We start from the raw sequence: 68,380 nt of genomic DNA on the forward strand, positions 1-68,380 counted from the left end.
TTCTTCTCGCTTCCAAGACTCAAACTAATTCGGTTTCATTCCATTCACATGATTTGGAAAATCCGATTGCTCGTTTGTATGCGTGACCGACTGCCTCACGGGCTCCCTCTACTTATCGAGGACGGTAAGTCTGATTTGTGTTCGTCATAACCTAATTCCCATCTTCCGAGCGGGTCGAATCGAATGCATGGCGCACCAAAAACGTTTGTTGGGTCCGGTCGACAAGTGCGTCCTTGCCTGTGAACACAGTTTCCGTCGCCGTCCCACAGCGAATCCGGTGGAGACAGAGCGCGACAGACGCGAGAGGAAGGAGGGATTCCAGAGAAGTCGTAAAACCTTCCGATTCTCCGTAATAGCACCCAGCTTCGAAAACCGCTCTGAAAACAGCTGTCATTCAGCTAAACTAGCGAAAGAAGATCTCGATATTTATTCCCCGACCAGTCTTATTGATACTCCTCCTTTTCAGACGACAGAAATCTTCCCCTACCTTCGAGTACCCGCTTAGTCGCAATCATGCGGGATCCGAGGACGGAGCGCAACCTTCGAGCCCTACCGCAAATCCCGATTGGCTCGGGTGGCCCACGTTGAGTAAAGAAAATAAAAGATCACGCAGGGGAGAGAGAGATTCGGTGAAATTCGGTAAAGTTCGAGCTTTCCACCCCTGCTCGATGAGACCTTGGATTCCACACGCGTCCGCCGAGCTCCAAGATCCCATGCCAGGGCCCAAGCCTGATATTCGCGACCGACGCCCCATGACCGTTTCGAGACACCCGGGTTCAGTGATAACGAGAGTGACAGCTCGGGCTGCTCCCGACTCCATACAGCGATCGTTCCTCCTCGATTGAGCGAACGATCACCCGCTTTCGGTGTCTCTTCTTGGAGCGGAGTCTGTTACAGGTCGGTCACTCTGGACCCAAGCTACTTGTCGTTTTTGTTGAAAGACCGACACGACACCTGCGAGCCTGTGAGGAAATTCCAACCCGTGGGACATACGTTCCCTCGATTTGTTGAAGGTGGAAACTCATCTTTCAACGGCAACACCTTTCGAATAAAGATGCGAGTTTCGTCGTCCACGTCCTCGGGCTTTCCGTTCGAAGGACCTACGAGCGGTCGTGGCTTCCGTCATCAGACCGCAGCGCGACACTTGCTCTCGGCTCACTTCGAGTTTTCTCACCAGCGGCGCTTCAAGGACTGTTCCAAATTGACTGTTTATTGTTTCTCTTCTCCTTCGCTTGTGGAAGATCTGTTGATCTCGAGCTAACGGAGCCGCTCCGGGCCAAGACGACGGCAATGCAAATCGCGGCAGCGAGAAACCACCAACTCGTCAACCCGAATCCTACCAGACGCGATCCCCGCCGAAAAAACTAATTTTCTCAAAACAAACCGGAGCTCAAAGCTGTAGCCGCTGTGAGAAGCGGTGCCGTGAGATCTGTCCTTGGGATCCGTCGATCACCGGAGGGAAAGTTCGGAGGTGCCTCAGTCAGGTGGCGCAACTCTTTCTCTCAAGCTCGGCTCATTCTGAGAGGAAATCAAGGATCAAAATCATTTTCACTGCCGGTCGCGAGCCAGTCGTAGCAGCTGAGGCCGCCGACGTTCGGCCAAAAATAAGGAACAAATAGGCTCTGAGCGAAAACCGGTTATAATTCAACGACAGCGTTGTCGAGAAGGGCAACAACGGAGAATCGAATCGATAGCTCGATAGATAGACCGACGTCCGATAGAGCGTCCGGCCAGCCGGCCGGCCGACCGGTCGTGGAGCCAATTGACCGACATATAATGACTGTTATAATAATAATACAGACATAAATTTAGGACGCGACGATGCGGCACAGCGTCGGAGGCGCGTACCTTGTTCGCCGCTCTCGTCCGCCGTTGTTAACAGACGGTAGACGAAGTCGATAAAGGTTTATCTCGGCGCTCCATGGCGACGAGGAAGGAACAGAATAGACGCATAATTGATCGATTAATGGATAGATTCTGTCGCCGAGCTTCCGCCTTTCAGGCGAAGAGACTATGTTCGCATGAGAAGTTTTTCCGCTTGTGAGAGAATCCCGTGCCATACCTCCGTCCGATGAACGCTCGATAAACCCGACCGGCTCCGGACTGGGGGCGACGACGCCGACGACCGAACGGTGAAAAATTCACCGCGGTCTTAAGCTTGGCGAATTCCGGCGCTGGTGTCGAGTAGAGCTTGCGACGAATCGTTCCGCTGAAATTCCGGGATCCGATCCGAGGTCGCGACTCGTTCCGGTTTTCAACCCCGATCCGACATGGAACAGGACCTTCATCCTGTATCATTCAGAGAAGATCTCCCCTCGAGAATCGTTTGATCTCTTATTACAGATTTTATTCCTTCCCTTCCTCTCGTTCCTCCCTGCTGCCGAGTAATCGCAGCTTTCGGCTACACTTCTGGCAGTCGTGCAGAAGTGCAGCATTTTTGATAAATGGATTTGAAGACTCGATCCGAAGTGATCTATGGCCCGACCGTCGGCGTAGATAGATGATTTTTCCCGCTGGCCGAGAAATTTGAACTCTTGCCGGTGCTATCTTCTTATTCCGCAGCATAATTACGTATTATCTATCCATTGACGTCTCTTCATAGCCGAGCCATAACAACCGCCAGTATCGTACGACGTCTTCGACGACGATGATGGCGGCGGCGACTACCATTCGGGTTCATTATGGGGAGCAATCGACATCTGGCTGTCATTGGGGAGCTTGTTCCGAGTTCATTCTCTTCCGTGCTGCTCCTCGTACCGAGGGAGTGTCTTGGGACAATCCGACGGTCATTCATTCCCGAAATCTCTTCCGCCAAATGATTCCGCACGTTCGATTCGTCCGTGAGAATCGAAGTTTGGTTGATCCGAAAAATGGTGGTTGCTGAACGATCAGGAATAGGAACCGAGTCGATTGAGAGGAGTGTACAGAAACGCGCCGAAGATCGCATTTTTCCTTCGACGGGAGAACGGATGAAGCCTGAGAATTTCATGGATGGGGCTCTCCAGCTGTTATTGGAGGGAGAGAATCCTCCAGACACCGATTCGACCCAATGAAGCATCATCAACAGAATTCGCGTCCGGGACTTCCGGAAATCGGCTGGATTATCGGACTGGGACTCTGCGTTCCGAAAAAGCTAAATTGGAGCACTCACAATAGATGATTTGCTCCGCTGGCGCACGCTCTAATCCAAGCTTTGCATTCTTCGAATCCATGACTGTGTCTCATCACAAAGCCCCTGGAGCTGAGCCCGGGTCTGCGCTGCACGTTCACGGATCTTCGCGGAAAATTTCGCCGCCTCCATCCGAGTCGGAGGGTGTCTAGATTCGTCATGCGGATGAAAAGTATGGAATGTCTCGGCGTGCTTTCATTAGTAGCTGGACGTCGGAGACTGATCTGGGAGTCGCCCACGAGTCGGAGAGACTAGTCGATCCTCTTCTTTGTGTACTCATGTGCGAACAAACTTAACAAACCGACCACGATCATTAGCTGTTCGGGGAAAAAGATGAAGTTCTCGATAAGGAGGGTCGGCGAGCTCTTTTACTACCTAGGTACCTGTGTACTTTCAGGCTTACAGCTCGAAGCCATGTTCGATGCTCCGCATTCGTCCCCAATCTGCGCTATAGTTTGTTGCGAAGCTCACTTTAGACGCATCGAGCTGCTGTTTGTACAGATTCGGTCTTCTGCCGCAACATCATACGACGACTCCTTCAGAAACTCGTCGTTGCGATCAGATTCGAGCTCGGCATCTCGGATTTCTCTCGATTCTCATTCGAAAGTTTGAGGGATCAGTCGAATTCCTCCGATTCCACTGGATAACGCGCGCTGGGAGCGCGAATCTTCAGATCGTTCGAGTGCAATATTTTCTCTCTGGACCCGCGATTGAGTCCTCATTCAATTTTGCGAGTTCGACTGGGTTTGATCTTTTCAGTGCCATTCCGATCCGATCGCCCCTTCCGCAGTCTGACCCGGTGAATTCCTACGATTGTCGCTTGCAAGTTCATGCCTCCGCAGAGCAGACCTGTCTGGAGGTAGTGTGTGAAAATTTTCACAGGCAACCTGTCCGAGCGAATGGACAGGTTCAGACAGGGCCTCCAGAATGAACTTTGCTTTTGTCATACTCGAGTCAACTATCCAACTCGGCTAGGGCATGATCCAACCGAAAGTCGATGGAATGTCACCGCCTAGCTCAGAATCGCCGGAGGTCAGAGCCACATCGCAGCGGAAGAGACATAGTATGTGGATGAATGAAGAAGCTAGTCGAGAGCAAGCGAAAGAATGTCGGCGACAGGCACAGAGGAATTCCTCACTGGCCGAAGGGATATTGGAACGACACATCATGGGAGCGGGTGTTTTGATTCGGATCTCAAACAAACGGCCGATCTCAGAAACCTAGCATCATTGCTCTATGCACACATCGGTGAGAAGATTCCGACGCAGAAGAATGGCTCCTCGGACGGACGGCCGACCGGTCGATTGGTTGGTCTCTTGACGGTTCGCTCGTCCGTTGTGGAGATCGACGAAGCGCCTCTTCCGGGAATTGAGTCGCCGCTCCGTCAATGAACGAATCAAAACTTTTAGGGTGCTCTCTTAGACTCTACGGCGATTTCCATCTCTACGTCGACGATGATTGCAATCGGGAAGTTCCGCGGTGAGACGCTCTCCGAAGGGGACGGCTGCTGAACTCTGAAGACACGAATCTCGGACCGTCGGGCAGTAGTCTGGAGATGAGGGTATGTGGGGATAAGTTTCTCGAGATTCACCCAATTTCCGATAGGACCCTGGACCCGAAGAAGGAAGCCGATGGAGGATCAGAGCAGTCTGATGGCGAGGTTCCGGTGTACCACTGAAGTTTTTCCGCTCCGCCGGTAGCTAACGGCTTGCTCGGTTACGAGTAGATCAGTCACGAATCTGTTCGTGCTTCATTAAGATAAATGCCCCCTTACGTTCATTCATTTCGGGTCACGAGCTGGGTGGAGCTTTTTCTGTTCGAAGTGCTGCCCCAGCAACGACTACAGGTGCCCGAAGTCGGGCACTCTGCGCGGTCGAGTGGAAGCCCCAGCCTATTGGGCGCGATTCAAATCAGTGCGGAGCAAGGCGATCATATCGGGAAATTCCCATCAGGCTTCCGAAAGTTTTGTGAAGAGCGCGGAACGCCCGTCGAAAATCTTCATCCACCCCGAGCCTCTTCCGTTCCCGCATCAGAAGCATCCTTCTATGGAGCACTTGAAGGCCCCTCCAAGAACTTCGCCGAGATCAGGTGGGGTGGAACGGGAACTCATTCGCCGATCAATTTCGACGCGTGTTTCCGCTCATTCTCGAAGGTCGACGGAAATCGACAAAAGAGAAAAGTAACGAATTGGAGGAAAGGCTAGAACAGGGAAAGGAGAGGGCGCCTCACGAACAGATGAGCGAGCGGATGACGACCTGCGGGGGCAAATCTCGAATGAATCCATTCACAAAACGCGAAGTTCCTGTGAAAATCACTTCTTCACAGGAACTCCACGTATTCACTTTCGAAGACGAAACACCTGTTCGCTGTTCCGCAACTCAGGTTTGGGAAGCCCTTTCGAGTTTTTCACTCCGTTGCTCTGGCTGGTCTTCCCTTGTAGCGCATTTATACTCCGCGAAAGACTCAACGAAATAATAATATCGGGAGCCTTATATCGATCATGCACGATTGATATGATGATGATGAGTGAACTTTCGAGCTACTGGCTGATCCGGATGGTGCGAAAATATGTAGTGGGCCGATCCGAATATTCGGATAAGAAGGCATCGTCCAGGTCTCAAAAGTGGCGAAGACCAGAACTCTCTGCGCCGTAATCCGCGCGTTTCATGCACATGTCATCAGTGTATCGTTTATCGGATCGCCACTCAGTAGCGTGTTGGATCGCTCGTCAAACGTTTTCCACGCTAAAAACGTAGCCGAATACCGGAGGGGGAGAAGAGGGCCCGAAAAAAAGGTCCCGACTTGATTTACGGCTTGACATCTGTCTCGTGTTTTGATAAACGCAAACATTACACAGAGCAGAGAGAGACGCACGGTTTGCTGAAGACGACAGCGGGGACGAAGAGAGATTCTACGACAAGAAGTCCGGGGACACTATTAGCACCAACGCGAGTCGTATCTGTCGCCGCTTATCACCAATTCGGTCGTATGCTTTTTATGGCAACCAAGTTCTTGATGAAGACGGCCATAAATCCGTTCATTGGCTCGCTCAACTCGTCTCTTTCTCGCCAGCCACGTCCACTCGCTCATTTCACTCGATAGGCACCCACTACTGTCATATTAGCACCGTTTATATGGCGGTGCTGATAATCGCAAATGTTCACGGCTCTGAACGGTCATTAGAGGAATGCGTTCCAGGCGTTCGCGCGTACTTGGAGTTTGAACGGGGCTCGCATGCGGACTGCAACGCTTGACGATCATACGCACCATGGGTCACGATGTCCGACGACATTTTCCGCCGATGGTGTCTGATCGAGAGGCGGAGACCGATCCGAGAGCGTCGTTGCCATGATTCGTCTCCATTCTCCATAATTAAAATTATTGGCAATCAAGTGCAACCCCCGAGGAGCAGCGGGAACGAGTTCCCTGGGAAGCTCAACGAGACGTTTTTGACGAATCCACGGTCGCATATCCGAACGAAAATCGTGGAAACCGCAATCTTGGAGCTATGGCCAATGCCGAAAAGGTATATAATTCCAGAGTATATGTCCCTCTGTTCCAAAACTTCTTCGCGAGCTCCATTTTCTTTACCCAACGATCACTATGCGATCGTTCCGGCCTGCTCGGACACGGGGACACCGGTATGAATCCCGCCGGCCTGCTATGAGGGCTCCGGTATGAATCCTGAGGATCCGGATTCTGGTGCCGCATGGGAATGGATTAGAAGGTGTCCGCTATCAGGGAAAATCCATCGGAATGCAACATTTGAAGCGAGCTTTCTAAATCCGATTCGATCGGGCCATGGTAATTTTCCGGTGGTCTTCGCCCGGTTTCGGAAACTTCGCGAGCGTTCCGCGAAAACCATCGATCAACGTCGCCCTCGGGTGTTACTAATCGGAATAAACCTCACAATCATGAGCGGCGGCCGGGTAACTCACAGCTCCTCCTCGGCTTTCCCGATCCGCAGCGAACATCGCGCGCTCAAGTCGCGGTGAGCTCATAGTGACGCTGATGCCCCGAATCGCGTTCTGACGCCTGGTTGAGGTTTCTGAGGAATTCGAAAGGCGCCCACCCAATCGCCCACTTGATCGTCCAGTGGGCCACTAATCCTCAAACAAATGCCGGGCGCGTTAATCGCTCGCTGGCACTTCAAGAGCTTGTTTCTCGCTTCGGAGGTATCGGAGCGCGGCTTTCGTTGTTGTTATGGTTCTGAATCGGAGCGTGTTTAGTCTTGGAGATCAGAAATCAATTCCCCGAACTCGATAACGTGGAATCGCGAAAACGATCAGAATTCTTCTCAATGGATTTGGCGCACTCGTTCGTCGGTGATTCGAGCGCATTGTGTCGAGGTGACTCAAGGGCAAACGCTCGATACGAGAACAACGGCTCGTACAGACAACAGCGGACCGTCTCACAACTAACAAACTAAGCATGAAAGACCTGCCGAAAGCGATAGCCGTGACTGAGGTCCAGTCAGACGAGCAATCTCACGTCGGGTTCTCTGAAAACGAACACCGTTCGAACGAGAGAGAGCAAGCTCCATTTGACCGATACGTCTCTCCTCTATGGGATGCCGATGGGAACCACGTCGAGGGCTCGAACTGTTTCGGATTTTTCTGCGATTGCCCCTCGTTCGCGCTCATGTTGATGATCCGTCCACTGCTATGAGCAATAATTACTCTTCTCTGTTTTTCTCAATCTCTCTTTTGATCGAAACTTCTAGAAACCACCAGCTCTCGGAAAGGCGGGAAGGAGTGGAACTATCGATGACAAATTATAGGTGGCACCCAGAGGTTGTTTTCATCGGCAGCAACGACACATCGAGATATCAGACACCTGATACGCGATAACGACGGGGTAGCCGCCTTCGAAACCCGGATGGAATCACGAGCAGGTTTCTAGAGTGCCACGAAACATTGAGCGTTCTGAAATCCGTTTTTGTGTATTCATGGTGGAATGAACGTACAGTTTTCCCAAGATGAAAGCCCCAGCGACGCTCCCGACCGCGTCCGTCGCCGACGCACAGCTGAAGCCTCCTCGTGAACTGGAGGTTCCAAAACGAGTGCCTTGCATGCTTCGGATTCCATTTGATCAATGAATCAGTGAATTGACAGAACGCGGGTGGAACTTTCAAATTCGAAATTCCGTGGCAGATTTGGGTCCTCAGTTTACTCAACTGTTGAGCACGGGCCAATCAAGCTGAGAGCCCGTGATCAAACCAGGCATCGGGACAATTGAGCGAACTCGTTTGCTGCCCACCGCTAGCTCGTCGGCAACCGGGCAGAAAGCTGCGCAAACACGAGTCGAGTTTGGAGCCCAGAACGTCAACGGTGAACAATGAATCGATTCCAAACCTCCCACAAGCTCTGGCTGCCGGCTCGTTTTTCTCCTCTGGTTCGCTGCTCTTCTCGGTCAACACACCTGAAATCTCGCGCGATTTTTTTCACCTGTGCAGATCATTTTAAAGTCAGGTGGTAAAATTCCGAAATGTTTCTCTGCGGGTGTTTGTTCGCCTTCAACTGATCGATGGCTCGTCGTGCTTCAACAACAAGCGGGCGACAACGACTGCAGCAGCAGCAGCAGGCCACCGCCGGAACGCCGATCGCGAAAGGTGGAAAGCAAGACAAGTAGAGCGGGGAAGAGACTAACGAGGAATGATCATTCGTCGCCTTACGTCGCTACCACGAAAAAAACAAAGGCGCAGGGTTTGCTGCCCTCGAGGGGGAAGGGAGTGAACGGAAATGGAAAAACCGGAGCACCCGCATCGGAAGTTGAGTTGCTCGCGAAACACCTCCCGCCACCCATTGCGATCGAAGTGCCACCTCTATCGGAAGCAGAGAGTCTCAAATTTGGCCTCTCTTCCTCACGGACGTTTTCCATGAGCACGTTCATCGAACTCGCGATGATCATCGCTTATTTGGATTTAGCGGGGACGTGCGAGACACATTTTTATTTCCATTCCATTCCGATTCTGAGAGAGCGAGCAGATAAATCGCTTTGTCACGACCGGACAACGCCTCGCTTGGCGCGAATACAAAGATTTAATGTCGTACTTGTTCGAGATGTTGTCTGCAGGCCAAATCCTCGAAGCACGCCCAGCTTCTCGGGTTTGCTCCCCGAGAATGATAGCCCTGGAGGAGGGACGTCTCGACTCCAGACGTCTCGTGAGCTCCCCGAATGGCAAATTATATTTTCATCCATCCCGCGGTGCGAATCCTAGAATTCGTCGGTGAATCCGTCTACGACTTTGGTAAGGGCACGTATCGATGAGCTCCTCCCTTAGGCCTCGCTCTGGTCATCAAAAAGAAAATCCGCATTCCCGCCTCTCATGAAGGCTCCGAAACTCTAGCAGATCTCGATCGATTCGGACTCCAGGGGCTTTCCAGGGTCGGCGTCGGATAGCCTCCGTGGACTGACAGAAATCGAGCTGCGATGCATTAAGCTTCATCGCGAAGACCTCTGAAGCGACTATGACTCGAGATTTCCCCCTCCCTCATTTCGACTTGAATGGCGACAATCAGTCATCGGGAGCAGCCTGGAAAAATACCCATGATTCGGTATGTCATGCGTTCCGGACACAGGGTACCCGATCGAAAATCTAGACCGCAAGGAAAGGTTCCCCGATATAATCGACTGCGTGAAACTCCGGACGTGGAAAAGCCTCCTGCGATCTCTCGATCCTCTCGGTCCCTCCCTCCGAGGAAGCATCCATTGAGTTGCTATTGAATTCAAAGGAGAACGCGCCAGTATGGGCTCCGATGTCGAGACAAGAGGAGCTTCGAGTAAGACCCGACTCTGATTGAGAAGGACGAGAGGGCCGACAACAACTCACGTGGGAATGGAATTCCAGGCGGCCCGTATTGCCCCCCGAGAGTTGTAGAAATAAAAACTCAAATATTCGAGCCATTCAACGCAGAGTGAGCACCTGCCTACCTCATGCTCCTAAGGCGGCTAGGAATGCTCCACTGAGTGAGCCACTGAATGGAGCCTCGACAGGCACGAGGGGCGAAAATCCGAGGATCATTTGATTTGCGCTCCCCATCGAAGGCTCCAACTCTCACGGTTTCGGATCATCGGCTCCGCAGATTCCCCGCTTTCTAGACCAGACCGATTCTCCGGCACCGATTCCGTCAGCCCGGCTCAGACGGAGCCCTATACAAGAACCAGACTTGCGGTGTGAACGGTAATGTCGCGAATGGTTCTGCCTTGATTGTGCTCTGTCCCCATCTTTCCGTTCCGAGCAGTTTGTGTGTTAGTTTGCTGGTTTGCTTGACGGCTTCAACGCAACAACTGCGTGATAATGATCCTCGGCACCATCGGACTGTCAAAAATATGTGATTAACGAGCGATTTATTCAGATGAGGTCCAACACTCCCGACGCTTGCGATTACGCGTCCACACAAACTCCGCGGCTACACAAACATCGCTCGGAGCCAACAACCGGGAGCGTAACCTGTCCAGACGCTGACGGAATGTCGCAGCCCCGAATGTCGTCGTGTGCGAGATTCAACTTGACGAATGCGCTCTGAATCACTTCATTCGGAAACTCAGGAGTTGTGCTCCATGTTCTGATGAGCGAGCATCACCGTGGCATCCCGGCTCTGGTAGAGCTTCCAGAGCACCGAATCACCGGGGAATCGAGGCCTCTCCGCGTGATTTCTTCGGAATGTGGGAGATCGCGTTCGCCCAAAACTCGGAACCTCCAACGAGCCAGCGCTCTTCCACGGTTCCGGACCACGTGTGATCTCAATCTGATCCTCGAATACATTGGATCCCAAAAAAACTCAAGAATCGAAGCACGCGCTCGTATCGAGCTTCTCCTTTTGCTTCGATGAAACTTGAATCGCGCGGGCCCACTTCTCGGTTTGCTCGAGGGTCTGGGGAACAAGAGAGGCTTGCTGTATGGGCGGATTTTTTTAGTCAGGTGGGCAGGCGCACAGGCCCGTTTTAGAAGAGCGACCAACAAGAATGGAACATTAATCGAGGCCTGAACGGAGAAGAAACGGAACGACCAACGGTAGAGGAATTTACATAAAATTGTGATTAATAACTAGAAGAAACTTCGTAAACAACGAGCTTGCAGGAGTGGACGAGATAAAGCCTACCATCGTCGTCCCCACCACGACCATAAGCGCGGTGCACGTCGAGCGTTATACAAAGACGCAACACCTGTCGGAGCGGGCGAGCATCACCATATCGATGAACAATCCGCAAAGAGGAAGCGATACCTCAACTAAATATTCATTCATCGATTCCAGCTTGACATCCAGTTCGGAATATCGAAAATTGGGGTCTGGACGCTTCGACGAGGATACGAGAGACGGTACCGCGCCTGAGCCGGTGACTCCCGATATTGACCAATTATTATTATTCAAGAGCGGAAGTTCCCAAATAGGTGCGTGTGGATCGGGTGGATATTCTCGAAAGGAACGGCGGATATTGGTCGAAACCTCAACTCAATGGAGTGACCGTAAGAGAATTTCGATATAATGCGGTAGAATAAGTAAGTCATTGATCGATTGATGACTAGGGCAGTGCGTTTCATGCAATGCATATTTTCATGCATATATGCATATTCCGATGGTTCTGGCACTCATACGCATATTTCGATATTTTCAGCTCTTTCAGCATATTTGGCGCTTCTCGGTACCAATGTCAATTGATTTTTGAGTTTCGAGTTGGGAATACTCCCTATCGCGTTCCGAATTCCCAGCTCTCGTTGCCTTATCGGACTTATGCTCGGGTTTGCGACGAACTGCCGGTCGTCTCCATTACTGACATGAGCATGGCTCGTGGTACGGGTGGTTTGGGTGCTAAGGAGTCGACCATGGCCTGGATACTATACTTCGGTATTCCCCCGAGAAGAATGGGTCTTCCCCTCGGGAAACCTCGCAGGGAAGACCATCCTTGAAGTAGGCGATTGCAGAATTCGAACCCACGACCTCCTGCTCAAATAGTGTCATAGCGAGATGCCCGTCTAGCACTGAGACGTACCACGCGCGCTAGTCGCGCGACTATCCGTCAGTGAGATCCGTCTCAATTCCGAGACGTTCTCCCGGGTTTCCTGGAGAAGACCTGACCGATGCACCGGACATGACCGTAGAACACCTCATGGCGCTGTCTTACAGTCGAGCGGTTTTTCTCTACGCTCTGAGTGCTATCGAGGGTCAAGAGAGCTTCCTTCTGATTCGGAGACCTCAAGAATTACGCCATAGTAGCATGTACGCATGTACCTGATCAGAAGCAGGTCGTTTGACAGTAATGCACCAATCATCAACCTGCATATTTTCATGCATATCGATCCTCATTTTTCCTGCATACTGCATGCATATTCCTTATTTTTTTCGTGCATGAAACGCACTGCCCTATTGATGACTCATGTCGTCGGAAATCAGACCTGTCCTTGCTCTAAACCAGCGCTTCCCAATCTTTTTGGCTCCGCGGCTCCCTAGCGAACCCAGAATTCCCCCGCGGCTCCCAGGAAACCCAGTGCCCACGCGGCTCCCGCGGCTCCCAGGATACCCAGTGCCCACGCGGCTCCCGCGGCTCCTACCTACTCTCCCTTCTTTTTCCCCTAAAAGGACCATTCGCAGCTCAATTCCGGCAACCGTGGCAGATGGAGTCGATCCGTTTCGGAACCTTCCCTTGGAATTGACAAACCCTGACGGCCCGGACCTACACCGAAAATTCGTCCGCGGCTCCCCCAAAAAAGTCCCGCGGCTCCCCTAAAAGCCGCGGCTACCAGGTTCGGCGGCTCCCCCCAGCTCTCCCCGGCTCCCAGGTTGGGTACCGCTGCTCTAAACGGACCTGAGCACCCTGCGTGACATGAATATTCGAGAATGATAAGCATAACATTCTTGAGCACGCTTACCGTTGTGACTCTCAAGTCCAGCAGTGAGGGCGGAATTATGTTGTGTCGGCAACAGTGAGTTCGAGGAGTGCGATGGGAGCATGGTCGCATCACCTTCAGGGAGCCCTAGGGAAGCATCGATCTGAGACTCTCCCTTGACACGGATGGCTAAAATTGATTCTATCAAGAACATTCGAGGAATTTGGACCATGAATGAACCGAGTTCGTGCCGGCTGAGGCTGTGTTGCCGTACTGATCTGAGAGAGCTCTTCCGACCTGAGAATGATTGAGTCTTCGGTAGAGGGAAGCTCCGAAGTTCCAGGATGCCCAGCTCCGTCAGCCTCCGATCGCGAATCTCCTGGAGCCCTGGTGTTGCGCACTCCATTGACGGCCCGCCGTCGAAAGCGTTCAAGTTCTACCGACCCCACCAGCAAACTTCCGGGGCAATCATAAGAAAATTCGATATTCCTCTAGAACAAACCCGTCGCTCGGAGCCGAGTTTGATTCTGATCTTGCTTGGGAACAGTCAACGCGAGATTCGAGAAATGAAAGCAGTAAAACGTAATCGTCAGAGAGCGGCGCAGACAATCCGTTTATCTGAAACCGTTTTGCATACGGCGGTCGGGCAGTTCATCGTCTCATATTTTCATCATCTCTGACGAGCGAGCAGCGAGCGTTTTCAGGTTATCTCGTGCTAGCCCCAGTCAGTCAGCTTCAACTTCAGATTTCTTCTCCAGACGCTACGTCTTAGACGCAACAGCAGCTCATTACCGCCGTGAAGGATCGCTGCTCGTTCTTCCCGCTTCGTTTTTCGATAAAACACTGCCGCTCGACGAAAAGATGATAAGACGCTGTGTACAATGCTGGGCTGCCGCCATCAACATGCAACTAGCTCCACAATGGCATGCCGGGCTCCTAAATGTTTGTTTTCGAGAAATGGTAGCTATACAGAAATGATGATGAAGCCTCCTGTCCCCCTCGCTCGGTCTGTACGAGCGATTTCTTTCGCGAGAGCTTCGTCCGGAAGCACGAGCTCCCTTATCGGTACGGAGCAACTTGAGCAGCCCGGTGTGACACATCATTAGTGCCTTGCATCTAAATTCAGTTCCGTTTCAACGACAGGGCGATCAATGATTGCGATGCGCTGAATCAGTCCCTCGGGAGTTAATGGAATACTTAATGATGGCAACACCGATGTAGAACCGAATTGACAATGGAGAAGATAATAACTATCGTTCGAGAGATAATAATATTCTGTCTGGTTCAATCAGACACGTTCTAGACATTGTATCAATGTCCAGAGTTCAGGTCTGCGAATAGGAATCAGCTCAGGGCCCGGGGTCGAACCGTTCCACAATCAGAACACCGTTTGCAAACCCTGTTCATGTGCTGATTCGGCGTTTCACCCACGGGGCTAGCTGCATAAACGTTCCGGACTCGATGGACGGAGTCCAAGTCCCGGACGCGATCGACGAAGTCCTACCCTCGGATTCGATAGACGAAGCCCGAGTTTGTGACGAAGTCCTAGTCCTCGGACGTCACTATGACGGTCTCCCATGGAGCGGACGCGGCTCGGTGATTTCCCCGCCTTGCAGGAGCTCGATGACGTCCGCTAATTGAGGTCGATTTCAATGTGATCGACATCAATCATGCCGAGAATCTGACCGGATCAGAACGCGATGAGGAGACTTACAACCATTGAATCACTTCTGAAAGAAGCGGCCGTCCGAACGAGCGATGATCAGAACAGATTTATGACGAACCGTCTCAGTGTTACGTGTCGCACGTCACCCGTGCGGAGCGAATCCTCGACGACGCGTCGTCGCCGCAAAGCGTCATCCTCGGTGGATCTTGTTTGATCAAGATCCAACGGCAAACGGCACGAGATAGATTTGTGTGGCCGACTAATGTTCGTCGACACGCAAGACGCTCTGACCATTAGAAATGAGGCCGATTAAGTTCTCTGCCTCCCAAGTCGATAATCATATGTCCAATTGGCATTTATCATTTTAAACATAGCGGCATGATCGATCTATAATATTTATCCTCCCGCCCGCCTGCTCGCCCGTCCATCCATCTATCTATCTATCGTGGTCGTCGTTGCTACCCGAGGCTGGTAGCCGACTGAAGCTGCTGCTCACTCAAATCTTTCCCCACGTGGCTTTGACGCGACCTCCTCAGAGTCCGAAAAAAACTTCACCGTGGAGCATGAGTTCGGGATTTTCCGATTTCGACACCGAAAGCTGATGGACCCCATCGAGTGCGACATGGAACAAGGAACCTCGTTCGTTAATCGTTCCATCGAATCCCATTCCGCCCTCCTCTGATGTTCCGCTGTCGGGGAGAATCCCCTTCGCGCGAAGTCGCCATGTCTCAGTTTTTAGCCCTTGGCGACGTGCGAGTAACAGAGCGAAGCGTGAAGATGTTCGGTCTTCGTCTCTGATCACCGGAGAAGCAGTCTGAAATGTACGTGTGAGAATGAAATATTTTCTATCAAATACTTATTAGTCAAAACTCTCAAATGCTCTTCTCGCGGCAGCCGACGTCGTGCGCCGCCGTTCGGAGCCTACATTCACACACCCATGTTCTCGAGCGAGCCCGAAGAGAAAAGGAATTGACTTCAAAATAGGCGTTCTGTGCGAAAGCCGCGCCGTGGCTCCACGTATTCCCGTTCAGGATGCGCAACTGTCTGTGATACAATACATGATCGTTGGAGTACCTACATGCCCCGAGCTCTAGCACGGGGACGGTCACGGAATCGCGGGGATTGGAAAACCAAAATCCCTGATGGGTCGGGAATGAGATCCATGGAATGGGGACCTCTCCCGCTCGGGGGGATCTGGACGAGAAATGGGGGTAGTGGCGGAAGGATCGGGAAACGGTTCCCCGATGGGCGAAGAAAACATTCATCCACATGTCCCGCTCAGCCTCGGGGCGAAATATCATAATTCTGAGCTCGTGGTGATGTTAATCGATCGCAGTAACGACGAGTGGGGAGAAAGCTCTGGCATGATCGTCCCGTGGCCACAAGGATCCGGTGTTAGCTCCAATCGAGAACGCTGAATTCGCTGAAAGGAAAGCGCCACGCAGATTTGATGGTGAGCGAGCAGAACTCGAGGGCAGGCTTGACAACTGTTGGCACTGTGGGACACCAATTCGGAATTCGCATTCGACTGCTGGACACGGCCGCGAGAAGAAGAAGGAGCCGCGCTAAAAGGGGCGCTCCAGACTCAGTCAGTCAGTTACGATGATCACTGTACCGCGCGGATTCGATCAATTCACACGAGCGAGCCGAATCCTCGACCGAAAATTTTCACAAGGGCTCTGAGCGGATGGCGTTTTTTTCGTCAGCTCCAAATTGATCTCTGACCGCCCGCCAGCGAGCTAAACGTGGAGCCGTACTTTATGATTCCCTCGTTTTTTTCTTCTCTCCGGTGCGTTCGCTCGAAAATCAAGGATGACCCCACTTGTCTTCGAGCCATACCTCACCATCGGTTACGGATGCTTTTCGTTATTTAAGCGTTTTGTACGACGCATTGCGGTCCCATAACTCGAAGCCTTTACAACTCGGAGCGTCGCCGCCGCTCCGCTCACTCAGACGAATCCAAAGGACGTCGAGTCGTTGAGCTGCATCCGTCGCGCATAGTGTAATGCCCAGTGAACGGAGACTGGAGCGGCGGCTTGGTCATCGTCTTGGTCGACGATGTTATTGTACCCCAGGATTATCGTCTCAAACTGAGAGCCACTCCTCGTATCCGCCTTCTCGACTTGGCTTTAGCTTGGTGATCCCTTACGCAATAACTACATAATTGCTCGTCTCGTACGAATCTAGCTGCCACTGTGGTGACTGCTTGAGGAATTGCTCAGCTCTGTCATTACTAACAGTCAGTCGTTGATGATCGGCTATCCGTTAATCATATCATACAACAACCTCAGTCAGTGTTGCCTCGGGACGATAAGTTGCCCACAAATAGCGTCAGGGATTGTTCATTGAGCGCCAGCGTCGAGCGGCTTCGTCCACGGACCGATCTCGACCATTAGACCCCGATAGATTTCCCGAGCGTGGAGGCTGAGCGATTAGAGGAATCAAGAGAATGAGTTCGAGAGCTCTCGCACCGCCGAATCTTTCCTTTTCCTCACTCCCTCCCCCTCCTTCCATCGGGTGATTCACTGCCGCATCGGACGTATACGGATTACTCGAAAGCTCTGATGAATGCTCGCTCCCATGAGCCGAACAATGCGCCGCTTTCTGGAATCAGATGACTCGATCTCGCAGGAGGATCTCCGTCCCCGTTGTTTCATGATCTCGCGTCCATCGACTTGCGTGAGAAGTTTGGCGTTTGTTCCAAGAAGCCGCGAACATACCGAAAACATCCCTGTCTGCGTCCAGTGAATAACACGGGCTCGGCAGAGCTAACGACGTACAAGTTTTCCGAATTCTAGATCATCATTGAAATTAGCGCCGGACGACGCGACGATCACGGACGGTCTGGAAAAACGATCCGGTGGAGCGGTGGGTCGTATCGCGCCCACCCGAGTTCACTACACGAGCACTTGACGGCGAATTTATTAGATTGGCTGGTTTCATTCATCAGAAATGTTCGATCTCTGTCAGAGAGGAAGAAGCAGAAAAGCCGAAAAATTCACCCCTTCGGATATTCGTTATCGTATCCGCTCCGTGGACCGAAGACGGCCCTCCCGGAGCTCCGGACGTCCTTCGGTCGAAATAATCGAGGCTCCATTCCATCATCATGACATCCTGAATACGTTGTACGGGTGTCCGCCCGCGGGATAGCGCACTCCGGCACGGATTCACTCGTAAACGGTTCGAGTGAAGCATTCGAACTGTTTCAGATTTTCAGCGCACGGCTTAATGATCATGAAGACGACGAGGATGATAATGATTGGTAAGTTTCGCCAGGGACCGTGAGAGCCCGTTGGTTAATATTTCGTTCGGACAGTCTGTTAAGCGGGCGTTTGTGTCCGCCCTGATAAGTCCGTCGGTCGGTCGGTCTGTCCGTCGGTCGCCTGCTATCCAGGGGTCGGTTGCTCGGTTAAATCGCCGAATGGTAAATCCGGCAAATTCGGCAAATCGACAAGCTCTGTTTCGGCATAGACCACCACACCCTATCCTGCTTCTGGGGCACCGAGTCGAACATAACTCGCGACTCAACGGACTCGCCTCACTTTGGCTCAGCGCATCCCACCGGACCCCGTCAGCTGGGCAGGCAGGCCGGTCGGTCGGTCGGACGGCTATCGTCCATAGCGTCCAGGGTATACGGGTTGTTCAAAAAAGTGCCGCTTCTTGTTCGAATGCATTTCAATGACTTCGACTGTCGACGTACCGCCGAGCCGCCGTCTCCCGTTCCTCTTCTTCAGTCTATTCATGCCAAGTCGGCTACCCCTTGACATTCATTTGAGCATCGTCTGCCTGCGAGGGAAGCGTAAACTATGCACGGCAAAGTTCCCAATTCTCGTCGGACAAACGAAAAACTCCAGCAGCCAGGAGAGATTCGTCCCATGGAGGCTAGTACGAGGCGGAGTAAAAGGCTTCTGGAGTCGTCAGAAAATGGAATCGACTCCCCTCAGGTCGCTGGGAGACATGAGACGACCGCTCCGAGCTGTGGAAATTCTCCTGGGCTAGGACCTGGGGTCCAGTTCGTAATCCGAGGAAGTTTCGAAAGGGAACCACCCCCTGAGGAGCATCAGCACATTTCAGAGTCCAGAGGAACGTGGAGGGTATACGAGCGACGTATGTTTGCATCAATCAGAAAGTCAATCGTGACTTTCTGAGAGCTCTCATAATTGGCTGGAGCACCATTTTTCGGCGACGGACTCGAAGGTCATGACAGCGGTCTACCCGATGCACAAATCTCCGTGACACTTTTTAGAGAGGAGAATCTCCCAAAATACGAAACAGGTGCTCTAGTATTTCGATCGGACCCGACGTTTCCGTGCGGCATCTTGAATTAGCGCAGGCTTGAGACAACGTTTACGACTACTCAAATGCTTCTGTGAAGAATCCGCTCCCTCGTAGCTCAAGTTTTGATGAGCTCAGGCGATGAGCAGCAGCGGCAGCTACAATCAGGGAGGCCAAGCTGAGGCTCAGCTCGGGTTTTACAGTGGATCTTTAAAAGGCGAAAATTGAAACGTCGAGAAGATACAAGACCTATCGATATCGCTGAACGCCCTCAGGGCGGGTCAGGTTTTTCACGACGCTGCTCGGACTGCATATTCTAAACAGGATTGAACAGTCTAACATCTGAGGACTGCCTTCTCCCCTCTCATATTGACCCGGAGCTGGAATGTTGTCCCGCGGAGTAAACCGCCTCCGAACGAGAAGACCGTTGGTCGTGGAAAGGAGCAAGGAGAACACGCGTTCCCTCTTCCCAGCTCTGGTCTCTTCCGGGTTTCCCGGAACAACGAGGGTGGCTACGGACGAGGGGAATGAATCGGTGAGGAATTGACCCCTCTCGAATTTCCCGAGGCGTCCCTTTCGACGTTCGATGCCCCATTATCGACAGATGAGCGCTGTCGACTGTGCCTCGTGCCCGGCTCCCAAGTCCAAATTCACACATCCTGGAATTGCCAAATCTATCCCCGAAGCGGAATCTCCCCCAACGGAACCCATTGTTTATCGGATACGGCTTTTTGCAGATATCGGTCCGGATCGACCAATCATCAATTACCCTGCCCGGAGCGTGACCGAGGAGCGAAAAGAAGTATCTCGAGACCATGGTTCGTTTTATTACAGGAACTCGGGGTCGGCGCTATATCCCAGAATGCGCGACTTGTACTATCGCTTTCAGAATCATTTCCACTATCCCGCATCTTCGTTGGCAGTTGGCGAATATTCTTAATTTAAGATAGAACTTTCATCGCGCTCTGGAGCGGCTCATCAAGCGACGGCCTCGAGGAAGCAGTTCTGGAGGAATGGACTCGGCGTCCAGGACCCGGAATAGATTCGACATCGGCATCGACGGCGAATCAGGTCCGGGTGAAGGTTCGGCCACTGATCGTTTTCTTCTCCACGTTCTTTGTCTCAGGTCGAGCACGGTTGAGCACCTGAGTGAATTATCGATTGTGAATCCTGGTAGCACATCAGGAAAAGTCAATTTCTGGTTCGGGGATGCTTCAGAACTCTCATATTTCTCACCTTGAGCAGATCCGATGTCTTCGCTCTCATCCTCGAATGGATGTAGGCTTTCGAGCACTTGATGTGGTAGTGCAAGTAGTCTCTGGAAAGATGAGAGATACTCTCAATCATCAGATCCCTCTTCCCCAATCTCCCAGGCGCATGAGCAGGAACAAAGAATGCTAAAGCTCGAGAAGGGTCATACTCTGACGATAACCTCACCTGAACATGTGGATGAGATTGATTGTGTTATCCCGGGCTTGAGCTGAGGTGTGTCTCGGGAATAACACGAAGGTGATGTATCCTGATCAAGAGGAGAATAGGATTTAGGATCCCATACTTTGCCAATTGGATATTCCAGTGATGGACCGCTCAGGCAACGCAGCTCAATCTCAGCCGAGTTTTTGATGTTCGCCTCTATCGAAGGGCATTCCCCTGTTCCTAGAGATTTCTGTGTATGATGAGAGACTCCGAAAGGGAATCATCCCCGGAAATTATCCCCCGAGGAGCGACTCAGAGGAACCGGACCATTGAAAAAGTGATCAACCCACGAAATAGTTAACTGCATCGAGCTCAATCATCCATGTAGTCCTGACGATGTATTGGCTTACGGGGAAATGCTCCCGAGCCCGCGATTCCCCGGAGCTCTGAGCCTTGCGCATGTTAAAATCACACATCACGCCTATGTTACGGGAATCATTCGAGCGATTAGCTAATGTTTAATTAACTGAGAATCTACGAGACGATCATGTTACAGCTTGAACTGAGAGGGAGGACACAGCACACGTTGGTGCTTACCGCCGAAATGTGAGATATCTGCAATTATTCCCAAGACGTCAATTACTCCCGCAAGACATCAGCTGCCTCATTCGGCTCGAATAGACTCCGCTCAAATCTAAAAGAGCCGCGCAATCGCGCAAGGCTGAGCTTGCGAAGCCTGATATTCATTTTGAAATTTTCCATCGTGGTCTACCAAGGGGAGTCAGCTCTGACTATCGTCAGGTATTCGAATAAGACGGATATAACTCCCAAGACCTTTTTCGTCGAGATCCAATAGAGATTCAAAGCTCTTACCCCATAATCGACCTTGTTCCCCACGAAAAAGAAAATTAGTCGAGACACCCACCGATATTGTCTCCGGTCATCGCATCCGTGTTTTGGAGTTCCCGCGGAGGTTCTCTGTGACTAAATAAGACCTGCGGAGCCGTGTGAGAAGCCTTGCGGCCCTCCTTGAACTCTTGCATGAAGACCTGGAAATCACGCAATAATTTTGGACAGGACGATAGTCAACAAGCTACTTTCGGTCCAAACGATTGATTTTCCGGAAAGAATCCGGTGCCCTCACCTTGCCAATGACAACGTCGTCCTCATCTTTGAAAATTGTGGAAAAGATCACCGTAACGCGATCGTGACTCGCTTCGACGTACATTGTTTCGTCGTCCCTGAAAGAGCGCAGAATACCAATGTAGAGCTCATACTAGGACGCTTTCATGGAGATGCAGGCACCCCGATCCAAGGAAATCTCCGCTGTACCCGGGATCTGCGCTAGCTAGGATGCCATACATTCGGAATACAGATTCTCTCAGTTTCCCCCCAGGGCTGACCTGTAGTGAATCACTGCGCGTTTGAGATCTCCTCCTTCCGGGTTCTCAGCCAGTTTGGCTTGATGCTCGAAATATTTCTCGAATACGGACGCGAAGCAATTCCGCTTGAGCAGACCAGCCTGGAAGTTTCGAACAGAATTCAGAGACTATCGGAAACTTGAATCGCTCACGCACACAGAGACGTCCGCTATTCATTCGAGAACTTGAAGAATGGTTCTCTAGCAGCAACCCCCGTCACTCACTTTCTTGACGAGGGGCTCGAAATCCTCCGGAAGCGCATCCATGTCGAACAGGATGGACACATTGTACATCTCCTCGGGTGTGGCTTCAAGGAGTTCGCCTGGGAATGAATGCGCATTTTTTAAGATAAAAATCACTCGTATCTTGGACCTTGAGCTCTTAAGGGATCATTTGTGAATATCGTTTTGTATTCCCGGACCGAGACGCCTCCTCGAAAACTCACCATACTCTCGCTTCAAAAGCTCATCCGCGCCATGATCCTGCAGTTCTCTGGAAACGGAATTCAGCTTATCCATCAGAGCTTGACTCGACGGAGACTCCCCGAAGGGTTGACGCATTTCTCTGACGTAGCTCAATATTTGGAACGGGACGTAGTGTAGTGATAGAAGGGAATAATCGCAGTACCTGTAGAATTTGAGGGCTATAGACAATCTGATTTTGCTCTTGTCGCCCGCTGGATTGGAGAGATGGAAGAGAACACCGTCAAAGTCGGCCACGGTTGCATCCACATAGTCTGCCTGCGAAGTCAATTAACTCAGATGAAGTCTTGAGATTCCGAGGCTCGAGCAAAAGAGAAGGATCCAATAAGGCGAATGCGGAGAGTTCCGTGACATAGTAATCACCTTAGACCCGGCCTTGTGGTTGCTGAACTTCACTCTCAGTATGTCTTCGACGATTTTGTTGTTCGTTTCCAAGAGGATCATCTCGAGTCTAGGGTCTCGACAGCTTCCTGCGGAGAAAATGGCGAAAAACCTCAGAACCTGGTCTAGGAGATATCAAAGCTCCATGGACAACATTTGATTCCGGATTGAGCGAGCAGCCCATGATTTTGACATCATTGGTTGGCGTTCTTTTTTGAAGACTTTTTTCTTTTTGAAGACTCGCCTAAAATGATCAGGCCCTCTCTCGAGGTCCACGAGTGCTCCAGAGAGTCGCTTAATTTTGAGATCACGTACGAAGGGCGAGGAAAAGAAATCATCACGGCCGGAAGGGCACTCTTCTACCTAGAGAACTGATTCGATGATTCGAAGTCCTACATAAAAGCAGATTATCCACGCGGCGGGCCTTGGGAGCTCGAGAAGCGTGATTGATTTCGAAAACGCCTTCCGAACGGAGCTACTCAACGAGAATCGAGGAGCCGCTTGATTTTGACAGCTCTTCTCCTGTCGGCACAAGTCTCGACCCCGGTACTGGCTCGGGACACGAGTTCGAGAACTCACGCCGCTCTAGAATTCTTCCGCAGTCTCACCTAAGAAGCTCCACCAACTTATGCGATATGAACACCAGTGTTAATCAGTCGGAATAGAATGACTCTATATGGAAGTTTCGCTCCGTTAGTCACCACTACAGTGCCGCAGTAGCATGGATCGACGACGACTTCCACCACCCCTCTTCAATATACCTCGGAAAGCTGCCGATTCCGCCAGACGTGTCGGACAGTCGGACTGCTCCAACGAGAGGGGCGGTCTTATACGCGAATGGCGCTGATGAATAGCTCGGCGCGCTTTTCGAAACTCCAAGAATCAACGAAGTCCGGAAAGTCCAAGAGTAAGGAAGTATTCACAGAGCTCTCGCAAGCTTTGGATTTTTCTGCGTGCCTTGGCAAGATTCGCCGCCGCGAATCCTTAGATAGGGACTTAAAGATGTCTCGGAGTCCAAAAACCGCGTGGAGTCGCCGTTTCCCAATAGGGTTTCGTCAGCTCGTTCAGCGCGGGCTGGATATTCCGCGCTCTGTAAGCGTGTTGTTTCTCTTACTGGATATTTTCATGACTCATTTCATTGCTCATGATGGTACAATACTATTGTTCAGAAACGTATCTATAAGAAGTTCTGCTTTTATTGCTCCTTCGCCAGTAGGATTTCTCCGAACTCTACTTCTGCGCCCCCAGACTCCCACCATACGCTTATTTTCACCCGATCGAGTCCATCGTTCCTTTCATCGGGATCTCTGATGGTGTTCGCCGTTGACGTCACTTCCTTTTCCATCCATTTCTCGGGCTCGAACATTTTTCAATGTCACGCACGTCCCCTCTCGACCTTCCAGGACTCCGACAAAGTCCTGCCACAGACACAGAGAGACAGTTCGGAGGGTGTCTCCGACCAGAGTGACGTTCTGAGGTACACGGGCCCGTCGCGGCATCCGAACGAATGCGGTCTTCCACATCGGTAAAATGGCGAGATCGATCATCTCGGTGTTCTTTTTCCCAGCAGCTCAAGAATCGTGATCCGATCCGTCTTGAGAATCGGTATTTGTCTTCCATCTATCTCTTAGACATTTATAAGAGACATGATTAAGAGTCTCATTGAAGAGAATATCGATCCAGAAATCCTTCGATCCGAAGGATGCTTAATAAATTCGTCACCCATGATTACCATTGTTAACTGTATCCCGAATTCATTATTCGCCTTTCTGTATCTCGGGTTGACTGTCTTGACTTTGGATATGCTGATGCATTCCCCAAGCTCAATCTGATCAAAGAACTACACGGCGACAACGCCGGGTGCCGGATGCGATTCCGAGATTCCCCCCGACTCGTCGCTCAAAATGAAGGATCGCGACTCTCCTCTTGGTTGCTGAAATGTTCTCGTTTGGCCAACTATCCTGGCAGTATTGATCGAAATCAATGGGCGGAGGGATTTTTTGAATAGCTCGTTCCGGTTTTTTCTTCTTTCCAGAAGTGAAAGTCTACTTAGCTGCTGAATGACTGCTTCGTAGAGTCAAGCAGGCTGGTTCTTGGGACTCGCCACTGAGACCTATCAGAGAGTCAAATATCATATTGAGGGCTCTGGCTCTGCGCTGTGTGAGTAGCCTTCGGGAATCCTAGGGATTCGAAACCCGAGGACTCGATCCTCGTGTAGACCCTGTAGTCTGTGGATAGATCTCCGATGATTTTTGGGTTCCCTATCCGGAGGATCCTGAGCTTTGATTCTTGCGCGTGCTCTGAGCTCTGTGGATGAAGTCCCGATAGGTTTCGCTTTCCTCATCCCGAGGAATCACGGAGTTGATGCCCATGCGGGTTTCTGGCCTCTAGCTCTAAAAGCGCTGTGGATAGAACCGCGGACATATCCGAGCTCTTCATCCCGAAGGTCTTCGGAGATGATTCTCGCGGGGGCTCCGGGCTCTTCGGAACTCCGACAATAACATCGAGTTCTTTATCCTGAAGATTCTCGGAGCTTATTCCTAAAAGGACTTGGTGCTCTGCGGATAGAAGGCCCAGAAGTCTCAGCGTACCGAAAAAAGCGTTGAGCTGACTATCACAACCACTCATCAATGAGACGCCGCTCTGGGTTCGAGCATTCGGACCCGACCCGTCCGCCGGGATCGGCAGGTTCTTCCCCCCGACGCCGACGCCGGTTGGTTGACGGGCGACTGACGTTCGAGAGAGTGTCTGAGAGTCTCCATCAAGAACCATCGAGGCTGTGCCTAGGATTTCCTGATTCCTGAATTCCTGACGAAGACGCTCAACCGGTTGACGAGTTTTCCCTTCTTCCCATGATGTATCGAAATTCGAGCCGAGGTCTCCACAGTCTTGCTCACCGCTAGGGAGGAGCTTGACAGCAAGAGAACTGCCGGGTTGCAATTCCGTACGGTTCCCGCCCGGCTCCATGGCGAATAGTGTGAAAGCGACGATTCGATGCACAATCCGAAACACGCGCAAAGTAGACGTGTCGGTGTCGGAACCAGCAATTCGCTTACGACCGGCTGGAGAAATCTTGGACTGACGGCTTTTTAAATCACCCGAGAGTAAATCGACCCCGAATCGCTCCGCTGTCATTGGTAGGTCTCTGTCAGACTCATTCTCATTGACCGCACTTTGTGTTCCCATCGCTCTACACTCAACTTCTGTCCCCCGGAGATTCATTGACGGAATGATCGTCGAATTTGAGTCGTCGGATGACGTGTCTACCGTCCCTTACGTGTATACTAATTTGACGTTGTCCGTGGTGCGAGAAAAGTCAGGAACTCGAATACATCGAGTTATCGACCCCTAATAGTCGCTTTTCCCCAGTGAGGACTCGTCGAGGAATATTCGTGAAGGATGTCCAGCGATAAAGTAGATTCACTGGCTGGGAAGCTGGTGATAAAGGTTTGTTCTCTATTCGTGCCGAAAATCATATCTCAGATAAATTCGGGCAGCCGTCGCCAGAATCTCCCTCGGTCTCCACGAAGCCGTGTCGCGTCGTGGATTCCAGGGTTTTAGTCAAGCGAATCTCGTATCGTTCTCGTGTACCGTCGAAAATGCGCTGCGTGTCTCTGCGAATTCATCGGGAATGGCCAGCGACTCAGTATGAATCGTTCTCGCGTGTCCCTTCCTTTTCCAAAATCGCTCCCTCTACAGGATAGCATTCATGATACTTTCATAGTGGTCATTCTCGTGGCTTTGCGGTCGTGCGAGAGAGTCAGTCTGACGTCGTTGGCACATATGGCACTCTTGATTCGAGGGGAAACGCTCGGACTGTAGGAAGATTGAGCTCTCGACGCTCAAGAAGAGCACAGTCTTCTTTTATTCTCGGAGAAACTCGAATATATTTTCCAGGCTCAGCTAGGCCAAGACATCCGTCGAATCGCCATTCATAATGAAGATATCACTTTCGATGAGCTCATTCTTATGATGCAACGGGTGTTCCGGGGAAGTCTGTCAACGCAGGACCAAATAACGTGAGTATCGTCGACGCGGTCACTTTTTTCCGACCGAGGCTTTCTACGTCTCCTTGAGTAAGATTCCGACTCGCTCGAGAGTTTCTCGCCGGATGCTCCCTCATCTTTCGGAGATTTTCGGAATAGATTGCTCTCAAGGATGATGGGGAAGACTGTATCTACACAGTCTCTCGTCATCTTCTGCGCCGGGGATGAAATTTTTTTGTTTCGCAGACTCAAATACAAAGATGAGGACGGAGACTTGATCACGATAGTCGACAATTGCGATGTTGCTCAGGCGATCCTCTGCTCCCGAGTTTTGCGATTGAAAGTCATCGTGCAAGGTCATTTCACGCAAGGAGGAATTGATCCTCATGTCCGCGGGTATATTCGTCATTCGTACCGAAATACTCAGACTCGAGCCGAGGAGATCTGACGACTTGGATCATTCTAGGTGACGACAAGTCGAACTCGGTCAGCGACTTGCGAGCGGATCTCGTGCAAGTGCGCGAAAAGGTTGAACAATTGATCGAAAAAACTTTTCTCTTGACTCTGGAAGGCGGTTCCGGTGACGGACAGGCACCCAATCCCAAAAGTGAGCTCGAGACGAAGAGCAAAACGAGCATTGTAGCAGAAATCCGTAAATATGGATTTATCACCATAATCAATTTTTATTCTTCATATTGAAACGAATGTCTTCCGATTCAGTGAACGGTGACCACACCTCATCGTCGTCGTCGCCGGCCAATGACAGGGCCTCGAAGAACACGCAGTCGAAGCGAGAAACGATCCCGCCGTTCTCCCCATCGTCGATTCAATCAAGCGACAGCAGGCCCCCGTCTGTTCCGGCTCCAACTGCATTTGCACCCGTAAGTCAAACTTCGAAGGCATTCACGATGGACTGAGTGGAAAAAAAGTGAAATGCCCAGGTCTTCTCAAAATTCCGACTGAATCTTTGAGCAGTACAGACAAGAGCAGCAGCAACAGCCGGGACCTCAAGGACCTCCGTCACAGGGTCCACCTGAGGCTCGGCAAACCCCGCAGCCCCTTCAGCAGCCCCAAGCAAGACCACCTCCCCAAATGACCGCTCAGCCGACCCCGCAACAGGTGCCTCTGGGAAGTCAACAGGTCATGCAAGGTCCGCCTCTCCAAGGTCAGCCCCCGCATTCCATGGGTCTTCCCCAGGAGTCGAAGCCCATGCAACCGATTCAGCAGCAGATGCCTCAGCCGCAACAACAACTGCAGCAAACGCAGCTCCAATCCCAGCAGATGCCCCAGCCGCAACTACAGCAAACGCAGCTCCAATCCCAGCAGATGCCTCAGCAGCAAATCCCCCAGCAGATCCCGCCCCAGCAGGGCCAGCCTTCGACCCAGCAGCCTCCTCTCCATCAGCAAGGTCAACCTGGAGCACCTTTTAACCAAGGTACATCCCTCAGCTATTCTGAATGAGTTCCTGTCCGGGGATTCCGATAATATCCTCGTTCTTCGACAAGAAATTGCGCGATCACGGAACCTCCAAAGCATCACTCATTACGATTCCAGGGGTGGCTTCATTATTCACGCAGAATCAAGCCAACACGCGAATGGCTCAAGTTGCCCCTCAAAACTATCCTCTCACCCATGGAGTTCAAGCCAGCCAACCCCCTTTCGCCGGCTATAGTCCTTCGCCTTCGCCGCTAGGGCCGCAACAACAAGGCCAACCACAAGGATTGCCTCAAGGACCGCCGCAAGGACAGCCGCAAGGACAGCCGCAGGGACCGCCGCAAGGGCAGCCCCAGGAGCAGTCTCAAGGCCAGCAGCCTCTGAACAGGCCGGTCGCGAACTTGAGTCCCGCGCCGAGCCAACAAGCGGTGAGAATCCTCTTCGAGCGATGAGACGATCAAATAGTTATTGTTCTCGAGATGCTCGGTCACGCGAGACGTTTCTGTCAGACTTCTATCCTCTGTTTTTGGTCACCCTCACACCTCAGGTCAACCGGTTTCTCTGATTGCAGTGGCCACCTGGTCCCCCTCCCACATTTCCCGGGTCCATGTCTCCAGGAAGCGCGGGAAACCCGTACTCCCGGCTCCCTAACCAATATCGATACGCGAACCCGCCTTCCGGAAACACCTACTAGGATGTTTGCGACCCGGCAAATTCAAATCACAGAGGAGCCCACACTTGGCGAATGTCTGAAGTGATTTTGCGACAACGTTTGAATTTTTATTTGCTTCGAAATTATTCAGGTGACATCCGATAAGTTAGTTTGCACAGGCGGTCGGGGTCATTCCGAGTCTTCCATCTGGCTTTCCGGGAGGGCTCGCTTCGGCGATATCCGCATGCATTGGGTCTCACCAGACTTGAACAAGGTTCCTTCCAATGACATCAGCCCTAGGTTCCATTTTTCGTCGAAGGGGAAGGAGACGGCAACCTCGAACCATTTGAGCCCATTTAAAAAAAATAGTCAAGACACAAGCGGTGACCGTTGGGGCGTTTGCGATACAGATGGGCGGGTCTTCGAACGTATGCACGGCACAGCGGATCGGTGCCCTCGGGTGCTTTGATCGAGGATAGTCGTTTGAATGAATGGTTCTCCCATCGAGCTGATACATGACTCTCCCGGGGCGCTGAAAGGCTGGCAAAAAACAGCGGCCGTGTTCGGGGAGATAAGGAAAGAAATCAAACTATCCCTTGGAGATAATATCCGTCGAAAAATAAATGTTATACAGAAGAAATCGGAATGATCGAGTCTTGTCCGTCTCCTGATCACTTGACCTCTTAAGAATGGCATTTTCTCGACTCGACGAGAGAATCCCTGATCGCCTCCGCAATGCAGTCCGTGGGAGAGACGGGGACCCTTTTCTTCCAGCGCGAGCGATCCACTCATTCCTATCCCGGTTCGCATCCGGTTCGGAGCACACTAAAAGACGCAGTGGAGAGATGGAACAGGTGATGGGACTCCTCCTCGATCTAAGGATCACGCGAGGGCTTCAGGTAACATTGTTTTTATGTATGTACATCAATTTATACACATCGGTGCCGGTATCTGCTGCAATTCAGGGGACTCCCGGGCAATCGTTCGAGTTTCTCAGACGACGGACCACTTTCTCGATCCTCATTTTCTCGGAAGCCCGGCACCCCGGTATGTTTTAAGAACTGAGCGGTTCCGGACTCCCCGGAATATCGGGAGATGAGATTAAATTCGAAAATCCGAATAGCTCACAAAACGATCCACGAAGCGTTGATCGATATCTAATGAATGTAACGCAGATGAATACTTGGTGCAAATTTTGTACAAGGTGTTCTGTATCCTGTCTTGGAGGATGTTCGGTCCATGGCCCTGTGCAGCGAGCTCCAAGTTGAAAAGGATGTCCATGACTTGTCTAAAATGAACCTGAACTACCCCGTTCTTGTTCTCTCGGTACGCGTGGTAGACGAGAATTCCAATCGCGTCCAAGCACCACAAAACTTGCTCGAGTTCCTGAAAGACGGAATCCTCCGTGATCAATCGGTCGGACTCCTATCGACCCTGCAGATGATAGGATGAGGGAAGACGATACGATGAGGAGAAAATGCAGCATCCTTACGGGTATGTCGATGAGGGCGGGTTTCTTCCAGCTGAATTTAACGCTCCTCTTCGGCCGGTTTTTCTCTAAATACGCTGTCGCGTCCTTGAGGGTTTTGAGCGCTGGCTCGACCATCGTTCCCCAGTTGAGGATCCTGCCACCGATCGGACTGATCTCCCACACATATTCACGACTGGCCCTCCCTGAGGCAACGAAGAGACTGGCCTCCCAAAACGCGACTTTGTCTCGTTTCGCGAGTCCTATGCGGAATGGAAACTTCAGACCACCGAATCATGAGAGAGGAGCGCCTGGGACGAGTCGAGGGAATTTCTCATGGGCAGGACCTACCTTCACATATTTTCCTTCCATTGAGTCTCAATGGCGGCAATGTCATGAAGAGTCGAGTCGTTGCTAAGCAAGTATTGTAGAAAACGCTCATCATGATCGCCACGAGGGAAGTGTCGATCAAAAGGCCCGTGAATGAAGTGTTCTTCATCGATCTCGTCAGTGCCATCGCGGCCGCGGCGGATATAACTAGAAGGAATCCCAGAGCGTTGAAGCTCGTGGAGAACTTGGGAAAAATTTGCGACGATATGACGTGGGCGATGCGACGCCTTGTCGACACGCAAATCTGCGGCACCTGGAAAATTTCAAGATCTTCAATCCTTCTGAATCAGTATGATGAGCGTTGTCCACGTAGCGAGTAATCGGCGGAGTCTGCCGCGAGGGAAGAACACCCGGGTGCGGAAACGAACCAGCTTCAAAAATTAGGGAATTTCGTCCAGCGACACGTCTCTGCTGGGAACGACATATCGCATGAACAACAGTGAGCATCGCCCCTGCAGCATCGATGGGAGAATCCCTCGAAAGCGGATGAGAGACGTTTACTCCATTCTCGCTTCTGCCATGAGATTCTGGAGTGATGGAATGCCTACCTTCAGAGGAGCACGGCTCACCGAAACCAAGACGCGGAGACCGACCAAGGTTCCGAAGAGAACAGTCGTCACAACAGAGAACTTCCATTCTAGCGATGATGGGTTCAGGAGGGCCGACAGCGGAAGACACAGAGGGATGAGGAGAGGGTAGGTGAACATCAATTTGTCCCCCCTTAGGGACGAGTTTATGAATGCGCAGGTGGGCACTGAAATAGTCAAATTATCGTTCTCTACAATTATTAAGCAAGTTTCCCTCTGCAAGCTTGCCTCCCTGGCCTATTCGCCTATGGGAACCCGAAAAGTCTCAGCCTGGTGGATGATGACATAATTATTCATTGGATCCTGGAGACTATTGTTTTTGAGGTCCTCAGTCCTCCCATTTCCGCACGATCGGCGAGATTAGGGCCGCATATTATCGGCAAAGTCTGACCACGCGGGGGGAATACTTCAGTGGGGGAACGGACCCGTCCGAGGAAAACGAAAGGGTTCCAATACTGTATTCATGCCTGTCACACGTTTCCAAGAATTTCTGGACTCACCTGTGAACAAGCAGGCACAAAAGCTCAGAATCAAGCTCCATGTTCCTCCGACAACGTAGGCGTAGGGAAGGATGACAGGACTTGCTGTCAGGGCAGCGTAAAGTACAGTTTCACTCATCGTTGATTCGTTCGTTGAGTCACTGCGACGAAAACGAACTGCGGTACATACCGGCAAATCACGAATTTCGAGCGCGGTTCGCAGTCTTCATAGAAGCTTCCATCGATTGGTCAGCGAAGCTTCTACGCGAGTGGATGGGGCCGCGCAATTTTCTTTCTCCGCTCGGTGCCAGCCCTAGACTAGAGGACGAAGTCTGGAGTCACGAATCGCGAATCGTTACAGGGATTCTCGTCGTTTTCTGGATCACAGCAGTCTTTAAGCGGAGCACTGATCCCATTCCGGTACGTGTAGGGAATTCTCGGCTGACACGCATCGCAAGCCTGCCGGGGGAATCCTCTCGTTGAGCTCAACTCAACGAAGCCCCCGAGATCGTCCGAGCGGCGTGGATTTTTCTCATCAACCCTCTGTGATCGGGCTCCGCTCCCGTTCACGGGCCGCTCGCAATTTGCGTTAAGAGATCTATCGGAAGAGTATTTACACGCATGATGAATTCAGAGCTATCGAACGATTCCTCTACAAATGAACACATTGGGACATGAACATCAATATCGGAGTCGGAGAGGCGTGTGGATGGTAGGTAGAAGGAATATTCTTTCCCTTCCCCCCACCTTCTGAGAACCGAGTACCATCCGTCTCCATCCTTGGCGTAAGATACAAGTGCCTCCTCGATTCGAGAACCCCACTGAATGCACACTCGGCTCAGAACCTTCGCTGATTCATTCCACGCTTATCATCCAATGATGGTTTCGTGCACTTAGAGTATTCTTTGCTCGCGATGACGAAGGAAGGACTCGTGGCCGCCGACTCGTTCGTTCGGACATCGTTTTCGGGGCTTTTCAATAACGTTGTGATTAGGTAAATGACCTTAGAGTCGAGAGATCGATGTTCTCAACGAAAACCGATCAAAACCATCTGAGTCAAAAATTCGTGCTCACGGCTAGTGAAAAGCGAAAGTATCGAGAGAGCAACCCACTCCCAAGTGTGCCTTATATTCCTCCACCCCTGCCCGAAGACGCTAAGAAAATATTACTCGTCCTAGATCTCGATGAAACGCTTATCCACGGGACGTATTGCATGCCACCCAAGTACGACTTCCGATTCGAGCTGAAACTACCGCAGAGCAAACGAGTTATGAATGTTTACGTGCTCGTTCGACCGTATCTGCAAGACTTTCTCGAATTCGCGCACAAATGGTTCGAAGTTATGGCCTATACGGCTTCTCTACCTATCTACGCAGACAAAATCCTCGACGAGATCGATCCCAAACGCTACATAAAACACCGACTCTACAGACATCACTGCGGTTTCTTCAAAGAGTATTACATCAAAGACCTGGAATTCCTCGGGAGACCGTTAAGTAGGATTCTCCTTGTCGACAATCATCCCGCGAGCTATATGGTGCAGCGAGACAACGGAATTCCCATCTACTCGTATTTGGGACAGCCGAGAGATGCGGGCCTCAAGAGTTTGGTGTCGTTCCTAGACGACGTCCGCGACGATGTCACTCCGATACCCAAAACCAGACAGTACGGCATAATTTGGAGACAGAAACTACAGACCTTTCTGGAGAACTTACGCGAAAGTGAGGAAAGTGTTAGCTAGGGTCACTGAGGACTCGAACCAATGTATTGCATGGAAATAAATCCTAGGGACTTGTTAGGGGGATATTCTGCTTAATCCCCTTGGGAGGATCTACTCGACTTACTCGAGAAATTCACTTTATTGACGATCTCATTCTGTCTGATATGGAGGAGCTACCGGATATCTTCATCATCTACAGCCGGCTCGTTTGACCATTCAGAATCATCCCATTGGTCCTCCTCCTCATCTCCCTCGTGGAAATCGTCATCGGATTCTTCCCCTTTCTCTCTCCGAAATCCAAACTCGAGCTGTTCGGCCTCCCCGCGGCGCCTTGAAACATCTCTGAAACCGAGCCTCGACCTCCGGAATTGTCTCACGAAGTCCTGCGTCGTTCTGTCTGAGGGGATCTCGGTAGCTGTACAAGGGAAAAATTGATTCCTGTATTACGCAGGGACTGAGGAGCTTGTATCGTCGCTCAATCAGATCAAGGAATCAGATTCCAATGAGGAGCATTCAGTGTAGAAAGATAACTAAATGAAATGAGATGAGCCCTTTCGTCTGACCTGTAGGCGAGAGGAAATCTGCTGGAAGTGATCTCGTTGCGAGGAGCTGGAGAATTTTTTCCCGATTCAGACCGTACACCTGAACGGAGAGAATGAAGAGAAATGATGTAAATCGCGTCTTCCCGCGTTAATCTCGAGTTATTGCTTGAGGGTACGTCCTCTTCGAATACTGAGTATACTCTTCTACTCACTTGAGGATATGTCTTGACAGGAAGTGGAGCAGGTTCCACGTCATCCAATTCGCCGCTCGCACGTAGCTTGTCCAAGATCTGGGGAGCGAGGAAGTGTGACCTCGGGATTTTTCGAAAAGAAAAGTGTTGATAAAAATAGTAGAATGTTGATATCAAACTGGCGGATCAGAGAGCTCCTGCAGTTATTCGGGATTTATCCTTGGGAAACTCAGGCGGAGGAAGCGTCCGAATGATCCAGGTTCCAGATGGATGTGCGAGGTTCCAACCTCGTCGAAGCCTCTCCGATTCCCGCCGCATTCACCGTCATTCGTTAGCTCGAGATGAATTCTCAGGAATGACGAGAGGCCCAGCCTACCCCTTCGAGGTATATGCAAGCTCGAATCAACTCGTCCAGCTACTGGTGGGAACTTACGCTATGCACGGAGTAAGACTTTGCGGTGCCGGCATAGAACACGAAATTCACTTTTGGTATGATCCCCATGTGCCGCACGCTGCTCAGCTCTCTGCGGATCTGCAAGAACGTGAGCCTTATAATCCACGACTGGGACGCTACTCCCACCAAATGATTTATGCATCACCACCAGGCCCACTAGGGGGCAGGAAGAGCGCTGGCTCCGATTGCACCAACCTTGGGCTCCAGGTCTTTCAATGTTTTAGCAGCTTCCGGATTAACCAAGCCGCTCTCATCACAAGACCAATAGACGTTGACGACGTCCAAAGTCGGCAAGATTCTAACATTATGGATTTGTATGCTGTATTGCTCGAGTTCAGTAGCGAACTCGGATCCCAGTATGTCGGTCACAGTCTCCATGTACAACGCATTCAGAACCTGGAAATGCAAGCCATATAGCCCAATTTGCCGGTGCTTCAACCTTTGATAGAATCCGAGTCTATAGGAGCGAAGTTCGTAAGTCTCCGATATTTTATGAGCGAAAAGCACTCGTCATACATATTCGAATCGAGCCTCACTCGGAATACTTCGACGATAAGAACGTTCGTGGGTTGAAGGAAAAGTTTTGCGGAGGACTTACGGACTGTCTCCTGGAGTTCTCCGGCGGGACGACATGAGCTATTTGAGGTCCTCGTTTGGCCCAATATTTTGCTCTCTTTTCGACGTAAGCTTCTTTTTCCAAGAGTTTGTAGATGAAATACCCAGGTTTGGCACAGAGTCGCGACGAGGTAGTTATACTCCGGCGCAGAACTCTAGTCGCCAGAGAAGTCATCTTCTGCTCGGGTTCAGTCCTACATGCGATCTCAAGCGTAGACAGGAAAGGACGGGACAGAACTCAGGAGGAACCCATCACAGACCCGGGGTTGGACCGTAGATTTTCCGGACAGAGAAACACTCTTTCTACACAGATAGGTAGCCTGCGCGATCGCATCGAGCATCAGTTCCAAGATTCGAAAACACATGTGCGGAGAGAAACGAGTAAACACAGGATACAAGCGCCTTTCTTCAGATGTCTCGGATGAAGCCGATCGCTGAGCGATTCCCTTGCTTTCGTGCCCCGAATTCCCGAGTGATGATGAGCCGTGCGGAGCGACGATGAAGTCGGGAAGTATCGTGTGTTCCAGCCGAATCTTCTGGAGCCAAACTGTACACTCATTACTCGTCTCTCTTCTTCTCCATAGCTCTCAAGTCCCCCCCATATCATATCCGCTCCCGCCCTCACGATCTTGCCGGGCAAGGCGGATAATCGGCTCTCTCAGTGACACGGACTTCATTAGGCTATGATCACTTTATTCAGTCAATTTATTCCCTTATATGTACATGGCTAGAGGCATTCAATTCATACCACGATCAGGCGTCCATGGAGTTCACGAGAGGACGGATCGTTTGATTGGCCTGAAGTCTGAGCACCTCCCCCCTCCCCTCTGACAGCTATGCCCATCAGTCCTACGGTCTTGAAGGATTTTGTTCCGACGAAATATCGCATTTATCGTCCGTGACCCAAGGTTGATCCTCTCGAGGGTATGGCTCTTCGAACCACACGTGGTTTCGCGGCCGTATTCTTCTCTGCAGTCGGCAAACTGTGAGGAAAAACCCAAACCAACGAATAAGCCTATGCAGGCCGAGATCTCGGTCAGAGAGAGAAAAAAATTCTGAGGTTCCTCTACGTCAACGTTGAAGTTGATTCTCCTGGGTTCCACGAAGCGTTCTCGGTGCGGAGTCGCACAATAAGTTATCTCCTCATCGATGAGCTTGATCGAGCTTGCCTCGACTCGCTGCTTCAGCCAATCCATTCTACGGCAGTCCAGTGGGTTATCTGGGAGTAGAGAGAACATCGTTACATCGGGCCACAAACTCTATAACTTAGTGGAGTCTCCCTCGGGCGCTTCACTCCCCGACGTCACGGCTGAGATCCGCAGAGATAACCGCAGATTCCTGGGAGCACCTCGAATCTCGACCTTGCTTCCGGCGTTCCTCTCCCAAAGAGGTTCTACATTAAGAGAAATTCTCTCACGACCGCGATCGGGATGATTTTTAAGGACCGGTCGTGAGGCTCCTTGAGGTCGACCTCGAGCCCACCCGATCGAGAAGTTCAATGAAATTCCGTTGATGTGCGCTTAGGATCCCTCCAAGGGATGACTCTATGAGTTTTCTTCTACGGTACGAATTATAAAGTCTCTCATGAGTTGAACACGATGCCGCCCCCCTTTTTCTAGTATATCCGAGAAACCGCCTCGTCGTTCGCTCTCCTCCCACTTCTTCTTACCGAAAAGCGTCAACTGGAGGGGACGATCTCCGAGCGCTTCCTTCGGGAAGTACTCGATGTTGTTCGACGCGAGGTCTAGCTCCCTCAATCTCGGCAGTTTGGTCATGAAATCTGGGCTGACGCTGCTGATACCGCTCGATCTGACAGTCAGTTTCTCGAGTTCGTCGGCCTGCTGTAGGAGCATTCCCCCGCTGAGCACCGTCGTCTCCAAGTCAATCATGTAGACTCGCAGGACCTTCAATTTTCTCAAATTCCGGAGCCCTCTTACTGAAAGGTAGAAGATAGGTTCAGAACTGATCCGATATTATAAGCTCACGCAGCCTCGAATTCGAGAATCAGTGTGTTAAATTCGAGGTTCCGATTGGCGAGGTCAAGAATCAGGCTTACTGTCGAAATTGCTGCAGTTGAAAATGGATAAAGCTCTCAGTCCGGGAAGATCTCCGAGAAAGTTTATGTTGCTTTGACCCACGAAGTGCACCGTCTCGACATTGGAGCTGTTTGAGAGAGGATTTCGTTAGCGTTTTTCGAATTACCGGGCAATGATCGCGAAACACTCGAGCGCATCCGATCGGGATGGACCTTTACGCGAAATGCCGGACAATAACCGGAACTAGCCATGGAACGCCCCGGCCCCCGTCGGTGGCGGCATCTGGGGTCCGGAACATGGCACCTCGATAGCGATCAGAATTTCGGTCGCTTACCTCATTGCGGAAGCAAATGCCGGGAAGTCGATCGTGACATTCTGAAAACCCCAAAATACGAATGGACATTCGGGGGGTTTGCCGTCGTAGATGAAATCCTTGATTATGAAAGTCTTCATTGAGAGTTTGCACAGGGGAGAGAACGGTGTCTTCCAAGAGGCTCCCGACTGTACCGAGTCCTGCAATGAGGGATACGCGGCTTTAGGTCCGCAGCTCACCTCACACGAACATATGCCGATGATGTTTGTTTGGGAGGATTCTCACTTTGACATCGCTGTTACGGTCCTTCCATTTGAGCTCGCCGTGCAGCATAAATTCCTGAGAAGGAGGAGATTCGGATCGTTCGAAGTTATTCAGACCCTCTTGCGCGGGCTGCTCGAGACTTGGGACGGCGAATCTAGGAGACAGGAGCCAAACGCCGAGCCACCCAACGAAACTTCCTAATTATTCTCCACTACTCACGTGAATTTTGACTCCGCCGAAGAGCTCAGCGAACTTGGAAGAAGTTTCCGGTGTCCATCGCGTAGCATCACAGCGAACACGCATTCCCACCGTCGAGATGAACCGGCAGAAGCATCCGAGCGAATGTACAATATTTTTCTCGGGACATTCTGCGGTACTTCCAGTCACCAGGACGGCTGTCAGCAGAGCCCCCAGCAGAGCAGAGCGGGTCCTGGGGAGGATATTCGGGTGATTTCGGGTGCTCATTGCGAGATGATTTCTTTGCGCTGGAGCTCTTGAGAATTTTCTCAGTCTAGGAACCAGCTCGTCACTCTCCTACGAATGGAGTGACCTCGACTTGATTTACCGCGGGCCGCGCGATAATTGGAGAAAACATACTGACAATCTAACCAGCTCTAACGCAGCTCTACTACTAGGTTTCTCTCTGATTCGGGGCTCTCCAGGCGGCAAATATATATTTTCCTTTTCTGAGGAAATCTTCGATGACCATGTTCCGAAGGGCGATTCTACCGATGACCTCTCTTGATCATTGGGTCGCATCTCGATTGGCCGCCTTATTCAGAAAGCGATCTGCTCCTACCCTCAAATATTAAAGCAATAACGAGTCTGTGCGATCATCTATTTTGTTTTTCTTCGGATTGGAACGCTAGTCCCCTCCGATACATAGGGATGGGCAATCCCGGAAATCGTGGCTTTCGCAGTCGTCTAGAGTCTAGAGCAATTATCATTATACGGAGAGAGCTCATCGATAGAACAACTTTCGGAAATATTCAACTCCGCGTCCTTATTATCGTGGAAAAACCACCCGCTCCGCCAAGAAAAACAGAATCTAAGACGTACTCACATTTCTGTCGCTTGTTTTTCGCTCCTTTCTTTTTTCTGAGGAAGGCTCGTTTGGACTTCTGACGCCTCAGTGGTCACTCACGCCTCCCTTTTCGCGGAACGCCTCGTCAAGAAAGTTTTCTCTCACTCACTTTCCTCAGAAGAACTGAAGTTTAACGCCATGCACCGACGCAATAGGGTTTTCAACCGGACAGAATCCTCAGTCGCGGAGAGTTCGCTCACCGGAGCAACTCGCAGTCGGGAATTCCCCCGAATCGTTCTTCATTTCTCCGGGGACCGAGCATCCAGGTGTGTTCCGCAAACGGGGATGAAGACCCTTGGAATTGGGTCTTCTCCGGGCCGACAAGTCAGTCAGCTGTTCGCTTCACAATCGAAAGAGAAAGAGACACGAAGAGAGGGACCGTTCCGCTTCGGCACTATTTTCTTCAGCGCTCGGTCCCTATGAGGCCAAAAAGGATCACGGATCTTGCACCGATGGAGAGGGCCCGGCGACCGGGTGAGGGGAGGGAGCTCGCGCACCGCGGCTTCACATAGTCTGAGCCAAACAGAGCGCGCAGGACCTGAGCCCGCCACGAAGTGATATCGTCCAATCTTCTTTCGCAATTCCAATTTTTCGAGCGCCGCGATTGAAGCATCGTAAAAAGACTTTAAGCAGCTCATGGTGGTTTTCTGTCGCGCTTCCGAGTCCTTCGAACCGCCGATTTTCCGAAAGCTCTGATATTTGTAAGAAGCTTCCGGGGCCGTGGTTCTCCGATCCCTGAATTGTCAAAGGCACGTGGGAGCGAGACTTGCTCGGCTCGTACCTTCGGTCTCAGAAAAAAACATAAGTTATCCGAAGTTGAAGAAAGCTTTCCGACTACAATCAAGCAGCGATTCACTTGTCAGAAGAAATGATAGAACACTTCCTCCCGGCAAGGACGGAGGCAAGCGACGAACCCTCCAAAGTTGGTCGTTGACGCTGATCCAAAAAAAATGCGCAGGAACTACTCGACTATTTCACGGACCAAATATCCGCCAAGTGTTGACTTTTTATTTCTGAAGAAGATCTTCGATCGCATCCTATTCCGATGACTCGCTCGCACAAGGAACAGTCAGTGCTCATGCTTCGTCAGATGGATATGCACACGGGAAATCAGCGGCGGCGCTGGCGTCCAAGACAGGTAGTTTTACAAGATGTCCTGATGGGCATTTCCTTCATCATGTAAGCTCCGCGACAGCGTCAAGGGTCAAGGGCCAGATCCGAGGATATGCAAAGAATTCCTCCGGTAGGAATGAGGTATGCTCCCCATATACTACGGAGCTCGATTTCTCAGACGGTCGCTCGAAGTTGTGGTTTCTCAGTTCAGCTCAACGGTTCCTCGTTGGGCCCATCGGCGCCGAGTGCTTAGTTGCATTTTCAAACGTGGTCGATTCGGACTTGAGACTCTTTCGGGAGAAAGTCGAGGTCTACCGCGCGGGAGTCTTTTAAAAAATGCCGATCGGTCATGCATTCGCGGGTATCGTGAAAATCGCTCCGCCGGTATCCTTCCACTCCGGATCGTAGCTCCACCAATAATACTGCTCCAGTCAAGGATCGTCCGCGGAGCATCACAGGGAGCCTAGTCGGATGGGGAGAACAATGACACTCACATGATTTCATTTCCCCGATGGCAAACCACGGATAGTAACATTATCGTCGGCAAGAATCGTCGGTTGATTTCCGCTTAACGATGCTGTCTACCGCATCAATCGATGCGCCATGCCGGCTTCCGAAATATCGTTCGCTCTGTTTAGCCGCTACAATCGCATCAGCCGATGAGAACGCCGGAGTGGCGAGTCCTCGCTGTTCTGTCCAGGAAAGGATTCGAGCTCTTGATTTTATCCGGTGCAGGCTACCTCGTGTACCTATGTAAAGCGAGCCTCCAAACGGAAGATTCATGTTTCCGTCAATCAGCACCAGAGAAGATAGCCAGCTCGAGGAGAGAGGGAAGGAACCCTTGTGGAGCCCGACGGGAGTCGAATAGGGGGATACCTTCAGGAATGGAACAGGCATCAATTCCAGGGGCTCCAAGCTTCGTGAGGATTCCCCACATCAGGAGTGCTTCGCGGAGCATCTGTCGAGTTGATTGCCAACACTGATCGTTCTTTTTCCGTTATTTTGCTGATTGGATAGAACTCGTCCCGCCCAATTCGTCACCCGCAATAACGTCGGTCGATTCACTATTTCCGAGGCCATCGTACAGCCATTCGATTTGCGGAGGGTCCTTTGCTCGTTGTCGAGTTGATCGATTGTGAATCGGATCCGTACTTGACGCTCGTTGCGTGATCGATCGATACAAGATACCCTGCTTGGATCATTTGTACACGGCGAGTGTCTGTTGTTGGCTGCAAGGAAGTCGGATTGTCGGATCTTCGTCCGTCAGAAAATCGCCGCTACTCCACTGGCCAGTGCTCGATTCGCTGAAGGAATTTCACGATACTAAATTCCTCGCTTGTGCAGCTCATGCATCGACGCCTCGGAGGGGCTCACCCAGTACAGCCGAATAAGAGGAGAGGATTCAAACGCACCTTGATAGAACAAATTCTACAATCGATTTGCTGATTCCCCAGCGTCACATTTTCACGTACGTCGGTTCATTGCCTGGAGAAAATGAGCCCGGACGACACGGCCCATGATCGGGTGAACGGTTATAGCGAGGAGAGATTTCGTTCGCCGCGAGATGGTCACGGGCAACCCGCGATATTTCAATGGCATACGGTCAAATAATAATATTCCACTCGGAGAAGGAAAAATCCGGCTCGGCGGAGCTCTTTCTTTATTTCGCATCATTTCTCCGGCTGCACGAGCCAGCGAGAACTCGTGATCTCTTAAGGTTGGACTTTCTGACTCGCCCCAGTTCCACTCACTGCTTCTCCAATATCCCCTGATCCCTGGTCATTTTCCGGTGAGGCAGAGCTAGCCGCTCTTCGAGAATCTTCACGCGGTATTCGGCGTCGGGAGCTGGGCATGCAAGGCTCACATCAGTCTATTGCCCTGTATCGGCAAATCGCAATAATACGGGGAGCCGAATCTGCTCCTGGATGGCAGCCGCCAATCCATCTCATGTCTGTTTCAGACAGTGGCGAATCCAGGATTTTTTTCGAGAGGGGCGGTCAATGTATTTTGGGGGGTAGGCGGTTCGGGCTCCGGATGCTCCTTTGATACGGGAGGTATAGGAAGATCGAAGAACTACGGGGGATCCGCCACTGGTTTCAGAGAACTCCCTCGATGAAGGTCCCTATCGAGGGGCCATGAAGGTCGAGCGGCCATATGTTGTTGAGATGGGATCGGAGGCTAGGGCCATGCTCAAACCGATGCCGTTCTCTCAGATTCAGGAAAACCTCGGGACTCACTTAGGCCCTGATTCCGACAAATCGTTCAATGGTTTTTCCGATCGGCCTTACATGGTGCCGATGGTATTCCCTCTTCCGTAGGGGAGGTCAGGGGTTACCGGAGGTTGTCTACGCGGTCAATGGTTGCATGACATTTGTCGCCGCAAACTCTGAACAACCGGGTGTGGCACCATCCAGACATACGTCGACATATGTCGACGGCAATCCGATAAGTGAGCAAACGAACGCTGCATGTCACTGAGCGTGTCAATCGTGCGCAAGTCTAGCTTCAGTAAGGAATCTTCTCATACGTACTCCCAGCCGGATTTCCGCATGGATCGATTCCAGGTATGCGGCACCCCCGAGTCTTGAAACAGGATACGAGGGCATGCGCATGACGTGCACGCACAACGCACACGCCTCCGACAAGCCTTCACGTCCGAACTCGAGAGTTTTTCCGACTTTCATTTCCTGTGATGAATCCGTTACCGCCAGGGCTGCAGATCACACATTGAAATGGGCAATCCTGAACGGATCCGCCACGGATGCCGCTTCGAGGCTTGTGGCTCGGGTTTTACGCACGTGGAGCTTCGGCTGGAGTCCTGCGGCCTATGACAGTGCTTCGCCTGGGTGAGGCTCCAGCTGAACACGCTCCATCGCCTTCTCTGAGGCCGTGCTGGGAACCACTTGAGTACCTCCCCTCGAGCGATTTCATTGTCCTGTTCGGGTTCCTCATGAGACCGCCACGGCTAGCTTCGGCCGCCAGGGCTTTGAGCGTCACCACGCGACTTCTCGAGGTCCGAACCAGGTCACTACCCTCGTTTTCCGGCGTATCTGCATTCCGGACGACTCTTTACTTCGAGCCATTCCGCAGACACGGTACTCCGGTTTCCGAGCCGCGATGAATATCGCAAGCCCGTTGAAACCGACACCTATCAGCAGAATTCCCGCCTGGGGATCTCTGGCGTCGGCGCGTCGTGCTGACTCCGTCAGGTACGTTCCGTATCCGATTCTCGCGGACCCAGTTACGGGAGCCTCTCCGTTCTCGGTCACTCGGAGGACCTGGCTCTTCTCGGTCAGATTCCTGCAATGAGAGCGGAGATCTATCAGTATCCCTCTCTGCAGATAAAGAGAGCGCCTTCTGCACGAGATTTCTTTCAGTGAGCCGGTTTTTATGAATGGATTGTGGCAGGTCGTTATATCACGATTTCTCAATGAGATTCACCAGGTCATCATGTTCATGGAACTGTACGAATATAGAGGCATCCGAAAACATATTTCGCACAACACATACCTAAGGAGCTTCTCGGGAAAGCCAACTTCCGAGGCGGATCTCAGGCCGAAGTCTGAAGAGGGCTCCTAGAGGGCAGAGGGGGCGAACTTAGTGACAATCTACGATGGGTAGGAGAGCAAGCATCCATACAAGCGGTTATCAGCGTTGTGAAATTCTCATCTGTACTCAGAGTAGCAAGTACTAAACTCTCATCAGTATGAAGTTGTATCAGCAGGGACAACTTTCCCTCACTCACCCGGCGTCCTGGAGCTCTCAACGAGTCGACTACGAATTATTCCGAGCCTCCGATCTTCAACTGCCGTCGCCGCGGAACACCTGAGAAGAATCGAGATATTTCTAGCTCACCGTAGTATATAGGCGGTGATTCCTTCGCCTCGATCGGTCAGAATAAGGTTATCATCTGAACTCAGATAGCAAGTACTCAATATTTGGGTTGTCATCAATTCAGCTTCTACTCGATCGTGATTTCGTGAACAGCTCATTTTCAGCTTACCGTGCAAAATTACGTGCGGACGTGTGCGCTTCCAGGATCAGGCTGCAATGGACGGATATTTGTTTTAGCGGTATGCTCGGTCGCTCTGAGGGGAGAATCATCTAATGAATCGGATCAGATAAATTCCAAACATCAAATCACAGGATTTGTCATATGTCCCTATCTTGAAAAATCATCACGAACTTCTGAATCGATCGACTGTACACCGACAATGGCATACTTGTGCTCAACGATACTCACAATCGACGAATTCTTCAACGGCGGAAATCTAGCGGTGGTTTTGAGCGAGCGACGCATCTTTCCGAGAATCTTGGGCATCCGAGTCTTTCGCAGCGAGAACTCTGTCGTCCCAGCACTCGCGGGAATCCTCGATAGCTTGGCCTGCCGCTAGGCGGGAGCCAGACTGTCCCTCGATGAAGCTGCAGTGGAGGAAGCAACGCTCTAGAAAATTTCTTCAAATCAAGGGCAGAATTCTGCTGATGAAGAGAGCTTCGATCAGTTGAAGTGTGTCATCCTACGTCAGTAGTAGCAAGTAATTGGTCATCAGATGTACAAATGAATTCAGCACGTGGCACCAGCCATGATGCTTTCGAGAAAACGCGCCACGTGCCGCTCGAACGAAATCACTTGAGCGAGGAGAAGTCATACCTTGACCAGGATGTTCGCTTGTCCTTCATGGGCTCATTCTGGCCATGGGGGGCTACCGGATCTCCGCATTTTTGCAGACATCGAAGGATATTACGAGCGATTTAAACGACGCATCGGGAGAGTTTTCACCACTCTGACTCCGGGATGGACGGCGACAGCGCGGGAATTCGCGAAAAGCAGCATCTCTCGGCGGTTCTCCGAAGAGCTCTCCGGCGAACAAGGGATCACACGGAAGTTCAGGAAAATTCGGAGCCACCACGTGCGTCTTCTCCGACCCGTACGTGCCCGACGGCCGCTTGGAAAGACTTGTTGGGGGCGACAGCGCCGTTTATAACCGACTGTAGTTGGGTGAGGGCGCGGAGAGCGCGGTAAATTCAAAAAAGGCGCGGTTTCAGACTACGCTTCTTAGTGAGACAATCTCTTCTTGTCGCACGGAGACGGCGTGGAGCTCAATCTGTTTGAGCGACGGTGCAAGAAGAAAGTGAACTCCCCTGGCGTTCCTAAGGGATTTCCCAAGCTCCCTTCTCATGAATCTTGGAAACTCGCCGGCGAGTACATACCGTGGAGGGAATAATAGCACGGCCCGCCGCTCACCCGTGAGAACAGCTGATTGGGGCGCGAAACCCTAAGCAGAGGAATCCTCTGCGGTGCGTGAAAAGCATGCTTTGATGTCGTGCCAATGTTCCTGAAAGTTGGATCTCCTCTCGAGTTGACACCCACGGTGCTGCAGGTTCTCAGTAAAAACGGAGTCAAAACGGCTGAGCAGCTTCTGAGGAGGGACCCGCATTCCCTGCCGCTAGACACCTCGTTGGTGCTCAATCTCCAGCGGAAAATCTACTCCAAAATCGTGCTCGAGCCTCAAACTTTGTCGCAGCTCTACCAGCGAGCTGTGGACAATCAAGCCATCATTTCGACAGGGGATCGGAATGTTGATGAACTCCTCGGCGGTGGATTCTTCACTGGAGAACATGTCGACATCTGCGGTGATCCTGACGTACGGTCGAAATTCTGTCTTCGGAGCATGAGTGAGCTCGTCAGAGAAGATCCAGGTGCTTCCGTCGTGTACGTCGACAGCGGCTCGAACTTCCATCCGGAGGAGATGGTTGAAGTTTTTAAAAGCGATCTAGAGCACCTGAATCGAGTGCAAGTTGTGTTCCCGAGTGGCATTTCCGAGTTATTGACGTTCCTCGATCAGACCCATCTCGGTCGACTCAGACCGAGAATGATTGTGATAAATGCCTTCGTGGATATTGTTAAACCCTTCATGATCAATAACGACCCCATAGCAGCGCTAGGACTGCTGAACCATGTGGCTGCGACGATCCGCAGTTTGGCTGTACATTTGAAACTGTCTCTCTTGACGACCAACGACTTTATCAATGACGAGCCCGCTTTGGGTAAGATGTGGTTAGGCTCGCCGCATATGCGAATAGCGGTTAAGGGTCTCGGAGACGTCGTAGTCCTGAAAAGTACACGTAAAACGTTGGCAGGAGGGACGGGTGAAGCCGGGTGCTCTTGAAGACTTCGATAGCGACTCTTCCAGAATAAAGGACGATAAGCTTAGGTCGCTAAGCGGACACATGGGTTCTTCCCTTCCTCCCTGACTTGTGTTTTCATGGGTACGCCCAGGTTCGCGTGGATTCAATTTCATCCCGTGGACCCGACATATGCACACGAAGACAGAATCTGTTCCGGGTGTGTTTTCCGCCAATATCGACTCTATTTTTCTCATATTCGGGAGGATGGACGGTCTCCATGGATATCGCGAGGAACTTTTTTTTTTCATTTCGAGAATTCCTTGTCTAACTGATGAATCTTCGATCAAAGATAATAACCCATGCGAACCTCCAGCATCGGAACGCACGTGGTCCCCGTGCGAACGTTATCAAACGAGGTCCGGATTCTGGAACAGGTCACGGGAGGCCGAATTTTTCGGGTATATTTGGACAATTCGCCTGCCTGACATCGACGAAGGAGAGATTAATTTCATTCTTCTCGATAATTTTATCGAGTTTTCCGCTTAGACTCCCAATTTTGTCGGGTTTCCGTCCGCCGAAGTAATAGACGCCTGCCGAAGAAAGGGGAAAGATTCTCAACCTGGCTCTCTTCCCGGCCGGGCGTTCTCCGTTGCGGAGCGGTTATCGGCATTCGGTCCCGCTTGTCCTCTCGAAATTCTGAATTTTCACCGTCCAGCACTTCGTATGAATCGGAGGAGTCTCGCCGAACTCACCTTGAGCTTCTGACCCCATAAGAGCATAGAGCACGATAAAGTTGTCGTAATCAGTGTCGAGAATCGTGAGAGCAACTGTGTGGACTACGGATGGATTTGGAGAGGAAAAGGTCCGTTCTTAGTCTCTTAGCGCTCGTCTTTAGCGTCAGCGAAATACTTATGTGATGAATGATGAGGTTCGGTACTGGTGGATTGACGCACCGTCATTTTCGAAGACAAACTTCGCTTTCTCCGCAGCATTCTCTTTCACATCCATCACGTGACTCAAAACTCGATTGCTGGAAAAACGTATATTTCTGTTTCATCGGACGTAGTCATCAACATACATTCCGGAATGAAATGAGACAACTCGGGTGCGGTCTTAGGTCTGAGGACTAGCGATGTCGATTCCTAGGAGAACTCGGTCGAGACGAGTAACTGAGGACCAACAGACTCACCCTCCTACTTCGTAGTAGAACGTTGTTCGGTACAGGTCCCCAACCTTGTGCAGAAAATGAGCCACAGTACATGCAGAGTCTTTATCGAAGAGACCTGCGGTTCGAGTCCATCCATACCAGATGCCGCCGATCTAGCGAAAATTTCAGGTATTCGGGAATCGATTTCGGACAAACTTGAGTATAGGTATACAGTGAGATCAGTCTGCTGAGACCACCCGAACGGAAGCCGAAATGCGATCTCACGACTTGGGTTGTCACATTGGGCAGGTCCTCCAGGATGGGAGCCTATTGCTCCGGAGCCCGGAGAGTTTGCTCCCATCATGAGGTTGGTCTTCGCCTCTTGTTTCACTGTAGCTAGTCCCGAGCTGATGGACTCGAGAATCGGCTCGCCCCATTCCGAGAAGGCATCCGACGAGCCTGAACATTTCGGGAAAGTGTCGAAATCGGATTCGCGTTTACCTTTTCTGCCTGAAATTCCTTCATCGGGAGTATCAAGTTCGCGCTCCTCACCAAATCCAGCAGGAAGCTGAGCGTTATCGAAGCTATGATCTTCGAGGAAAGCATTCTGAGCATCCTTTCCCGCTGGTTGAAGACTCCGGACGACTCGCTTCTGGGACTTACAACGACGCACCGACTTGTTCCTCTCGATCGCTGAAGGTTTGCCCAAGGATGACACAATACTTCTCGTTGATCGAGATCAATTGATTCCGAAGCTCGAAAATCGTTCGAGGCGAGCTAGCCCTGTGCAGAGGCAGTCCCATTAGCGTCGGATATGAATCTGAATTCCAAGGGGCCCATTGGAATTTGCATTCACTGATTTTATCCGACCATTTCGAATCCTAGTCTTGTATCGTTGAACAAGTCTGAATAAACTCAATCGCGCCATCAAAGGTTTTCGCCCGATCTGATATAATCCACGGAATGACTCGCTCGATCTGTGAGCAATCGAAACCCGAGACCAAGGCTTCACCCAGGTGATCAGACTCGGATAGGCGAAAGCCCAAGCCGGATAGGCGAATCCCATAACGTGCTCTCTGGGAGCGATTCGAGTCCGTGCGAGAAGTCTAAACAGAATTCCTCTGTAGACCCGAATCGAGAGCTAGTCTTTTCCGTCACGGATTTGTTCAACGAAGCGGGTGAGATGTGCAAGAGCACTCGTCAGATGCAGTATATGTATTTCTATCCGGAGCAGTCCAATCTTATCTATCATTGAAGAGGCACAAAACATGTTGCGAAGGGAGGGAATTTTTAGTCCGTTTTCAGCGGAATATATTGTAGGCATGGTTGAGTGAATCACTCGGAACAATGAAAATCGATCCCATCGTCCATGATGATCAAGTTCGTCAAGCGGTAAGTGTGATGTTCGAGCAGTCCGTCTGGTAGACTTTCATGAAGGGAAGATTTATTTCGTTTCTTTCGATCATCTTGTCGAGTCTTTCCTGTAGACCATCGATCACTTTTCGCTGGCGACCCCCGAAATAATACACTCCTGGGGGGAGATTGAATCGTTTGAGACATACATAAACTCTTAACCTGGACTCAATTCCTAAGGAGCGGTGCTAATCGCTAGAAAGAGATCATTTAAGTTCGCGCCTCACCTTCAGTTTTGGAGCCGATCAATGCGTATAACATGAGGTACGTCTCGTAGTCAGTATCGAGGATCGTCATAGCCACCGTGTGGACTGGAAAGGTCGTGAGTTACGTCAGCTTGAGCATCATCGTGCTCCGATCTTCGATTCAGGATACTACGCTTGCCAATAAAAGCAGAGAAAGAATTTCGCCGAAACTGACTTGTTCTCGATACATACCGTCATTTTCAAAAACGAATCTTGCCCTCTCTGACATATCGTCAGTGATCTCCATAACGTGTCGAGATATTCCCCCGCTGAGGGAGTGTGTTCGGGGTCAGGACGAGATCATCATTTGCTTAATAAAGTTGCAAGGTATCAAACCTAAGCTCACTTGTCCAGCTCGTAAGCGAAAGTTGTTCTGTAATGGTCGCCGCTCCTGTGCATGAATATCGCCGCGGAGCAAGCCGCGGCTTGGTGAAACATGCCCGCTGTCCGGAACCACCCGTACCATACACCGTAAATCTGGTCGAGACAACGAGAGTTGGAGTACCGCGTGGGGATTTCTAGTCTCTCACAATGTCGGCCTCGGAGGGAACAGCCGAAGCCCCTCGAGACTGAGCCCGGCTCCATAATATCTTGTGGTGGAACGAAACCCTCAAATCGCCCAGCCTATATCGTCACAATGCAACTACTGATGATGGAACTTTTCCTCACTTTCTCCGGCGTGAAGTTCTCCATTGGAATCATCAGGTTCTCAGATGTCACGACTGCGGATAGGAGGCTGAGGGTCACAAAAAATATATTCCTACGGGGAATCATCTTCTCAGATAGGTCACTGCGCTGACGCCGAGGCGGACACGTCGATTCCCACAGAGAAGTGTACGCTACGGGCATGAAAAGCTCTCATTCAGCTTTTGATAAGCATCTTGAGCTCTCAAAACTCCGTCGTTGAAAGCCCCTCTGATGGTATCTGAAGTCCTTATGAATAACCTGGTCTCCTATTGTCGGACAGTCTATCACTTGTTGTCAAACTTAATCCATTCCTTCGATTCGACTGGAGGGCTTCCAAAAGATCTGAGCCAGGTCGAAGAAGGAGATCGAAGGGCCGCGTGCCTAGAGTCCGAGTTGCGTTCGGGTTTTGGTTGTACCGATCGGTGCTGTGATACTAAATAACGCGGGAATCTCAGTCTCGGTCTGTCTGTTGGGGGAAAATCCTCATCGGTGTTCCTCATCGGTGATCCCCCTGCAACCACGACGCCGGTTCCCGGAATGGTATCGATGTGTGCCTCGATGTCGCAGCAAGTCGCATGCGTACGTTTTCGAAATTCCAGAACTCGGTGAACACGGACGTCATTCACGACCGAGGGTCGGCCTCCCTCATCTACTCAGTTTAGGCAAAAATGCGGCCAGCTATCAAACTCACACAGTCAATTAAAACTATGAGAGGCTTCCGATAGCGAGACTTTCGGTATCCTTGCGAAAACTTACTGCACATGAGGAGGACTCAGGCGTGGAGATGCTTATTGACAAGCGGAGACAGCCTCCGAGATCGGAGAGAGGATCTCGTCATCCTAGCGCCGGCACCGCGCCGACGGTTTCACGTCGATATATCATGTATCGAATGAAGAATAGAATACGTTCCTAAGAGAAGAATGAGCAATTCACTTAGGTACATTACTTTATTGAATGGCTTCCCCTTTGGGAATTCTATATTTTTAAAAAGTGACATTAAAGTAGAAAAGTTAAACGCTCTCTAATGACCAGACTCTTAGACAGGGTCGACACGATGCTTGAGATTCATGTTCGTGCTGAGAAAAGCTTATGGCACTTCGGAATATCCGGGAAGCGAGCATTACACTCCCAGACAGGGCATCTTCGGCTTCATATCTTTGTGGCATTCAACAAGTGAAAGGACAATCGATGTCCGCACCCTCCAGAGACTTTCAGAGGTGAAGAATATCTGCGTCCGTATCTGACTGGACAGTTCTCGAGAGGAAGCTTCCCATTCGATTTCCCTGAGTTGAGAGTTTCTCAAGGATCCACGAAGGATACCATGATGTAGCGAGTACCGCTCGTCGTGGTTAGGCCCTCATGATAATGAGTCAAGCGTCCAGGATGCAGAAGGCCCCATCCAGACGGAGATGAGGTCACCGAACAATTCTGCCGGATGAAATGGCTACCACCGCCGGTGAAGTCTTTCCCAGCTTGATTCAGGGCCAGATTCAGAGTATACGTTGAGGCATCGTGATGAGGCTTCAATGACGGCTGCTCATCGGGTCGGTATCGAACGACGAAATTCATTATCGCTTTCGGAGGGTCGTGATAGTAGCCAGTGAACACGTGCTCTTGGACGGGTCTCACGTATTCCCGGAGGAAGAAGAGCCATTGCGGCTCCAAACCGACTTGTTTCATGTGGATGTCCCGAGTTGGCACGTTCTCGTATCCTCCGGCGAGTCGAGGGTCCTGATAGGGGGGAATCCGTCTGAGATATTCTCTTTCATGTTTTCCCCGAGGGGAGATCGTCACAATTTTCCTACTCAGCAATTACCGAATTGGTGCCGTCGGACCAACCACCGTGGTTCTCCATTATCTCAATGAGATGTGTGCAAAACGTCGGACTTGCCAACGGGAACCAGAAGACGTCATGACAGGGCTGAGGGAGAGAAAAAGCATCTGAGCTTCCGGGGGTAGCCCACGCCATCGGACGCAATGGATTTGGGAGAATCTCCGGACTCGAATGGTGTTTGGCGCTGAACTTACTTGACGCAGAACCCCGGTGTGATTGCTGAATATATCTTTGTACTCTTTGTGGATGTAACGTAGAGCCCAGGCGAACTGGTTGTTGTAGATTTCGTAGAAATCAGGGTGCTTCTTACTAGTGTCGAAGTGCTCTGAATTTATCAGAAACCCGAAGTCTTCCATGTTGTCGACATACATGAATATTCCCTGGAGGAGACCAAATCCCGTTAATTGGACTCATCTTTGCTTTCGTCACAGGACGAAGCCTTCGAACGAACCCGTCACGGACGAACCCGTCAGACTCACCCTCTCGCGTAGGTTCTTGCAAAGAGCCATGTCCGGATCCAAGGCTCCGTTGACGTAACTCAGAGGCTTCTTGCTGAATACTGATGCTTTGATGAGATACACTTCTCCGATGTACGGGACATTCCAAATACCCCTGAGAACAATCATTGGTCGCATTATTTCTGGATGATGGCCCGATCAGGGAGAAGATCAATGGGACACGACGTCCTCCCTGCTCGCACCCAGATCCGGCCCCATCCCATCGACCGAGGATGTTTTGATCGACGCTCGAGTATTGCTCATGATCAGACATGGAGCCCTGGAGAGAATATGATTATTATTCATCCGATGAACTCACTTTTTCTCGCCCTTGACAATCTCCATGTAGTCGTGGCTCCGTGCATAGAAACCTTCCGACGTGAGGGCGCCCCAGAAGTTCGACCAAGCCTGACCGGTTCGCATGACCAGGGGAGCGATAAAATTCCGGTCCTTCGCAATCAAGTGTTGAAGAACCTACGCGAGGAGAGAGAATGTTCAGTACAAGCGTGAATCTAATTTCGAATAAGTTCGCTGAAGGATGGGGAAATCTTGTCTGTTGACTCAACTCAGGGACCATACCTTGCGATTCGTGAGGTGTACTCGGGAATCCAGATTCAGGTAGAAGTCGCAAGCGTCCAAGAGGCAAACTTCCCTGGAAATCGGCGGAATTTCGGGTAGAATTGTGTCGTACCAGAGATTATACCGAAGATCCTGGCCACTGGCAGAGGCAGAGAACGGGGAGGAGACTGGATCCGAATCGATCAGCGAGTACTCACAGTGCTCGTTCTCTCGCTTTCCACTCCAGCAAATCGTCGGTCGAAGTCATCTCGAGTTTCGCGTAACTCGCGGCTCCATTTTCTACGAACTGTCTTAAACGTTCGTTGTGGTAGTCGACGCCGCGGTGGATGAATAAGGAAATTTTTTCTTTCGGATAATCGAGTTCGATGAAGTGATCCAAGAATTCGTCGAAGAATGGGGTTGCCTCCTCGATGAAAATTCCCACCGTCACTTGCGGCATCTGGAATCCGATTGACTGGATTAAGAGGGAGGCGAATAGCTTGATAGCTGGCTTCGGGAAAGAGTAAAACGGGGTTGAGTACTCCACGAAGAGTGAGAGATGGAATAGTCGGCCCAGGGAGAAATCCTCGACGAAATTCCGAACGCGAGTGCTCACCGTATCCGTGCCGAGCGTTATTCGGTCTTCACAGACGAGACATCCTTCGCCATTCTTCCATGCGCCCGCTAGGTAATTTGCGAGTGAGTTCAGCGCTACCTGAGGGTGGATCCCACAGTGAGAGCAACCACTCTGATAAGCTGCTTATCGATTCTGGTTTCATCGACCACTATCAATAGATAAACTGTAGTAGAACAGCGAGAAGACCGACCTTCGATGGTCCGTTACCGTGGATGACAATCGGTTCTGTTCCGTAAGCGGTGTTCTTCACCTTGGGGTAAGCATCCTCTGATATGCTCACGTCGCCGACCGCTCCATTGAGGTTTTGGAAAATTGTCGACTTGTTGTCTAGACGAATCCTCAGTGACTCCTGCAGGGAAGATCCATTGGAATCAAGTTCAACCCACTTCGAGCGATGTGGAAAAATTTCCACGCTTATTTGAAAACTGAGCCTCACCCTCAGGCTAGGATCGAGGTAGATCTTCGTGTAGAACAACTGATCGTCATCTTCGTCCTGTATAGCTACGTGAGTGGCAATTTTGTGGATAGCCGGTGCGAAGCCCACGAAGCCACCTTGAGAACGGATGAAAATTCAATCTCGGAGGGCCTCATCCCTCGTGGGAATATTCGATTAATCGTCCCAAAAGTCGAGCTGAGGAGCCATCGTTCCTGTATTTGCCATTTCGCAGGAGCAGCTGCTGACAAAAAGAGCCGAGACTCCTGAGCGGAACCACTCGCTTCCCGGCCGCTCCGAGATCACTTACCGGAGTTGAGATATTTCTTGCCATCGCTTTCTGGATATTTATTCTCGAGACTCGCATCTGGCCAGCAGAAGCCCTCGGCTGAGAAAACGGCGTCGGCATCGAGTGCAAAGAACTTTTCCAGGATGTCCTGTTTGTTGCCGGTGAAGATTACATCGTAGCTGTCCACAAACATGATGAGGAGATCTGATCGATCTGGAAATTCGGAGAGAAGAATCAATTCCGAACAGGTGTAAAGCTTTCTCCCGAACTTCAATTTATCGAGGGCGGAATAAATTTCAGATCGTGGTTCTGCCGACAGTACCCTTGTATTTATCCAGGGCTTTGCGGAGGAGGTTCACTTTGTGTCCCCCGCCAGTTGTGTGAACCACGTCGCCCCCCCGCCATTCTTCATCGAGACCAAGGGTCTCCACCGTCAGGTCTTCCCGTTCAGCGGACGCGAGAAACCTCTCGTATCCCTCGGTGCGATCTGTAGCTACTGTTATGACTAGAAGTTCAACTGGAAAGAAAATATTAATCAGGAGTCAGCATGCGCAGAATGAAAGCGATCACGGATCGAGATGATCGATTACAGACGAGATGGAGCAATCGATCCTTTTCGTGGAATGATCATGGGCTACTCACATTTATCCAAGGAATATTTCGATGCTTTCTGCGTCTCTTCGGCACATGCTCCGTCAAGTTGGCATTTCTCTGAAACAAGAAACTGTGTGCTTGATTCTCATTATCGCAGTTTCGATGATCATCGAAATCATTCGAGGATCGATGTCAGCTGTGGACCACGCTCGGAGAGCATATAATGGGTCGGCGCATCGAACCAAATGTCCACGAGGGCGTTTTAGTCTCCATTCGACCCACGCATTTCAGGCTAACAACCTCTCAGTGAGCGGTTCCATATGCGGAGCAAGTTCGAATCGATCCTGACGGAGGTTCCGCAGGAGGAAACCTTACAGGAACCCCAATTAGGAAACTTCAGATAGCCCGTCGAGTACGAACAATAAAGAATCCGGCTGTTCCGATCGTGAGATAAGTCTGCCAAACCTTACACTGGAAACCAAATGCATAAGCAGCAAGATAAAGGAAACCAAGAGGCCTCGCGTTCTTAGAAGATACGGAACATCCATTGATAGCGTCCTGCTCGTCTCGAATTATTATATCGCACCGAGAGATTCCAAAAAGGATAAGTAGAATGCAGAGAACAATTTCTGACGCACAAAGAATACAGTCCGAGATACTTTTCGGCGGTTTCGGGGGATTCTCAGCCCGACTCCGGCCTTCGGAGGATATTGAACCGGTCCGGCTGAATATTTCGTCCAGAAAGCGGAACCCTCAGCAATCATCTTGACGAGGTGAAGAGCCCAGGGCTCAAAAGGGGCTACCCTTGATCACTTGGGCTTCCGGAGAGAGCTGTCATAGGTCGGACAGCGATAATCTCCTGACAGGAAAGCAGGGGGCTCCAGCTTCGCGCTGTCATTCGAAAAACCGCGGCTGACTTCTGATTCGCCGTAGAGTCAAGTGCAACCTCATCACCGAAGTTCGGATTCGCGACTTTTCTCACCTTCATTCAGAGCGAAGATGTGAGCTGTGAGCGCGAATAGGCAAACCACGACGAACTTATGCCGTACCGTGGACATGGTTTGAATCAGCCGGTTGGGAGGACTGTGGGCGGCCATCTTGGTCGCTCAATAACGGAGAGTCTTCATCGAGCGAGACAGCTCGACTGGGAGAGAGACAATCGGTCGCTTTCCCCTCTAACTGTCAGCCGCAGGGCCGCGCGAACTCGTTCCTAGTTTCGGTAGCGACCCGATAAGCTCGGCAGCTGCTGTGGCTAACGGTGATTCCAGAGCGCTTCCCGTGTGAGCGTTCCTATCATATATCAGGGATAAGAGAATATGATGGTCGTGATTACCACTCCGTCTCGGTCGGAGGGCTGTCAGAAAAGAGGGACCATACACCGACAATGAAACCTTCGGAAGCCATCCTGGCAATCTGTGGTCTATAGGAGAACGAGGGGGCATGTCTGAGTCACAAGCCCCAAAATGGCACGGATTCACGTCAGAATACGGAACTCGAAGTCCCCGGATGCGTCTTCGCACCGTCGACGAAATTCAATGAATCTCTCCGCGCCGCTCCGAAATGTCGTTGAGAGATTTGAGAGGACCGTCGCGTCGATACAGTCAGCCTGCCCGAAATAACTGGTTATGAAAATGATGTCAGATATCAGATCAGGACCGAGCCACGATTGCGTATCCATTCACCTCGCCACCCAAGTAGAGAGTTATGGCTTGTCAAGGGTTCCCCTCAAGAATGATCCGGGAAGAACGCGGCCGCAGCTGCAAAGCAGTCTCTTTAATGATAATTTCCTTAGTCCATGGAACATGAGAATTATCCTGAGGAATGTCTAATTTTGTCTTCTTTATCGACACGCGCCGATACCGCCACTGCGTCTATAGGTGAGCAGATTCTTCGATTGAGACAACCGACTTTCATTTATCCCCGCGTGGGAGTTCAGCTTGGCGATTCCAACAGTGTCGTTCGTCTCACACAACTCAGACCCGTTTACAAGGAATCTCCGCGACAAGCGAGGAGAGTCGCCCCCTCGCGAATACCTCTCATGTACCACAAACATTATCGCAAGTGGAGCGCCCCAGGCATCCGACGCCGCATCGGATGAAAGAAATCCACGTTTCGCCCGATGGATCTCTCAATCGAGCTCTTCAGCGTGGAATTCTACGACGAGTAAGCGGGTCGGCCCTGGGCCGAGAGTTTCTTCTTCGCGATTCGCTCTACATGGAATTCGCCCGCGGGTTCGAGGGCGGAGAGCCGGAATCTGTCATTTTCCCTCAAAGATCCTCACCTATCTTCGTTGCGGGAGAGCGGGTCCGACTGTACTCGGCTCGCAGCATGGCTAGTAGAAGGAGTACGAGAACTTCCCCCGTGAGGCTGGGAACGATTTTTTTAGTTAGCTCCGACTTTACTTGAGGTCTATTCCCGCTGTCCACCCGAGCTTGCGACATTCGTTCATAACCTTTGGCTATTCCCGCGGAAGGAGCTTCAAGGCAAGAGGGAATTCATGGAACATCAATGACATTGTCTTAACGAATCAGTCTCATCGACTGTTTGAGTGGGAGGATGCGCCGCGCTTGCCCCCATGCTGCGACGGCTCGAGGTGAGCACATTTGCAGTACTTTCTCTGACAAAGCGGGATTCAGCTCGGTGAAGGTGAGGAGTCATCAGGAGCGTATCCTGAGTGAGGTGAGTATCTGAGTAGATTGTCATTCTTTCCTCTTTACCCAGAGAAGAAATCGGAGCTCGATATCTCTTCTTCTCTTCGCTACTGATTCTGGCTTCCCTGGATCGACTTCGTATTCCCTGGAGGCCTTCTAATCTCAGCTTAGATGCACGGAGTGCGCCGTGAAACATCCTGTAAGTCCTGCCGTCCCTTGAAGGAGGAAATACGGCAGCATCCTGATTCATTGTCGTCTTCTTTCTTTCGCCTTCGATCCGGAGATCGGATCCCCCTCTCGAGGCGCACGCTCCTCTAATTGTAAGATGCAGGAGACGTTGGATCCGATCGAGACAACCGCATAGGCATATCAAATGTCTTCATAGCTGAATTTGATCGGTAGGATTTGGAATGGTCCGGAGTTCTTTATGAGGGTGAAGCAAGCATGACCATGGATTCTCTAATTCTCGAGCATCGTCCCCTGAAATTCCTGCGCGGAGAAGAAATCCCGATCTATTCGCCGGGAGAGAATTCCAGATAGCTCCCCGAATACTCGAACAGCAAAATTGTCCATTTGATTATAGCATTCCCAAATCTGATAGGCATCATTTCAATCGAAGTACGCAACGGTTTCAAACTTGAAGCGACGATCATATCCGGTGAGCATCTTTTCCCCCAAGAGGTATTTCTGAATTCTTCATTAGAGAGCAGAAAGCATCGCGAAGCTCATGACTCATAATGTAGGACTCGACTAGATAGGCTTATCCCTGGAAGAAAGAATTACCCTTCTCAATCTGACATTGACACTTAAAGTCGGACGACGCGCTGGAATCGGCAACATGTTCGAAGGTGAGCATCCGTCTACCCCGAAGGGTGCGTGTCGAGGGAACCTTTCAGGTCTCTAGATAAAAATACCTGGATGCGTAATAATTTGCCATAAGACTTCAATCGAGGTGACGATCCATTGAACACGATGATAATTTATTAAACAACGCTAATATTGATGCTTCAGTTAGGAGACCGCTCCGACAACGACTCGACTATGGCAGGTGAGCACCCGCTCGTCCCGAAGAGAATCTCGGTACTCCCTATCAAGAGACGAAACACAGAAGGCGACCCTTTTGGCGGAAAACTCGACCTATAGGAATCACCATGCTTGGATTGCTCCAAATCAGTGGAAGTTCCCACAAAACTGCAATGTTCATAATTAATGCAGGGTGATCCTGGGTTTGGTAAGGATCATTCTCCGACATACCGGAACGTCTCTTCTACTCCTCGCCGAGATACAGGTGGCGCTGACGAGCATGGAGCTCCGAACTCAAGGTTCTGCTTCCTCTTGAATGTAGCAATGATTCGCAGAAGGAATGACCCAAACCCCCCAGCACCAACACCTCGTATGGTCAATCGAGAAGAATGCGTTATGGCCAATTATTTTGCGGCATCGATCGAATACCGGATTTCTTTAATTCATACAGACAAGCCGCTAGGAACCAGAGAAAGCGATCGAGGGAGAACACTGACACCGACGCAGCAACCAGACAGCGAGCAGTGAAGTTGAAGAGAATCCGTCATTACAAAATACCATCCGTCACGGAGCTCGATCAGCGGACATTGAGGTGGGAGCTCGGATTTGATCGGGGAGACAGTTCATTCGATGCTCCCGATGAGGGTGTCGGATTCAGATCCATTCATCTGCAATCGACTGCGCTCCCTGACCACTCTCCTCTCTCGGCTCGCGGGAAATCCATGAACCCGACCCTCACCTGAATCTATCAGACGTCCGGCGAAGACTTCGCTCAAGTCCAGGACAACCATCCATCCAGCTCCTCCTCGACAAAGCGGCGGTGGCTTAGCATCAGGCACCCCAATTCCCCAAAACACGATGCTCCCGTGATCCCCATCAGAGAGACAGTCTTACAGGCTACGTGCAAGGCTTGGGTGGATCTTTCTTGCTGGGCGATCAATGACGGCTCTTTCGAAAGTGCGGTATAAATGCGAAGATTCTCGTTCGTGAAGTCGCCGAGATTCGAAGGACGCTGTTCAGCTCGGACTCCTCCTTCTCTGCTTCTTTGGAAGGAGGCGACATTTTTCGGAATGTGTGAAGTCTTCCCCCCCCCGCATTGACTCCTTGTCTGATCGTTTGAGTCGAGACACTTGAGAAGAGAGGATCCCGAGCACTCGACTTCATTTCTGGAATGAGTGAAATGCGAACCGTCCCAGCATGCGTCCTCAACCTTATAACTTATAATATTCATGTGTCAGGGAAAATCGCGGACGAACACGAACCTCCCACGAACCCACAATGCTGAATTTTCAATAGAACTCCACATGCTCATTTGCGTCGCGGCTTATCGAGGAATTCTCTGGAAGTTGCCGCCTCCGAATATTGGCCTGTGGGGAAATCGAGGAGCGCGCGGGGATAATTTCATAAATGTAGATCGGATTGTATTGACAGAAATAGCCCCCTCACATAAATATGCTTGATCCGTACTATGAATTCGTGTGATGAAATAGATTCGCTCGAATTCGTAAATAGAAGTTTCCTTGTTCGCTCGCGGATCAAAAACACCTCGCATGTACATATACCTACATCTCCTCCGTCTGCCGACTTTTCGTCGCGGTATTTCCCGACGTGAATGGGTGCGGGTTGTTTGCGACACCCTGTCTACGTACATCCGCCGATCGGGAATAATTATTCTATGAAGACGCGAAAATCGCTCGCCTATTTACGGTGCGAATTCGAAGGCAGAACTTTCCCCCCCATATCGAGGTAATAGCTTTCGTGTCGGAGTCGATAGGCGCATCAACACGAACGCATTCGAAATCTATGCGGGTTGGGGCTGCTCGTCGGGAACATTCGACTCGAATGATAATTTCAGCTCGATTTCTAGTTTCGTAGTTTGATCGCTGAACCGAGTTATTGCGGGGAAATCGGTACTGATAGCCTCTTCCGATGATCCGCTTCGATTGTATCTGAAAAATCGTCAGCACTCCCTCCTCTGCATCGAATAGAATACACAATCGTATCCGTCTCTCATCAAAACGTTCCCTGACTCTGCCCCCCAGTTCCTCCGCATTCTCGAATTTTGTCCCTGCCCTAACTGATTGCAGAAGTTGGACGATATGGGATTATCCATTTGTGGAGTTGAGCTCCTAATCATGTGAAGAGACTTGTGATTCGAGCTTAGTTTGCCAGCAAGGCCGAGGACCTGATTTCCGAAGAAAGTCGAGACTCCCAACCGACCGCGGAGCACGTCGTAAACTGGAGAGCTCTACTATCTCGACGGATTCAATCTCGAGGACCAGGGCTGAGATCGGTGCTATGACTGATCACCGATCACGAATCAGTGTCCTCAGCTCGGAGCGGTCGCGGAGAATGGAGGAATTTTATAAATCTAATTTTTTTCGAAGACATCCGACTCGATGGTACCTGGAAGAATGCGTGTGGTCGTAACATGTCAATAGTTCGTGGAGCCGCCAGGAGAGTGGAATTATGAACCAATCGAGAAATCGACATCGATAGGTGGGAGTGGAGGAGGGAGCTTCCTTAGTTCCTGACAGTCCTCCACGGAGAAACTTTCCGAGCGTCAGCGGAGAGATGGAAAGCTTCACGGCAATCTCAGAGTTAATGACCCCCGCGACGTGCTGGAGAGATATTTGATTCAATCGAATGACCTGATGTCAGCCAGTTCAGGAGGTGCCGAAATTCCGCGAATGGGCGTAATGTGACAGCATGTTCCAGAATCCGCAACGAAAAAGATCGAGTGCGTCCATAGAGCCTCACCCAGGAAGGCTAGATAAGGTTTGGGAGGGGTCTGAATGTTCGGAAAGATTACTCGCGCTCAGACATTGACGATGAGTCTAGCATCCTCGAATGCAGCGGAGCCTATGGTTGAATAAGATGAACTCATCGCCGTATCTGTACAGATCATGATAGAACAGCCGTTTTTAGCTGGAGCGCGTCGGATTATGTGTTTGTCTTCGATACCACCGAGCACCAGCCATCGAGGGATGATGATTAGGACATTCGCTCCGAGACTCCTGGAAAAATCTAAGCCTCATCGATATAAAGCAGCGAATTAAGTTCCTCAGATCAAGTTAAGCGATTCTACCTCCGTGAGAAGTTTGGGATCTGACATCAGAATTTCAATATCAATCGCTGAGCAGGATCTACATATGTAATTCGTTTCGGAGAAAATGTCGATGCGACGGCGCGGTGTCAGTCCTGAATCCGCTAGGTTCAAGTGGGAGAAACGGCTCGCGTTCGAGCCCGAGCTTGTCAAGCCTCCACTGTTTCCTCGCGGCAATCGGCCTGTGGTCGCTCGTGTTAGGGATCGGGTGTGTGGACGAAGACTTTCACGAATAGCTCTTTCTGGTCTTTCCACTTCCGCAAAACGACCTCCTTTCTTGCAGCGACCAACAATGCTCGTCTTACGCCGACAGTGCCGCGCCAAACACGCCAAACCCGGCCCGGCGGTCGAATCACGGCACCGGCTGCATCTGTTATTGAAATTTCCTTCGCTGTTCAAGGGATATCTCATTCTGCTTGGTGACCAATAGAACTTCATTCTCTGAACTGTGCTTCGGATATTGTGATCTGTGCTCAACGAGTCAGGCATTCGCCCCGCGGACCGTGGAATAAGTTGGTTTCTGGAATCGGTAAGCTCAAGACTTCGATCTTCTGTCACTCTAGAAGTCAGTCCGGTTTCGAATTTCTGCTCGTGAAGAGGAAGCCGAGATGGAGCTCGGATGTACGCTCAGGAGCCGACGTATCGATCCGCCGGCCGATCGATCAATCAATCCACGGATCCATCAATCAATAAATCAATAAATGAATCGATCAAAACGAACGAACCACACAGCCTCATGACGACTTGTAAAAGGCGTAGCAAGAGATCAAAACTGAAGGATTTGATTACGCTCTCATTACGGGAATTCCTGTTTCTCTTGCAAAAAAGACAGAATCTCGGGGAAACTTTCTTCCAGATGGGGGTATGGACAGCGGCTGAGCGGAGCCAGTTTTCCCGGGTAGGATCACATGCGCTGTTTGGTTACGGTCGCAAGGGGCTCTTTTAAGCGCCTTCCTCCCCGATCTCCTGAAAGACTTGAATACTGCCGCTCCCTAGTCCTGTCGTTCATGGCATGGCTCGACGCGCGAATGAAACGCCGAGACTCTTGCTTGACCCTTTTTTGTGAAAGACCATATCCTGGCGAGAGCGGCTCGCATCGAATTCCTGTCATTATTCCCCGAACGCTGGGAAATTTCACCGACAGCGCGAGGCCACCGATACTTTCCATTTTGTTATTCTCGGCTTTTCTGAATGCTCCAGATAGGAGCATGTTTTTTCGTCGATTCCCTTCTGCTCGCTGCGAGGAATTGAATCATGAGTCTTGTTTTTGCTCGGAACGCTTCTCACCAGCCCGAAGCTATAGTTCCTGTCTGGCTGGAACAGGATATTTCCTCCGGAACGCAGAAATTTATCTTGATGAAATGGATGAGTTGCAACCAATTCAGGCAACCCAGAATTTCCCGGCGGGATGAGAATGACTTAGTGTCCTGTCCTCGCTGCGCCTTCTGAGCCGCAAGCAGATGGGGCCGTCGCAGCGCCCGCCGGCACCGGAAGATGCGATGGCCGCATAGTAGTAATTATTATTATAATGTTCTGATCTTATCGGGGATTTTGTCAAGCGCTTGTGATTATGTCAACGGCGTGTCGATGAGGAAAATGAACTCCTGTCGAACACGCCGTTCAAGAGAACGCGACGTTGGGGTTGTCCGGAAGCGGCGTCAATCAGTCACTTTGCGCGTTGACGATCACAAGCTTCTCCTCGATCGTCGGATCGTAGCCGCGCCAGATCCCCCATGGGCGTCGATGGTCGATCGATATACGGTACATGAGTGGATGTCCGGAAACATTCAATGGAACACCGCTGTGTTTGTTTCGGATTGCTAATTGCAGATACTGAACAATGCAAACGAGGAGGGAAATGAAGCGAAATTCCCATAGGTATTCTGATGCCAGAAGTGTGTAATTAGCGACAACGGATCGCCGGCTTTATGTGTTCTCGATCGTCGCTATTTTCTCCCGCGAGCCCAAGGATCCTGGATTGAGGCGGACTCGATGATACGGAACGGCATAGCGAATTTTGGGATCTGGATCTTCGAGCATTGTTTTTCGAAAGGAGTTGTAGCTGCGAAAGCGTAGCTGGCGACGAAATTGCGTCCTTCCGATGGGGAACGGCGCGGCGGTGTTGAACCCATGTTTCGGCGACCACTGAACTGTGCCATCACGAGCATCTGTCTCAGGACTTCCATTTTCGTATGTTTCAAGTCTGACGTTTCGCTCCACGTAAGAACGTTCTAAATCCTGAATTCTTGGGTGGCGGGAACTTATTCGGCGAATGATTTTTTCCTTCCAGTTCGCGAAAGCTGCTCATGTCTCCCCATAGATCCGTATAATAGCGGCAAATATAGCTTTCGGTTCGACGTCGCTAACAATACTCGCGAATCTTATTGTTGCTTCGGCTGCCGTAGTTGCGTTTATTGCCGGGGCACGGTCATCATAGCATCGAATGGCCACAATCATATCGTATCGCTCATTCATCAGCATCGCATAGAAACAGTATCTGAACGTGCCTACTATGCGATGAAAGATCAGCCTGTTCGACGTGGGCGTCACTTTGAATCGGTTGCGTTTTGCCTGCCTTATCGTTTGTTTGTTTGTTGCCGTTGGCTCAGCAACATCAACTGCCCCTCGTGCGTGGGCGTCGGATTGACGTGTGGACCATGGAGGTACCTTCCGTGTTGGCATCATTCACGAATCGGACTCTTATTCAGTTCGATGAATCATTATCTCTCAGTCTTCTTTTCCTCACGGGGGAGGTGAGAGGGCGGCTGAGCGGGGAACTCAGGAGGGGCCGCTCGAGAGAAGTCAGGGATCAGCCTACTGGTGATTGAAGACTTCTTCTGAGAGGAGGGGGGCGAGCTCCGGATTTCCTGGAGTAGTGATAGAGGGTGACACTATTCGATCATCGAAACTTCAGTAAACACATGTAGCCGCTTCCTTTTTGTGTCACTGCTCCTTGAAGCCTCTCAAACTCTGGGAGTGCGCGGTCCTATCCAAGCACACGAAACCGTATTCATCATCAGAAAGGAGCGAATAATAATCACATCTATGGATGAGTTAGTGAGAGGCACATACCCATCACTCGATCGTATCTTCAAGACACTCGGGTCTATGCGTCGAACCTTCGATGCTCGACCGAGCCTGCCGGAGAATTTATCGATAGGACGGCGGGTTTTACAACCCGTGAATGAACAGCGAAGTCAATTCTTTGCCCAAACATTTATTTATATCGCTAGTCGATCCGATCATTGTCTCGTTGCGGGCTGCTATGCTCTTTTATAGCCGACCACCGACAACAACAACAACAACCACAAAAACCGCGTCATCATCCTCCGCTTTTGTTAGAGTTCTACGTGTATAATAATGACTTGCTGCAGACGACTCCGGCGGTGCCGTCCGTCGAATGCACAGCGATTTGACGACAGACTTTGGAGGACCGAAACCAAAAAACTCGCGACGCGACCGATAGCCCGCTGATTGATTGATCTATTGCAAAGATTTCAATTTAGATGAGTCCCTCATTGCCGCGGCGACATCGGTGCGACAAAGTTAGGATTGCAGGACGTGACCAAGAGAGAACAAATGCCTACGGAGCTGATTGGTGTTTGCTTGACTGGCTACGCCTTGTCTTTCGACTCGAGGACCGCATGGGTCACCGCATCTGGGATCAGCATCGATCGTCGACTAGGATCGGCTTAGCCAACTCGGATTAGCGCAAGCTATCAATGAAATTGCTTGCCTGACCGCAGCTTGTTGAGGAGTGTCGTCACTCGGATTTTTTGCTTTGATCGCTTGGTTATTTATCATTCATCATTATCGCCTCGCCGCTCGCGGACTCTCAACCTGCACCCTTTCGGGGCCTGGGCTCGCCCCAGAAATGCGGAAAGGACAGACTCCCGGACCCGAGTCGCGACTGTCGCAAGCTTCACTGAGACCGAAAAAGTAGATGACAGCGGGAGCTCTGGAGTTCAAACGACTGCATCCATTGTGGGTACTGGGATCATTCCATTCACCCGTCCTGTTGGGCAGTATTTCTCAATCTTGAATGTACAGAGCAGGCCGAGGAAGTTTTTCGGTGTACGGAGTCCTGATGTCTCCAGCTGACGAAATGAAATCTTCCGCGCGATGAATAATATTTGAGCGGGTGTCGAAACAACGCGTCAAGTAAAATGTCTTCTCCGGTATTCGGACTTTTTTTCTTCTCGGGCGGTTTTTGGTCGATACCGATCGGGAACGCCGAAAAAAAACGACTCGAATATTTGCATGTTTTCCAAGTGGACATTCGAAACATCATTTCGACTGCCGAAAGTCGATTCGTACGGCGGTATCACGATGATACAACGAAACTCGCAATCGCAATACCGCAATCGTGAACATCACGCTTCTCCTGTGGAGGAGCAACAGGGAATTAGGGTGCGGTCGGAGATTGCATCTACCCATATATCTATCTCCTTCCCTATTCAGACCTATTGAACAATCTCAAGTACCATCAGTATCTATGATATCATCCGAGAGCTGGCCGAGGACGAGCCAGAGGGCATCAATCGTATCGAGCCATGCAGTAGGTGGAGGGGCGGGAATAGTCGGGGCAAACATTGCTAATCCGCCGGCGGAGTCCGAGGGACTCCAGCCGAAGACGTGAGTCAGGGATACTCAAGGATCTAAACTGGATCGAGGAGCATATAAAGGCGAGCGGGAATAAATGCGCAGCGAGACCGACGGTCTCCGGAAACCTCGTTGTGAATTGTTGGAACGGAAGAAAGGGGAGCATGCGATTCGTGCAATCGATCGAAGCATTTTCTTGAAGGGGTACTCGACACGTCGAAACCACGAATCGGAGGACTCCTTCCCGATCATCACATGCTTACTCTGCTCACCTCCGAATAGTTGTGTCGACAATAGCTACTCCTTGAATCTCGATGCGCGATGGACGAGCTCAGTCAGGATCAGCACATCTCGTCCAGGACAGGAAAACAAGAGGCCGGACCAGTCATCTCCGGAAGGGACTTCCTGGCCCTAGGGCTCGAATCTCGTGATTTCCCGACTGATCTTAGCGGCTGCGCCTTACTGTCCACCGTAGCGGTGTCAGCAGAGGAGGGAATTTCCGGTCCACTTCTCAGCAGCTGCTATTCGTCTTCCGTCGATTTCGATCGCCTCACGCGGGGAGCTCCTTGTGCGACTCGAGAAAGTTTCGAACGAAGGACTTCCCATGTGCCGTTGTCCACTACAGATTCCCGGGATTCAAATTCGCGGAAACATAGAGCTAGAGTGATAGGTTATTTCCGCGCAATCGCGACCGTGCTGAGGCGTGGCTCCCGAGCAATGATTCCATCTTGGAATTTTGTTCCTGAGATACGAGCTTTCAGCGGCGCCGTGTCCAACCGATTCACCCCGGTATCATGCATCGGTTTCACATTACAACCGCGGCGTATGCTCCCATTACCTCGGGTGGCTTTTGTCAGCCGCGATGCCCGGACTCCCTGATGTCATTGGTTCGAATCCACATACATTCCGAAGAGACCTTGACAAAGTTTTACAAATGCCCGACGCTTTGCCGCTCGGTGAGATGGGGATTCGTAATGACCAGGCCGTTTGTCACCATGTGCGTGAAGACCGCGGTTTTCATTCGAGAAACAATCCAAAACTGACGGAAAGCGCAAGCTGTGAACAAGATTGAAGACTTACTTCTCCCGCGAGAAGGTGGCGAAGGGAGAAAAATGTCGTGCGCGCTTGATTTTCCGAGGGGTTTTGTAGCGGGAATGAGCGTACGGAAGAGCTACACTGCGTCGTAAGCGTTCCCTTCCGACGACCTAGCTTTTCGCGAGTCCCGATTGTCCGGAAGGAGTTATGAGGCGCTCGCGACAGATGAAATTAAGGGACCTCACATTCTTAATGATTTTAGCGAAATCAACCAAATTACCTACAAGTCGCCGCTCCCCCAATGGGGAGCTGTTGACGTCGAGTGACCCTCGTAGTCGGCATCTTCTTCTTCTTTTTGAGCCATGCAAAGCGTACAAGAAGGCACCCTTTGTTTGTCACAGGCCGTTCATGCTCTTTGCGCCTCTTTCTCGTCCCTAATAAATCTGACTGAAAAGACTTTTTAAATGACAGCCGCAAAGCAACGGAAAGTCGCCGACCACTCCGTCGAATGATTTCAGTCAGCGGCTTTCAGTCAGCGTTCGGAACTTGGAGCCGCTCGCTGACAAATCGCCTGACTTGAACGTTGACAAGCGGCCGGGACACAAGCTGAAAGCCGTAGTCCGTCAAACAGCATCTGAAGCGGCTTCCTTTCGGTACTGTGTCTGCAGCTTCGCGACATCATGTAGATGGTTTCAGCAATTGTTTCCGTCTGTCAAATCTCTCTCGGTCGAGTCTTCGATATATTCTCGTCTGCCCTCGCTCGGAATAAGGCTCGGATGATTGGCTAGAGGGGCGATTTTCCCTGTTCTGGAATCATGTCACGTCAGATAACTTCAATGGTAATCGACGCTGGCTGAACAGATCCCCAGTTCGGTTTTCGACATCTAGTTTGTTTGCTTCGCAGCGATGCGCCCCGAAAACTCCATAATGATAGAGAGATCTCTCCGATGACATGTATCTCGTGAAATTCGCGAAACTTTTCGCAAGCTTGACATTCGCGCCGGTGATCGAGAGCGGGCTTGCTGAAGATTTCCACGAAGAAAGTCGAGAGACGACACGGTCGACGAAAATCATGCTCTTTCACAGCCGGAATGCCTTGACAGCCCTGTGCCTTACCATATTTATATTGCGAACTTTCTTTCCCGTTTAGCGATGCCTCATGCCTGTCGGTCCCCTGAGAATGGAATTCCGCATTCGTATTCTGAGGAAACAAAAGGATCGCTCGCTCGGAAATATCGCGAGCTGAGCCGTTTTGTGACCCACTTTCACCACAATTATTGCTCTTATGCTTCATATATGGCTGCGTCGAGAAAGTGAACGAAACGACTGAATCAGGTTGGAACCTTGCCGCATAAGAGCGCTTCAATCAGCCCGGTTTGAATCACTTGGCATATAGAGCGTTTCTGCGGGAACTTTCGTCCGGAACAGGAGATCGAGGCAACCGACACCCACATGCACTCATCGCCATGCTGTTGACCTCAGAATTTTTCGGGAATTCGATAAACCGATCCGAGTAAGAGCCTCTTCACCAAG

At 51.0% G+C, this 68,380-nt stretch overlaps 8 protein-coding genes across 8 annotated transcripts; 3 read left to right on the plus strand and 5 right to left on the minus strand.

Annotated features, from left to right (window-relative positions):
* Positions 1-19,750: 19,750 nt before the first annotated feature.
* Positions 19,751-23,408, minus strand: Arpc2 (Actin-related protein 2/3 complex, subunit 2). Its single transcript, XM_003746468.2, has 12 exons — positions 23,248-23,408; positions 22,622-22,728; positions 22,404-22,516; positions 22,222-22,268; positions 22,001-22,098; positions 21,759-21,877; positions 21,500-21,596; positions 21,281-21,404; positions 20,953-20,970; positions 20,377-20,458; positions 20,176-20,257; positions 19,751-20,084 (listed from the first exon to the last, which is right to left on the minus strand). Exons 2-12 carry the CDS (start codon positions 22,700-22,702, stop codon positions 20,007-20,009), a joined length of 939 nt encoding a protein of 312 aa, XP_003746516.1. The 5' UTR covers positions 22,703-22,728; positions 23,248-23,408; the 3' UTR covers positions 19,751-20,006.
* Positions 23,409-26,038: 2,630 nt separating this feature from the next.
* Positions 26,039-28,753, plus strand: LOC100902422 (protein TFG-like). Its single transcript, XM_003746556.1, has 8 exons — positions 26,039-26,086; positions 26,537-26,658; positions 26,872-26,981; positions 27,092-27,232; positions 27,346-27,506; positions 27,601-28,060; positions 28,180-28,487; positions 28,631-28,753. The coding sequence occupies exons 1-8, from the start codon at positions 26,039-26,041 to the stop codon at positions 28,751-28,753; spliced, it is 1,473 nt and encodes a 490-aa protein (XP_003746604.1).
* An 851-nt stretch (positions 28,754-29,604) lies between these two features.
* LOC100901175 (uncharacterized) lies at positions 29,605-31,837 on the minus strand. The gene is made up of 5 exons (XM_003746469.1): positions 31,657-31,837; positions 31,118-31,323; positions 30,531-30,822; positions 30,204-30,442; positions 29,605-30,097 (listed from the first exon to the last, which is right to left on the minus strand). Exons 1-5 carry the CDS (start codon positions 31,772-31,774, stop codon positions 29,813-29,815), a joined length of 1,140 nt encoding a protein of 379 aa, XP_003746517.1. The 5' UTR covers positions 31,775-31,837; the 3' UTR covers positions 29,605-29,812.
* Positions 31,838-32,261: 424 nt separating this feature from the next.
* On the plus strand, positions 32,262-33,376 carry LOC100902562 (CTD small phosphatase-like protein 1). Its single transcript, XM_003746557.2, has one exon. It carries the CDS (start codon positions 32,657-32,659, stop codon positions 33,374-33,376), a length of 720 nt encoding a protein of 239 aa, XP_003746605.1. The 5' UTR covers positions 32,262-32,656.
* Positions 33,377-33,479: 103 nt separating this feature from the next.
* On the minus strand, positions 33,480-35,505 carry LOC100901317 (uncharacterized). The gene is made up of 6 exons (XM_003746470.1): positions 35,141-35,505; positions 34,738-34,938; positions 34,522-34,620; positions 34,110-34,187; positions 33,919-33,997; positions 33,480-33,770 (listed from the first exon to the last, which is right to left on the minus strand). The coding sequence occupies exons 1-6, from the start codon at positions 35,330-35,332 to the stop codon at positions 33,529-33,531; spliced, it is 891 nt and encodes a 296-aa protein (XP_003746518.1). The 5' UTR covers positions 35,333-35,505; the 3' UTR covers positions 33,480-33,528.
* A 1,196-nt stretch (positions 35,506-36,701) lies between these two features.
* LOC100902706 (uncharacterized) lies at positions 36,702-39,067 on the minus strand. The gene is made up of 6 exons (XM_018640737.1): positions 38,834-39,067; positions 37,990-38,200; positions 37,792-37,845; positions 37,528-37,706; positions 37,214-37,320; positions 36,702-37,093 (listed from the first exon to the last, which is right to left on the minus strand). Coding segments are annotated over exons 1-6 (945 nt in total). The 5' UTR covers positions 38,836-39,067.
* Positions 39,068-45,297: 6,230 nt separating this feature from the next.
* Positions 45,298-46,137, plus strand: LOC100902851 (DNA repair protein RAD51 homolog 4). Its single transcript, XM_003746559.1, has one exon. The coding sequence runs from the start codon at positions 45,298-45,300 to the stop codon at positions 46,135-46,137; it is 840 nt and encodes a 279-aa protein (XP_003746607.1).
* Positions 46,138-50,611: 4,474 nt separating this feature from the next.
* Plod (procollagen lysyl hydroxylase) lies at positions 50,612-54,522 on the minus strand. The gene is made up of 13 exons (XM_029112407.1): positions 54,479-54,522; positions 54,159-54,353; positions 53,858-54,049; positions 53,551-53,666; positions 53,305-53,463; positions 53,082-53,192; positions 52,696-52,937; positions 52,499-52,571; positions 52,239-52,393; positions 51,902-52,034; positions 51,617-51,802; positions 51,405-51,509; positions 50,612-51,319 (listed from the first exon to the last, which is right to left on the minus strand). The coding sequence occupies exons 3-13, from the start codon at positions 54,027-54,029 to the stop codon at positions 50,888-50,890; spliced, it is 1,884 nt and encodes a 627-aa protein (XP_028968240.1). The 5' UTR covers positions 54,030-54,049; positions 54,159-54,353; positions 54,479-54,522; the 3' UTR covers positions 50,612-50,887.
* Positions 54,523-68,380: the final 13,858 nt, after the last annotated feature.

Source organism: Galendromus occidentalis, unplaced genomic scaffold (assembly GCF_000255335.2).
Source record: "Galendromus occidentalis unplaced genomic scaffold, Mocc_1.1 scf7180000077497, whole genome shotgun sequence".
Taxonomy (NCBI): Eukaryota; Metazoa; Arthropoda; class Arachnida; order Mesostigmata; family Phytoseiidae; genus Galendromus; species Galendromus occidentalis.

What these genes read in the sequence shown, in the direction of transcription:
- Arpc2 (XM_003746468.2), bottom strand. Translation starts at nt 22,702, where the DNA reads ATGATCCTCTTGGAAACGAACAACAAAATCGTCGAAGACATACTGAGA. An exon ending in ACCACAAGGCCGGGTCTAAG is followed by an intron (nt 22,517 to 22,621) that starts GTGATTACTATG and finishes TTGACTTCGCAG; the next exon opens with GCAGACTATGTGGATGCAAC. An exon ending in AATCTCATCCACATGTTCAG is followed by an intron (nt 20,258 to 20,376) that starts GTGAGGTTATCG and finishes TCATCTTTCCAG; the next exon opens with AGACTACTTGCACTACCACA.
- Plod (XM_029112407.1), bottom strand. Translation starts at nt 54,029, where the DNA reads ATGTTTGTGGACAGCTACGATGTAATCTTCACCGGCAACAAACAGGAC. An exon ending in AAAGCGAGAGAACGAGCACT is followed by an intron (nt 52,572 to 52,695) that starts GTGAGTACTCGC and finishes GCCGATTTCCAG; the next exon opens with GGAAGTTTGCCTCTTGGACG. An exon ending in ATTGTCAAGGGCGAGAAAAA is followed by an intron (nt 52,035 to 52,238) that starts GTGAGTTCATCG and finishes GATTGTTCTCAG; the next exon opens with GGGTATTTGGAATGTCCCGT.
- LOC100901175 (XM_003746469.1), bottom strand. Translation starts at nt 31,774, where the DNA reads ATGAGTGAAACTGTACTTTACGCTGCCCTGACAGCAAGTCCTGTCATC. An exon ending in TTGTGCCTGCTTGTTCACAG is followed by an intron (nt 31,324 to 31,656) that starts GTGAGTCCAGAA and finishes TGACTATTTCAG; the next exon opens with TGCCCACCTGCGCATTCATA. An exon ending in CCGCCCTCATCGACATACCC is followed by an intron (nt 30,098 to 30,203) that starts GTAAGGATGCTG and finishes TCCGTCTTTCAG; the next exon opens with GAACTCGAGCAAGTTTTGTG.
- LOC100902422 (XM_003746556.1), top strand. Translation starts at nt 26,039, where the DNA reads ATGTCCAGCGATAAAGTAGATTCACTGGCTGGGAAGCTGGTGATAAAG. An exon ending in TCAACGCAGGACCAAATAAC is followed by an intron (nt 26,659 to 26,871) that starts GTGAGTATCGTC and finishes TTTGTTTCGCAG; the next exon opens with ACTCAAATACAAAGATGAGG. An exon ending in ATTGAAAGTCATCGTGCAAG is followed by an intron (nt 26,982 to 27,091) that starts GTCATTTCACGC and finishes GGATCATTCTAG; the next exon opens with GTGACGACAAGTCGAACTCG.
- LOC100902562 (XM_003746557.2), top strand. Translation starts at nt 32,657, where the DNA reads ATGTTCTCAACGAAAACCGATCAAAACCATCTGAGTCAAAAATTCGTG.
- LOC100902851 (XM_003746559.1), top strand. Translation starts at nt 45,298, where the DNA reads ATGTTCCTGAAAGTTGGATCTCCTCTCGAGTTGACACCCACGGTGCTG.
- LOC100902706 (XM_018640737.1), bottom strand. An exon ending in ACCGTAACAGCGATGTCAAA is followed by an intron (nt 37,707 to 37,791) that starts GTGAGAATCCTC and finishes CCCTCATTGCAG; the next exon opens with GACTCGGTACAGTCGGGAGC. An exon ending in CAACTGCAGCAATTTCGACA is followed by an intron (nt 37,094 to 37,213) that starts GTAAGCCTGATT and finishes TCTACCTTTCAG; the next exon opens with TAAGAGGGCTCCGGAATTTG.
- LOC100901317 (XM_003746470.1), bottom strand. Translation starts at nt 35,332, where the DNA reads ATGACTTCTCTGGCGACTAGAGTTCTGCGCCGGAGTATAACTACCTCG. An exon ending in AGAACTCCAGGAGACAGTCC is followed by an intron (nt 34,939 to 35,140) that starts GTAAGTCCTCCG and finishes TTGCATTTCCAG; the next exon opens with GTTCTGAATGCGTTGTACAT. An exon ending in CTGTCAAGACATATCCTCAA is followed by an intron (nt 33,998 to 34,109) that starts GTGAGTAGAAGA and finishes CTCTCCGTTCAG; the next exon opens with GTGTACGGTCTGAATCGGGA.